The sequence below is a fragment of the Rhamphochromis sp. 'chilingali' genome (assembly GCF_963969265.1).
Source record: "Rhamphochromis sp. 'chilingali' genome assembly, chromosome: 13".
Taxonomy (NCBI): Eukaryota; Metazoa; Chordata; class Actinopteri; order Cichliformes; family Cichlidae; genus Rhamphochromis; species Rhamphochromis sp. 'chilingali'.
In genome coordinates this window covers 34,962,559-35,022,983 of record NC_137940.1, presented here as the reverse complement: position 1 = coordinate 35,022,983, position 60,425 = coordinate 34,962,559, and the positions used below count along the sequence as shown (strand labels likewise).

The window sequence follows — 60,425 nt, the reverse complement described above, 5'->3', positions numbered from 1 at the left end:
CCTGATGTTTTGTTCTCCTTTCGGGTGTTTCAGGTCAGCTTTTTTATCTTTATAATGTCGTTCCTATCAGTCTCAGCTGAACGTACTGTGCTAATCTAAGCTATTAAAGTAAGATTGTGAATACTGTAAAGCGAACAGCTGCTGAAAAGCTTGTTAGTACTATCACTATGAACGTGTTACAAATGAGTTCAAAATCCGACTTCACAAAGATGTTAGCGTTACCGTGAACTCTGGACTCAACAACACTCAATTTACTGTTTTCACTGTGCCTGTTTTCTTTACAGGGCACAAAAACCAGTAATAGAATAAAAATTCAACCCCAAAAAGCAAATTAGGAGAACAGAGAAAGTCAGTTTAGTCACTACCTTTACTTCCACCTGTTCACTTTGTTTTTCTAATAATATTTTAGCAAAAGTTTGACTAATGTAGCCTTACATTGTCATTTCTATACCTTCACAAGTTCAGACTGAGAGGGAAACAGTTTTGTTACAGATGCTCGCATAAAATATAAACATGGAAAGTAAAGTAGACTCTATATTAAAAAATGAGTACTAATAAGTCACTCAAATTGCAATGTTAAATTAGAATTAAATATTAAAGTTAAAGCAATATTATGTACAGTACAGACAAGATATTGCAGACTAAGTGAAAATAGTTGTAGGTAAGGAGCAGTTATAAAGTTTGATGGCCACAGATAGGAATGATCTCCTGTGGCTTTGAGGTTGCGTCATAGTTGAATTTCTACAACCAATGACTGTAGTGCGTTTTTAGCTAAACGTATAAGGTCTGAATGGGCTTTGCCCTCTTCTTTAAAAAATGATGTGATACTTTGGGGGTATTCTGAGGATGTTCTGAGTAATGAGCTGTGGTTGTGGGAATCCCCCTCAATAATAAAATAAGGGCATAAAAAGGGCCAACTTACACTGCTCGAATAGTGGTGTTTGGAAATAAAGAATATTAAAATACTTTAAGATTTTGAATTTTAGCGCTAAAAGAATATCAAATATCATGAAATTTTTCAGCTGAATACTGTATATGCTTGCCATATTTTAAGTAGGAGGTCTCTTGGTCAATTAAAGACTGAAAGTGATAGTTTGTGCTTAAGAAGTGGAGACAGGAGTGGAGGGGCAGTCCGGTGTTTATTGTAATATGGCATCATTTACAGTAATTAGGGGAAAGGGAAGTTTTATGACAAAATCCCCATGCTGCGGTGTAGAGTTCCTTACAGAAACGAACAACACTGGCGAGATTGTGAAATGTACCACAAGGAATTGAAAAAGAAGGCTTTGTGCCCCATTCTCATTTATCTGCTCGAGAGGATTTGAGGAATTTGCATCACAGAGCGCGAGCATGGAAACAAACCCATCACAATGAAACTACCAACAAATCCCGGAAATCTGGCAAATAACACCCCATCGCCACAGGAAATATAACTCAAAAGGAGAGAGATCATGGAGAAAAAGTCCTCCTCCTTTTTCTTTTTAAATGTCTTCGGAGTCATGGATGTTACTTTCCAAGTGTTTGGAAATCCGATGTCCATTTCTGCTCACTCATAACACATCCTCTAAAAAATAATCACCACCTCTGGGAGGTGAGTGGAATTTTACTGCAGCACGGTGGGAGTGCCTCTCTCATTTACTCACATGATTAAACTGCTTTTCAGTGGTCAGTCTTTATTATAGCATTTGCTGTGACAGAGGGTGTGTCCATTGAAACCTGTGTGACAAAGCGCTGGTGTTTTATTAAGAAATTCAATAGATTCGCTCTCACGGGCGACTGCAGTTATTGATAACGTCTTGAGGTCAGCATGGGCTGATTTCATGGGTATTTTGTGTTGTGTTTGGTTGCCATGACGACACCGTGTTGAGAAAGAGGGGATGAGTAAAAGGGAAATTAAGGTTAGAATCACAGCCATTATAGTAAACTGAAACCAACTGATTCAGCCCTGCCAGCTGGGGTATTCAACAGGAGAGTTTTCCAAAGTATCCCGGGAGCGTGCATAGCTTACTAATGATCTTCCACTTCCCAGGAAAGCCCTATCTCCTGGAGATAAATACACATATCTCCACTGGACACACACACAGCAAATGGAAATGGGGGGGAAAAAGTGCCTTATCTCTATGAACAGAACTCTCAATGTGGACACCGAATCCAAGAAAGTTGAACTGGATTTTGCCATTACAAACACACACACACGCAGCCACACAAAAGGTCAAACTGTTATCCTGTAAACTCTGCTGCTCTGTGGTGGATTCCAGACTCCCTCTTTTACACAAGAGGAACGTTTTGATCTGTGAACTTCAGACATTCATAGGCCTAAATTTCAATAACATTTTAAGTGGGCGACACGATGAAACTAATTCCCGGACAACAACTTCTTGGCAAGATGGGTGGGATACCAACATGCTTATATACAGATCTTTTCGAAAAATGACCAGCAAGCTTATGTTGCACACAGAAAAAATATCAGGAAACTGTTGCAACATGTACTGTCCCTCCCCTCAAAATCCCAAATGGCAGTTAGTCAGTTTTATAGTTGTTTCCACATTTTGTTTATGGTTCAGAGACAAGCTGTTTTTTTTAAAAGATAGAAAACCATCATACCAAAAGCACGAGAAGAAGAAAATATCTCCTTATTCAAGTTTAGGAATAAGCATGAAGTTTTTAACGTAAACACACAAAACGAAGCAGCATATTTTAATCCCAGTTACATGTTGCCAGAGATAGTCAAAAATAGTAAAATTACAAGTTGTGCTCAGTTTGCAGTTGAAATCTAAAGATTTCTTGTTGAAAATTTTGCTTTTACATAAACTGATCAGCTAAGGCTGAATCAAAACAATGCTGAAGTTCAACAATTAGTGCTATATAATACATAAAGACACAGTCAAATGGTGTGCTGTTACCCAGTGGTTTGCAGACTTCCCTTTTTGAGGCCTGGAGTTAATTTCTCATCCTCGTCTTCTTTATTTAATAAACCAGACTTCATGATTGAGAGGTGGATCTGAAACAGGGGACATGAGGACAACTTCTCAATAACAGTTGTAACAAGGCATATCCTACTTTATGCTTGATTTGGACATGTTTACAAAATTTACCAAAAGAACATGTTTCACATATAACGTTAAAAAGTATTGATTAAAGTACATTTGGAAATTGTTTACTGAGGTCATAAAGCAAGTGTAAATTCGGGTCACGTTGTTACAGATCTCTATATAATTGGATATCTTTGATTAACCAGAGGAGCCAGCCTCTGTTGGATTTAGAAAAAAACAAATACATGTCCATGTGACTTTCTATGGTGTCTGCTTGCCATGTTGCTGCAGATGGATTCCTTTATGGACAGGTCATTTGGCTACTTTAACCTTTTATACCTTATCTGTCAGTCCCATTCGCATGAACTTAATATCTCAGGAAAGCAAAATCTGGCGCAAACAGCCACTTGATCTCAGGGATGAACTAAGTCAAAGTCAAACAAAGTCAAACAAAGTCAAACGTCAGCAGGACCACACAAATACATATTTTTGGCCCTAACTCAAGAATTCATGCGTAAATGATGACAAAATGTTTTGCACAAATGTGTGGTAGGATAACAGGATAAAGTGATGAAATTTCATATGCAGCAGGTCAAAGGTCAAGTCTGGTTAGACATGGATGTAAACTTGACTGATGAGCGATAGAACCACATAAATGCTTGGCAGTAATTCTAGTTTATTGCTCAGCAGGGCCAGCTGTTTCTTGTAAACACAATGGCATCATTGACCCACTGACTGCTCTCTCACAGGCAGTCAATCGCACAAACAGCCTATTACCACACAAACCCTGTTGCAGGGTCTGTTGCAGGATATTCACAATGACAGCGTCTTGGAGTTTCTGCCGCTCTTTTTGTCTCCTGCCTCTCCTCCTGGCTCTGAAGATGCACACAGCACGTTCGGCTCCTGATTTCTCTCGTAAGTCTCTTGGTTTTGAAATCAATAGCGGACTCAAAATGCTGATGCGTTGCTTTTCAGCTGCATAAAGAAGCTTCACAATGACATTTCCTAACAGATTTCCACATCCTGCTTCATAAGCAGCTTGTCATAATCTCGCGGAGAGACCAGAATCAGGGTGAAGAGGCTGCAGAACAGATCCTGAACTTGGATATCCACTCAATACAACCAGATACTCCCATAGCAATAAATAAACTACAGCTGACCTGTGTTTATCATCTGAGCTGTTTTCCTATTTGGACTGTGTCACTACTGACATTATGGAAACATTGGTACTGTATGTTCAGACACAGCCAAAGGTAGCTTTTGTCTCAGACACTGTTCTGTTTGCATGTGCATCTCTATATCTGATCACAGCAGAGATCTTTTGTTTGTTTGTGTGTGTGTGTGTGTGTGTGTGTGTGTGTGTGTGTGTGTGTGTGTGTGTGTGTGTGTGTGTGTGTGTGTGTCTAATAATAGCTCATTGTGAGTGAGTGCCTGGTACTGTGTCTCGTTTGTTCCCTAAAGCTTTAAAACGCCTCTGTGGAGCACGCACACACACACACACACACACACACACACACACACACACACACACACACACACACACACACACACACGGTTTCCATCATGTCACAGAACAAAACATTGACTTATATTCATGTCCTAGAGATGTAACCGTAACTAATAAATAAACTAGCCTTAAACTTGACCCTAAACATAACTTAAGTCTTAATACATAATAAAAATTTGCATTATAAATCTTCACAAGGCGAGATATACTGCACGTACACACTAGCACAATACAGTACAGGAAACACACATGGGAGGGGAGATTTCACTTCAGTGTCTATGCGCTGTTGCTGATGATGTTTATATGTGTGGTCATAGTCCAAAAATTGTCTTGGCGAGCTACACCCAGTGAGTCGGACACCACCCTGTCGACAGGGGACTGAGCTGTTGTAGGGGCTAAAAAAAAAGCTCTAAATAAGTCAAACTGTTGACTTGTTGACAATGAAAGGGTCGCAAATTGTGCATGAGTAAAGGTAACTGAGTCATCCAGTCTTTATTAGTTGGTTAACAACAGAAAGAAGACCCTTTATTTCTTTCTCTTTCATCCAGGCTTTCTGAGAAATGTTTTTCGCTTGTTAAGCTACTTAACATTGACTTTTGAATTATTCAAGCTTAAAAATTTCACCCAGCTCAAGGGATGAACCAGTGTTGTGTCTACACATAACAGAGAACTTAGCAAGAAAACTATTTCAAATTGTATCTTGAGGTACTTTGAGCCGCATGTCACGAAAGCACATGAATTATTCCCATTTTTTTAACTGAATCTAAATGATTATACGGTTTGACAGGATTAAAATAGGATTTTACGTTGATAGACAGTGTGGAGCGCGCCCTTAAAAAAGAGAAAACTGGAAAAGCAGAGGACAAAAGAAGAAGTGTCAGGTCTTAAAAACTATCAGCAGCAGACAAAATGTGTCTGAAAGACATTTCCTGAAGAATCAGAGAATAATTCAGCAAAGATTTGACGCAGGAGCTGAGAGATGCATGTGGCCCTTTAGCTGATCCATCTACTGTTCACTGATGCCTCATCAGAAATGGTCATAATGGAAAGGCGGCAGACAAGAAGTAATTCTTAAGAAAGGGAAACAGGAAGAAAAGGCTGGCGTATATGACGCTATACAGGAACTGAAAGTGGAATGATGAATCAAATTTTCCTTCAAGAAGCCTGGAAAACTGTTCCTGAAGACGATTTAGAGATATTACAAGAAAGTCTGCCTAAGAGAGTTCAGACTGTGTTGAATGAAGAAAGGTTGTGGCACTAAATATTGACTTTCAAGCTTGTTATATTTGTGTAATCTCTGCTTTTGCTTTATATACTTAATTCCCATTTTTCTAGTAAAATATAAAGAAATAAAGGGGGCTCAAGACTTATGCACGCGACTATAAATGAGGTGTAAGATGTGTTTGAAATGATAAAATAGACATCATCGGCTCTTTTTATCTTTCAGTGTATCTTCACAGCATTCTGAAAAACCACACGGCTCATGCTTGTGAAGGAGAAATTCTCATCATCAAGTGTCCCTCCAGGACGTCTGTGGCCATCCTATCAGCCTTCTATGGACGCCGTGTTCCCAGTCAGCATTTATGTCCTCCTGCAAGCACAAACACAACTGCGGAGGAGGACACAGAGTGCACTTCCTCAGTTGCTATCGAGGTACACATAGCAACATTGACATAAACTGTGAACTCACTGCATAATCTGCCTTAATCAAATGCTCTTATGGGCGACTCCTGTTGAAGATAACAGTGGTCCACATGGATTTTCCTGTGCTTGTAGAAAGTGCTGTCAGAGTGTCAGGATCGGCGGTCGTGCCACATTCCCGTCTTAAGTCCGGTGTTTGGCCAGGATCCCTGTCCCCTCACCACCAAGTACCTCCTAGTCTCCTACAAGTGCAGACCAGGTGCACTACTGAGCTGGACAGTCCAGTCACTTCACCACTAGCGAACACATGACTTTTAAATTTATGTTAGCTAACTGACAAAGAAAGACTCCATCACATAATTTGTGCATAATAAAAGGTGTGCAGAAAACTATCAATAAGAGGGGCCTTGGCTTGAAAAAAAGAGCTGCACAGTAAAGTTCTTAATTAAAAAAATCTATTAGCATATAAAGCTGGTAAATAAAATCTTTTTTCTTTCATTTTTTCTATAATTAAGTAATCGTCTTGAAATTATTATTAGTTTAAAATATCTTATTTATGTCTTTTGTATGCTCACAGACATCTAAAACGTAATAAATATAACGGTAACTTAGAAAAGAGGAACTGAACTTGGTATCATTTAGAGTTTCTGTAATATTCTTCCTCAGTCAGCCTCTGGTTTCAGGCCTGTTAAGCAAAACATAAAAAGGAACTTACATTTTTTGGGGGTGTTTTAAAAAAAACGGGCAGTCACACATAAAACACAAAACTGTACATTGAAACATTTGCATTCCAAACTGAAGTGCATATAAAGTCTGAGTTACATAAAATTAAGTGGGAGTCTTCTAAAATTGTGATTGTAGCTTTTAAACAAAGCCACACAATCAGTCCACTAGTGACTCTTATAGTCTCACATCAACTTCATATGCACTTTGACATATATTGTCGCATTAAATTACCTCTTCTATAATAGGTTATGACTGGATTTGCAATAATCAGCTTGAACAGGAGGAATAATAAATAAATAATAAATGTCTAACATATAGTAACAGCCTTTTTAACGTGTTTCCCTTCCTTATTACTGGGTCAGGCCAGGGTCACGTCTTTCCTGGATTTTTCCCTATTTCTTAAGACATGACTTTCAGATACTGTTCATCTGATGTCCATAGCTCATAGATTAGTGTTAAGTAGCTTAAAAGACAAAAACAAACAAACAAAAGCCATCGTCTCAAAAAGAGTGGGTATAAGGAATGCTTAGAAAATGAGTGAAAAAGCAGCTAATGTCCAAAGACCTTCAGAGAACCTGGAGAACTGTTGCTCAAGACTACTTTGGAAAAAAAAAAACTGGCTTGAAAGCAAAATATAAAGAAATGCAGGGTAGCTTGAGTCATTTACATAGCTCTCTAAACAGCTGTCAAACAAGGTTGTAAACTTTTGAAATAATAACAATGAATGCTTTCAGCCATCAGATTTTCTTAAAACAGCTACAGAAAGTTCTTGTCAACTTTTAGATGTTCTTCAAAATGTGCCATTTCATCTGTTTTTCAGAGCACCACCGCACACGACTGGTGTGTGAAAATGAGCGTTTGAGGCTGATGTGTAAAAATGAGACTGTCATCGCAATCTACTCTGCCTCATTTGGACACCTGCTGCACGGCAGTCCTCACTGTCCTCAGGAACCTGGATCAAAGGCTGACATGGGTCTGCAACAGCAGGGGGCTCAAGTGCCATCTAGTGGCAAAAAAGTGGAGCTAAAGTCCTGTATAGACATGATGGAGAATTACTACTGTACTGTATTTAATCATTCATATAAATAGGAATTATTTATTCATATTCATTAATTTCTAGGTGCTCAGGTTTTAGAGAAACAGCTTTTCTTTAACAATAAAATGTTACTGTTGTCTTCTTCGTTACAATCATTGGTTTCATTTATATTAAATTATTTCAGAGTGTTTGTCTCCGGCGGCCCTGAGGAAAGTGTCACGCAGGTGTCACAGCAGAGCAAACTGTTCACTAATAGCCGATACTCGAACCTTTGGGGACCCGTGCTTCCCCGGCACCAGGAAACACCTGCGGGTGTCCTTCACTTGTGGTAAGTGACAAATCTACACCTACTCTTTTTTTTGGCTTGGATGTAGATGCATAGTATATTTTCTGTATTTGCATACAGCTGCGTATTGTGACAGTGTTTCATTTCCTCTTTAGTCCCCAGATATCTCCTAGAAGATGTGGGTCAAGGTCCAACAGATCCTTTCATGATCTCAGATTACACACACGGTGAGTGTGAAAACGAACGTTCACAGGTTTCATTGCATGCAGCAGACTTTGACTGGCTATTGAGCCCAGAACCCTCTCGCCTGCAGGTGGATGGTACACTGGCCCCACCTACAGGCCTCAAAATGTGTTCTTAACCAACTCTCTGGAGATCTTTGACAAAATACTGGGTATGTGTACTGATGCCTGTGGATGTCAGGCTACAGCCACATATATAGAAATGTCGGTGTTCAAGCACGTTGGTGGACACAGTCGAGATACTGAGCTCCAAAACGACATGGAAAAATTAGAAGAGGTGCTGAATAAAATGAAACGTATTGTTTTTAAATTTGATTTAGAGTAACTGGAAGCCCTTATATACCACCTGTCTATTTTCTCAGTTGCTTATCTAGCCTAGTGTTGCAGGGGCTGACATATATCTCAGCCGTTACAGATAGAGAGGTATGATACTGGACTGACATTCATATAGCACTTATGTACTCTTTACTGGCCCCTTTAAACCACAATCCACATTTACTCTTTATTCTGCTCACTTTATGCAATTCATTTACCTCACGTCCACAGCCAATTTACACTCACCAGTTAACCTGATATGCATGTGTTTGTACTGCTGGAGAGAATCCACACAGGCACAGCAAGGACATGCAAATTCCACACAGGAAGGCTCCAGCCAGCCTCTGCTTATCAGTGTGCCAGCCACTTGTCTGTGCTGATAAGTAGTAATCTAAAATTTGCGTACATATTTCTGTATTATTTCCATTTTCATATAATTATTAGCTTATTATATTTAAAAATAACTTTTCCTAATTTCAGTCTATTTCTTTCCTTTCAGTTTATTATGACATGTTATATTTGGACATATAAAAAAAAACAGTTATGTTTGTTCCCTTGGATCATACATTAACCTGCTGGTGGAAAATACAAATATTAGCCATTATGTACTCTGACTAAGATAAATAATCATATATGGTTTTTGCAGGGATGATCCTAATCCAGAGCCAATGCTGTGTCTTTGTTTTTACAATACTGCACTGCCCAGGAAGATTTTTCAGCTAAATCAGTTTATAACAATATTAATTTAAATAGAAAGAAAATATCGATAAAATTATTTGGATATTTGAACTGAAATAGGAGCACTTGCAAATTGATTTTGATACATTACTCACATGAAATGAATTTACTGGTTTCTTTGAAAGGTCACACCTTGTATTAATAGTGTTTTCTAAAGCAATTTGAGAAAGATGAGCTGAGTGGACACTTGTGGCTTATGTTGGCAAATTTTTAATTTCCTCACACATCTCTCTTCCAGGTCTCCCAGAGCGAGTTGCTCTCTACTTTGTCTCCGGCATCTGTGCTGGTCTCGTGTTCCTGCTCTGCCTGTTTGGTGTTCGCTCCACACTTGTGAAAGACGTTAAAGATCTGGTTTCTGACCTGAATGATGAGCTGAAAGCATCTCGCAGACGACGCAAGGAGCTCATGGAGGACCTCTTTGAAGAGGATGTCTCTGACACATCTTCTTTCCGCCGCCTCACACAATCCTACCGGACAACTGACATCTTCAGTCCACCCACTTTAACAGTAGAGATGGTTGAGTGGGGGGAGGAACAGACTAGGGATCTGCCCAATGGAGACATTTGGCCACACAGAGACTCCAGCCCTTACGCTATTCACAAGATTAAAACCTACAACAATTGAGAGTAAAGCATCAGTATACTGCATTAGAACGATAGCTGCTAACTGAAATCATACTGAGATAGTGCTTTTACTGTAAATTGGACCTATTATGCTCATTTCCAGGTCCAAACTTTCACTCCTCTACTCTTCTAGAGGAGCTTTGCATGACTCAAAATCCAAGATAATCCTTATTTATCTTGAGCTGGGTCCTTAGTTCATTCACAGTCTGAAACGAGGCATATGAACTCCTCTTCCTCCAAGCCAACTTTCTTCTGATTGGGTGCCCCTCACAAACTCAAAGCTTAAGCATTAGGTGGTTGGTTCCTAAGTGCCAGAGATGAATTAGGGAAGTCCCCAATCTTTGACATTAGGCAAAGCCAAGAGTAGAAAATAAAGTCTGAATTTGAGTGTTTAGAACAGCCTGAAGGGAACCTCTTGTACATACAATAACCTCATTATTTAAAACCAGTTTAACCTGAACAGTAATGAGGTATATGTGACAGAAAATAAGTGAAAGGATGATAGCTTCTCTCTAAATGTAACTGAACCTTCTAATCTGTCTCAATGCATGATGACACTACTAAAATACATGAAAACCTAATGGTGGTTGATTACAATCATAAAGATTAACATCACATGTTTGTTGTTTCAATTAATTTCAAATGCTGCTGTGTTTTATGGAATAACAGTGGACGTGCCACTGATTTAATTTTAATAACTTCAATGCATTTTTGCAGTTACAATATGGAAAACCAGTATTTTCAGTGCACTGTGTGACTAATAAATCATTGGGTGAGTTAATGCCATTTTTAATGTTTCATTAAAACGTACAAAAATAAAGCTGCTCTTTTGTGGGGGAAACATTTCATATTATTGCTGAAGGATGGAGAGTTAAATGTAGAACAGTGCAAAACCAAATCCTCAAAAATAAATATATAAATTGAATAATTTCCAAATATCTACTAACAACTATATTTTGATTCTTTGTTAAATTTTTGTGCCTTTTCGGATTGATAAAAGTAATTATATCTGATTAACTGATAGAACTACAACACAAAAGTTGTGCAAAGTCCTGACCCACCCTTTATTTCTTTATATTTTGCTTATAATTTTTTTGGTCTAAGCAATTGTTCTCCAGGCTTTCTGAAGGTCTTTCAAAGTTTTTCTTTTCACTTATTTTTCTTCCAGCTCTTGTACCTGACCATCTTTAGAGGGATGTTTTTTGAGGCATCATCAGAAATGTCTCAATGGTGTTGGTGGTCACAATTTATGAAGTCATGAATGCAATTGTACATGAATTGTACAAGTAGCCTGGAGAACTTTAAAAAGGTTTTATGATGAAAAAATAGCCCGATATCAGATATTGATTAGTGGGTAGAGGGGTTTAAAAGTCTGGATCCAGGAAATGGAAAAACATACTCAAAGTCTTTGCACAATTGCTCTCAGAAATACATCAGCTGAGGAAAGTATGGGATCAAATTGTGGTCATAAATATTTTGTACTTTTAAATCAGAATGTGTATATATGTGCATCTGTAGATAAGAATTTGTGTGTGTGTAAAAAGAATTTGTGTGTGCGTAGAAAAGATTTGGGTGTGTAAAAATATTTACACAAGTTACAAATTCTTTTTGTTAAGATCTGGTTACAGATACAAAGGAAAAAAAAAATACGTGTGAAACTCAAGTTTTAACTTACAAGTACGAATTTTGACCCGATTTTTCTTCCTTTCAGCTGATCAATGTCATATCAGTCACAAATTTAACTATCCAATCAGAGAACAGAATTGCAGTACTTACTGCAGTTTTGTAAGTACAAAACTGATCAAAAAATATTTTTGACCACAATTTGAGCCCACAGGGAAAGAATCAGTGTTTAAACTGTGAGTACAGTTCAGCTGAAGTCATTATAATCCTTAAAATCACAGTCTGGGATGAATGAAAAGACTGTTGGTGAAACTGCTCTATCACATGACAGACTGCTTAATTTGAAGGGGTCACAAGTCAAAGCGGATGAAACTCGCCCCCACCCCATTTCTGCACATAGCTTGTTCTGAAGACTACTACTTATGGTAGCTTTATCCAAATATGTGGTACCTTGTTGTACTTTTATTATATTTATTTTTTGCATCGTTGACTCATTGGCATTATGCCTCTGTAATAATAATGTCATTATAGGTTAATAATGAAGTGAAGGTGGTCAATTTTCTCCAAAACTAGGACACCCCTCAGTTTTAGCATGTAGGTAATACTTTATTTGACAAGAAGCACTCCAGGAGCACAAACCTCCACCAAAGCAGGGCACTCTCTGGGAAGTGTTTTTTTAAAGGAATAGTATTGTATTTTGTGTATATTCATTTTGGGGGTTTTGTTGTTGTTCATTTAACACATACGTTACAAAGTTTGTAGTGTAAGAGTAGGTAATGGCTGATCGTATTGATTTGACTTGAGCTTATTATATAATACTACATACTATAGTATATTCTGACTAACTAGGCAGCTCATTTTCTTTCTATTTAAAAATACTTTATTTAAAGATATAACACACCTTCAGTTGTTGTGAAATGTAAAACTGATCAGAGGTCAAATGTGACTGATGTTTGAATGTAAACTGTACTGTGATATTTAGAATCACCATTTACTTGTATCCTTTCCTAAATTTTGCCAGTACAAACACAGAATTTTATGTAAAGTTTTAAAGATAAAAGACAGTATAAGTTTTATCTTATTTGAACTGGAAAATGAGGTCTAATATTTAGAATCCCTATATTTCTATATGTTGTAAATTAAACAAATGACATTAAGAAACATAGTTTTAAATAGTTCTATAGCAATATTACTTTGACGTGAAAATCAGTCTATTTAATTAGAGCTCGGAGGTCAAATTTGACATATTCTAAATCTTTATATGGCCATTTTTAAATATGGTTTCTCGGTTTTGACAAGTAAATCATCAGCGAAGGATGCAGGCCAAATTTGAATGGATTGTTTAGATGACCACACAACACACTCCTACAAATTTTATTAGAATTAATTCAATTTTTTTTTTAACTATCGTGTTTACAGGAAGAAGGAAACGCGTAAAAACACTGCGAAAAACACATAACCTCATTGGTGGCGGTAATATTAAAAAATGTAAAAGCGATTGTATTAGTTACACCTCATCCCTATTAATGTGGGACAAAACACCTTCCGGACATCTTTAATCCCCCAAAGAGGATGTGTGAAGCTGGAAAGTTAATTATATGCAGATAATATTGTTTTACCACACGATGTCGCAGGGTTTTCATTATATGTGTCAGGGCTGGGAGGCTTACTCACTTAGCATTGCACTCCGAGGCAGAAGATGGCGTTATTAAGCTCATACTCGAAACCAACTGCCGCAAAAAACCAGGATGATGAGTCCTTAAACAGGGTGAGGAGCGGCAGGAGGAGGGAGCCCACCACATATCAAACTCTGTGCTGTAGCATATGCGGCTAAATCATAAAACTGCCAGCTAAAGCTATGTAGCCTGTGCAACCTGCTCTCTGGCATTCACGGGGACACGAGAAGAGCCGGGGTTTTCTTCTTTCTTTTTAAAGTTTCTAACTGTGATATTTTTAATACTATCCGGGAACAGCAGCAGCAGCAACAACAACAACAACATCATCAGCTGGCGTTTAGCATTAGCAGCCAAGCTTCGCGGAAGGAGGCCGCAGCGCCGGGTGGAGGTTTAACTTTCCCTGCCCTGACGTCCGCACCGAAGTGATATAAACCCAAATGATAAACTGATATTTATTTCCTCTCGGTAAGAATGGATTCCTCTTTGGGGATATGCAGCGAGGAATGCTTGGCAATATCCTTTCTGAGTTATGGTATTTTTTGTTTTGTTTTTTTTGGCTTTAGCTTGTTGGCTAACGTTAGCTTTTAGTGAAGCCCATTAGGCAACGTTAGTAATTCAGTAATATGGAGATATTCAGTAACCGTGCACTTAAATAATCATGTTATAAAGTAGCTACAGCTCACTTTTAATCCAGTTCATTGCTAACCGCACAGATATATGCACAGTGTCATGCAATTAACGCTAATTAAAATCACTTGTACAGAATAACGTTGGCCATCCTTACACCTTTACATCCTTAAGCTAAAAATATTACCTGCACTGGCACCAGCAAACCCAGCATCTGCCGTGCTTTGTCCCACCTCCTGCTGTTTTCATTTATAACCTTAAGTTGCCCACCTTTTAACTGGCATGGCTTGTTCTAACCCTTCGGAGTATCTGTAGTGTAATCTCAGTTTACAAAGCCTGGCGTGACAGTCACTAGTTTCTCATTCTCAGTCACAATAATTCCTTGATTGTGCTGCTCACACTGTAAAATGCCTGGAGCTGAGGTCTGGCCAGAAGGAGCCCAGACTCCTGTCACTAATTGAACGCGGTGGAGAGTTTATGTAAGTATCAATGAGCCAAATGACTGAAAAACAATGTGATTTTTGTCAAGCAGTAGATAAACTTATTGAGAACCATAAGTAGTGGTAATGAGTTGTCAAAATAATTTGAACACTCTTAGGCATTTACTGCAGCACCCTAGGTTTGTGAGAGCTCGTAAAGCTGTGGTTTGTAGCATATCTGAGGTGTCTGCCCAACTCTGGGTTTGTCTTTATGTTTCCTCCTATCTCTGACCCACAATTGCTGTGATATTGGTATGGTTCAAAATACACTCTGTTAGGTCAGAAAGGTGTGTGCCGTGATGGCGTCACACTGAGTACTTGGCAGGATGATGGATAATTATATAGTTTAACTGGCCACTTGGTTAGGTACTAATAATATGGCAGTAACTCAGTGCATTTAGGCATGTAAATATGGTCAAGAAACCCTGCTGAAGTTCAAACTGAGTATCAGAACACGAAAGAGAGGTTATTTATGTGACTTTTATTGTAGTGTGGTTGTTGGTGCCTGATGGGCTGGTCTGAGTATTTTAGCAACTGCTAATCTACTGGGATTTTCCAGCACAGTCATCTTTAGTGTTTACAAAGTTTGGCCTGAAAAAGAGAAAATATCCAGTGTGCTGTAGTTCTGTGGGCAAAAGTGCCTTGTCACAAGTCTGAAGGGAATGGCCAGACTGCTTTTAGCTCACAGGAAGGCTGCATTAAGTCAGATATCCACTCATTACAACTAAAGTATGCAGAAGAGGATCTCTAAACACAGAGAGCTGAACATCATTTACACACCACAGCCTTCCTGCATATTGTTGCTGACCGTGGCCACCCTTTATGAATATAGTGTATCCATCTTCTTATGGGTGTTTCAGGCAGGATAGCAGACCATGTCACAAAACTCAAATCATCTCAAACTGGTTTATTTAACATGGCCGTGAGTTTACTGGTACTCAAATGGCCTCCAAAGTCACCAGCTCTCAATCCAATAGAGCACCTTTGGTATTTGTTGGAACAGGAGGGTTGCATCATGGATGTGAAGCTGACATATCTGCAGTAGCTGTGTGATACTGTCATGCCAATATGGAGCAAAAATTTTCCAGCATCTTGTTGTGTCTGTATATAAAGAATTAATTTTGAAGACAAAACTGGGTCTAGCCAAATATTTGCAAGGTGTTCCTAGCAAAGGGCCTGTTGAGTGTAGTTGGATTATCTTTTTAGGGTTGGGCGTTATCTAACCAATAGATCTTGCAATAAGAAAAGGAAAATGATGCATGGCTATAAGTAGAGCTGGGCGATAGAACGATAACGATATGTATCGCGATATAACTTTTACTCGATAGAGAAATTAAGCTATCGCGATAGACCTCGCCGCTCTTGTCCTCTTAAAAAAAAAAAAAAAAAAAGGTCAGCCAATCCAAATTCAGTAGCGCAGAGCCGAACCAATCACAGCCGCAGCGTCACGTCGCGTGACTTGTTACATACAGCACAAGTGCCAAGCCGCACGTGTGTTTGTTTGGGAAGCAGCCAGCGCGTAATGGAGGAAATGAGTGTGCCGACTAGAAAAATCAACCGAGCGTGACCGAAGAGAAAACAGATGATGGTTCCAACGCCGGAGAGATTGTCGAACGGAAGAGCCATAGAAGTTCCGTAGGGTGAAGGTATTTCGGCTATTTCAAGTCTGACAAAAAACAGAGTAGCGTGCACTGTAAATTGTGCCGAAAGCAAGTCTGGAAATACAATAAACTGGTGCATGCGTCACACTGTGCGCCACGTTATTGTTTCAGTGAAATGAATTTCTACAAGACTGTTACTGTTAATTCTACTCTCTGCAGTGTTTAAATGCTTACATATACACACAGTTACTGTCCCTCCACACATACGACTCGGTTCTGCTTCTATGCCCCAGCTTTGTTTACTTTTTCCCACCGAGGCTTCTAGACTTCTGATTGGCCAACATTTCTGCACGGTTAGGAATCTAGCGCCACCTGCTGCTTTGGCATGTTCATAGCAGCGTTTTCCTTCATTTCTGCCTTTATGTGTGGACGGGATTATTTTTTAAAACGAAAACGGAAAATCTCCGTTTTCAAAAATACCCGTGTACGTGTGGACGTAGCCTCAGTCTCTGACTGGAAGCGCTAATTCGTCATTCGGCTTTTGTCAGACTAAAGTAACTGTTAAAACTGTTTGAAAAGCTCAGCTATACAACAAGGAGAGATTGAGAATTTCCTTTTAGTTCTCAGTTTATTTGATATTGACAAAAGTTAGTCAGTTTTGTCTGTTCTTCTGTAAAACAAACTAAGATTTATTTTTAGAATTAATATTTTGTTTCTAAGTGGAATTGACAATTTAGTAGTCTGTTTCGTTTGTTCTATTTTGAAACTTAAATGCTTTAGCGGCTGCCTTTTGTGTAGTTTGTAATATTTGCCTTTATTTATCTGAAAAAAGTCTCATGTTCCTTAAGTACATCTACCCTGTTGAACTTATTATGGGAAATAAATATTTAAATAAAAACAAGCTGCTGATTATTTCACATTTTACTTGTGAGCAACGGCACATTTAAATCTTACAAATATAGTTATTTGGCTTATATCGTGATAGATATCATTATCGCCTGAAATGAAAAAAACATATCGTGATATGAAAAAATCTCATATCGCCCAGCTCTAGCTATAAGGAATGATCTGAGAAGTGCTCTTCAGTGGGGCAGGAAGAAGTACAAAGAAAAATAATCCAGGAATAATTGATAGATTTTATGTGGTACATGTAATCATAAATAATTACTGCCTACCTTCAGGTAAAATGATAAGATAAGACTTACTTAAAAGTAGGGGAATTTCTGTCTCAGGCTTTCTCATGGTCCCTGATTTGATTTTACCTGAGAGAGTGCCTCAGTATGTTTCTGTTTCTATATTTTCACTGTAAAATATCTATCCAGATTTCCTGGATTTTGTTCTTTGTAGATTTTAGTTTCCTAGGCTAAATGTAAAAAACAAACAAACAAATGCAACATAACATAGTCAGAAATTTTTAGTGTCAGATGTCATGCAGCACAGCTAAAAGAGTGAATGCTGCAGTTTGAGTGACTCTTCATGGCGCTCTTCCTCTGAGCTCAGAAGGACACTTATAAGGACGATGCTGCCCGCGGGGCTGTGGTGATATGGTTGAGGGTTCAAGTCCATTCAGCTGATGTAAACTTGCTCCACACATACCACACCACTTCCTAGTTAGAGTTTACTCAACAACTTGTGTGTAACACTTAGTTTGTGTACTTTTTACACCTCTAGCATTTGTTCAGGTTATGTTGTGACAGTGTGGGGTTATTTTAAATTGTCACTGTGGCTTGGGTTGTTAAGCATTTTTTTTTTTTTGCACCAGCAGGCAGCTCACTGCAGATTATCTAGAATTCCTTTGCTTCCTAGGCTGTAATGACACTCACATGAGCACACAAGCTACATGCTCAACTAACTCTATTAAAAAACACACTAAACTAACAAGTAGTCCTTACAGGGAGAAATAGCGAGATAACCAGCTCCTGTGTCAGCTTTAATCTTTAAATCTTTCATCAAAGTCCCCCCCGACACCACTTATTCGGGTTGTTAAAATGATTGGCTCAAGAAACTTGAATTTAAATGGTCTCCAGGACATAAAGTTTGCATATATCAGATTTCCAGTCACATCTAATAATAAATGCTTAAAATATTTGCTGATAAAGATATTAATCAATATTAATTTTTAGGCATTTTCGTGGCATTAAAGAAAGCCATGCTTAATTTTGTTTTCGATTTTATTGAGCAAACTATTAGGTGAGGACCTCTGTCTTCTTAGCCAGTTCACTGTTTTCATTTACAATAATGAGGAATCGTGTATTTGCCGCAGTTTAGTGTTTTCCATACTCTCAGCTATAGTAGAGGTGCTACACCCAGAGTGATTAAGGTTATTTTTAAAGATTTTAGACATCCAAAGTTGGTTAAATAGAAATGGATACTAGAAAGTCAGATAAATACGTTTGACAAATCTGAGCATCATGAGGTCCGCCACATATTTTATTCATTGTTCTGTGTTGTATGGTCATTGTAGTATTTTTATGTTCCCCTGAGGGGTTTTCGATTTTCTCGGTTGTCGATTGTGTAATTTTCAATATCAGACGTTGATTCTGGTCAACGCCGAGTTCCTCTGACACGCTTTTTTTCTCGCATGGCTGAATCATTTTCCTCTCACTATATGCAATTTGACTTATGGTGAAGTGGAGGGGAAGCGTGGGCAGTTTCCTGAGCGCAGTGTTGACCCCGATTGTTAGTCAGCAATTGTTAGAAAGGAAAAAATGAGCCTGCCTACATCAAACCACATCACGGACTTGAAGCTGATTAAGCTGAATGTTTATTGACGCAAAGCTTGTGCGGCTCCAGTGGACTTGAATGACACACACTGTTTGTTTGTTAATCTTTAACTGCAGATAAACATACGTTTTGCATGTGTGCATGTGCTTGTTTTAATCACTTGATAGTTATAGTCTATCACTAATCTACCAGCATTGAACCTCAGATGTTGACTTTAATATTTCCATACTGAATGTTGCATGAAACTTGCTGCTAATTGCAAAAGAATGGCCGTTATAAGAGGGTTATATTGCTGCAGGTTGTCTGTATGTTTCTTGTGTTTTAGTTGGATTTACTTCTAAGCTTATGTGTTATTAAGCACCACAGAGCTGATTTTAAGTGGGAGTTTGTACTGTTTTGATCCAGACTGGGTGTTTTAGCCAACCCTGATGCTGTTGTGTCTCGTCCAGTGGCTCAGCTATCGATACCCATCAATGCTAAGTTTGAAATTGTACGAGGTATGTGACCCTTTTATTATTCTCCATTTTTCTCTTGTTTTATATCCTGAGTATAATCAGTCAGGATACGTTTGTGTATTTTCCTGTGAGCTCTCTCCGTCACACCTCACTTTCTTTGACCTCTATTCCATGTGAAGTTAATGTTTAGTCAATATCACAGCACCAAAAGTAAAAGTGAAAGGAGCTTTTCCATTGCACCTAATGAGAAAGTGTAAAAATTTCCCACACAGTGTCACAGTATGGTGAGCAGTGGTCAACATTAAAAAACTGTAGAAATACCTGTAACAGCACTAAGTTTCCCCCCTGCAGCACTATTTAAGCTCTCCTTTTTTTCCCTTTCAGAAGCTGAAGAAGCTCTTCTTATTGATTTGTCAGTAGATCGTAAGTAGTTTTTTTTTTTTTTTTTTTTTCTTTTTCTTTTTCTCTTCTGATATGAGATTTGAGTCAATATAATGTGTAAAAGATCTTATAAAAAGGTGTTGGAAGCCAGGCTTTCAGAGGTGAATCATGACATTAATTATAACACAACACCTGTCTAGTTTTACTGCATTGTTAGAGCATGCCTGCAGCTTAATGTCTTTATTTAGTAGTACACTCAGGTCATGAGTTGTCAGGGTTTTCTGAAAGAATGCTGAATTGGTTCACTTCTAAATCAATTTGTTTTGTTTGCCGGACAGTTTGCAAAGTCTAAGGATGTGTGCTTTCTCTTTCCTGCTCAAGCTTCCGTTAAAGTACGAATCAAAGGAGAAAAAGCCCCAGAGCTGCTGTTGGAACTGCAGGATGATGATCGGACTCAGACTTTCCTCACCCAGGTGAAGAGTGCTCAACCAGTAGGTAAGACGCGACTGTTTCATCTAAAGCAGTGGGATAGTTAATTATTTAATGACTCATCTAACATTTATTTACAAAGGGTGGATTACACCTCTTGCTCATTTCCTGTGTTTTCTTGCTGCTGACATACTGGTGGAAAGACTACTTGGCCTCAGTTTTTGAAATCAGATCCACCTCCATGGGTGTAAGCCCACTTCTTTGAATGCAGCAATAAAGGACAAAAAACTTTGTTTGTGTATTGTGATTTCACTCTTAGATTTACGTTTTAGCCTTATAAGCTGTGGCCAGATGTGTTCAGATATACTTATAATGCATAAAGGTCTTAAATGTTATAAGCCTCTGTTATGTTGGGAGCATGAGGAGATTATATTAAATGGTGTTCATGCGTTGCTTTTGCTTTGATCTGCACCTCACTGTGAGTGCTGAAAGAAGTAATAAAGTAATCTTATCCACACCCATCCGTAGTTTATCTTCATTTTATCTGGATATCTTAACTGGAGAGAAGAGCTTCTAGGAATCTGGATGTATAGAAGTAATTCACATGCCGTTGTTGAACTCCTGGCAGCCTTTTGGCTAAGAACACTGGGATAATTGTATTCAGTTACATGACCTAATCTGTACACGTAAGTCCAGGGTGGAGACGTGTAAAGCACTGCAGGATGTGTGTGTTTGTTTTATTTAAAATCATAAATAGTCAAAGTGTATTAAATTTGAAGCTGTGCAGTCTTTTTACGTATAAGTAACCAGTCAGCTGCCTGTAAAACAAAGCTTTGTATTTGTTTTTTCCCCCCTTGCTTGTTTCTGAGGTTCATGATTATATCTGTTCCACACAGATTATAGATGTTATGCATCTTTAGCTGACAGGTTTTTGTAGAACGCACTCTTAGAAAAACCCAGCGTGTGCACTTGCATCCAAAAAGACAAGACAAGGAAATGGCCTTGCATGCCTTGAGTGGTTTGTATTATAGCGTGACATAAATGTAAAAGAAGATCTGTTATTTCCTTAATTTATATACAAAGTAAATTAAAAAACGGTCTAATTTACATGGATTTTTCCTAATTGCTTTTGTGTTTAAACCGTGGCTTTAAAAGTCTTTTGCTTTTCCTTTTGCCTGTTTTTCAAAAGTGCAGTAGAGACACAAGAATTAATGTGCTGGAAAATGTAGTCCAGCTGGCCAAGAGTTTAACCCGTACACACCCTAACTAAACATCCTCCCTGGCTTTTGAATCAGCGTTTTGGTTACGAGCTCAATGACCAACATCTTGCTGTGACAAATATTTTGAAGCAGGATGGTGGTGGCACTCTGAGGAGCTGTTATTTCTCAGAACCTGTTCATCCAGTTTACCGTCATTTGCTGGTTAATGCTCATCATATCCTTCAGTAAAAGAAGTACCAGAAACCCTTTCCTTATCGCTCTTGTCATAAGGCGCATGTTCATGTGATGACGTTTCTCTTGTGATTGCTGTTCGTCTTAACAGGATGTTTAATGTGGTCTTTCTGCCCCTGTTTCCAAGACCACATCTCTTTTCGTTTTACACTTGATTATTTTACGCAGGTTATTTTTATTTTAAGTTATCTTGTAGAAATAATGCTGACTAAATTTTGGTTCTGATCCTTTTCATCTCAACGGGCACATGTATTAAGAAGCTCGATTTTGCTCTTTTGTGCTGCTATCTAACGCTGCTAATTGACTTTCTTAGTCAAACCTGCCAAACCAACAGCGATGGAGCCCATTACACCAACACCACAGAGAACTCCAGTACCTGTGCCTCCGCAAAGGATTGCTAAGACAGCTAACCCACCCAAACCCACTAGTGCAGTGCCCCCCAGTCTTAATAACAACACTCCATCAACTCTGAATAACACAAGTAAGAATAAAAGCACTCATAATAGTTGATACAAAAAAGTCTTAATTCTTTTTAAGTTTACTTTTGTTTTTCACTTTCTCTGTCTGAAGATCCAGTTCAGTCACTTGTTCCAGACTTTGGCTTTGAGAACAACCACACTTTCCAAGTGGAAGAAAAGAAAAATCACCAGAATCGCATAGTTGCCTCTAGGGAGCCTCCACCTCTCCCTCCACTACCTCCTCGCAAAGCTTCTTCTATTCCATCCTATCCTCCGCGGCCTGCTCCAGTCCCTAAAGACAGAGCTGCCTCCTTACAGGCCAAAGACAGCTCCTCAGTCACTAGCAGCAAGTCAGAGTAAGTTAACCTCTGTCACAGCTAAGTAGATTTACTGTACATTAAAACTATTTTGATTAGCAAGCAAAATGTCCATAATACTGCTGGTTTGAAAGTATTTTCCCCTGCTTTTTCAGTAGTTTTAGGTCAGGGTTTGACCGTGCAGACAGGCCACCATCTTGGTGTGAGAGCCCCACCACTAACAGCATGAGACAGGCCATGTTCTCCACCCAGGCAGGTCAGAGAGAATACCTAATCAAACACCGCCTGGGCAAGAAGGAGAACGAGTATGTGGATATCCGGCCCTTCAAGTAAGTGGAATTCATTAATTTCTTTTTGTTTAGATAAGAAGAAAAAACTCGTGTGAAAATATGATTTAGACATTATAGTTTAGTTTAGAAATGAGAAAAAAATACACTAGGTGCTTGTCTCTGATGTTTTTTTTTTATTTTCCTTTGCTTTTTGTGTGCCTTCAAATCACATGTTTAATCTGCATGAGGTCTGAACCAAAGATTGATCCGATTCTTTCTACCATTTTTAGTCTGCTGGACTTCTGCTCTATGCATCTGAGCTTCTAGAAAAAAAATCATAAAATAAAACAAACCAAAAAGATTCTTCACCATTTTCATAACACTGAGTGGAAAGTTGCCTCTGAAACATGCTGCTGCACATCTGGTAGAAGTAGGGCTGTTCGATATAACGATATATATCTGATAACAATATAAAAACGTCTATTGTTTCCTATTACGCTATCGTTTGTTTTGTGTTGTCGTAAATTAAACTGCTTACAGCAATATTTTTTTTCATCGTTTTGATGGCTATTTTAACTTCCCAAAGATGTAATATAACCACACTACTGACGGACAAGCGGCTGTTTTTACGCATTGTCGTTAGCAACAACGACGGTAAAACCGTTGCGTGGCTCCGCTGTCCGCTTGTTTGTTTTCCATGTAAACCTTTCACAATAAAGCTCAAGATCCTGTTGAGACTTTTCAAAATAAACTGAATCATGTGAAAGAGTATGCAGAGTTTACGGATGAGAAGCAAAAAGAGCCGTCAGGCTCTCAACGTTAGAAACTAGCATTGATTGCAAGAGCAAATTCACTCTGGGAACTTAACTGAAAGTGAACAGAAGCCAAAAACTGAAGAATACTACTTTTGTTGGCATTAAATACATAAACTGCATGTTTCCTAGGTTTTTCACAGGTACGTGGAATGTGAACGGCCAGTCTCCAGACAGCAGCCTCGAACCGTGGCTCGGCTGTGACCCTGAACCTCCAGATATATATGCTCTTGGGTCAGTAAGAAATCATACAGTACATTTGTTGCAAAAAAAAAAAATCATATCATGTTATTCTCAGGTTGTAAGTGTGATGATTTGGGTTATGCTTCTAGTTTTCAAGAATTGGACCTGAGCACTGAGGCTTTCTTCTACATGGACTCATCCAAAGAGCAGCTGTGGGTCGATGCTGTGGAGAGAAGCCTGCACTCAAAAGCCAAGTACAAGAGGGTGAGCAGAGAGACTTTCTAAAAGATGAGTTGACTAAAAAGTGAAGCCCTAATGTGGAGCACAACAGGAAAACACAATGATGGGAAAACACTGTGGAATAAGTTGAACTCCTCACCTTTGCACATGCATCCTGCCATATTGATGAGTAGGTGGGTAAAAATATGAATTTTCATTTTTTATTGCTTCAGGTTCGGATCATACGACTCGTTGGGATGATGCTTGTAGTTTATGTTAAAAAGACGTACAAGAATCACATAAAAGATGTGGCTGCTGAGCACGTGGGGACAGGAATCATGGGAAAAATGGTATGTTCACACTAAGACAAAATACAACGTGGCTGAAAACCATAAATGAGCCATGACTTTAAAAAAAATTTTTTTTATTGAAGTATCAAAGATCATGATGAGCATGTAAACTGTCTGACTGTGAGATATCCCTGCTATCTTGCACCTTTAGCTTCTTGGGTAATGTTTTTAATGAACGTGAAGTTGTTGGATCACTGTTTTGGATTAATTAAATACTAAACATGTTATCTGCAGTTTGCATTGATATCCTGGGTTTATTTACCTGAGTGTCAATAAGTCATTCTTGTTTTATTTATCTTTCAGGGGAACAAAGGAGGCGTAGCAGTGAGGTTTGTTTTCCACAACACTAGCTTCTGCATCGTCAATTCCCATCTAGCAGCACATGTGGAAGACTTTGAGCGCCGCAATCAGGACTATAAAGACATATGTGCACGCATGACCTTCCACTTACTGGACTACCCTCCTCTCAGCATCGTCAAGCACGAGTGAGTGCCTCAGTCATTCGCATCCAGAAATAATGTGCAGTGGATGACTTTACTGTGAGCCTTAGGTTTTGTTTACCACTCCTTTAATTTAGTCTGTTACAGTTTCATTACATAACCAGTTTTGTAATGAAATTATAAATCTCTGATTTCTGAATCATCATATTCATTACCAAGATGCTACTTACAGCGCTTTCTGCTTCTTTGGTGTGTTTTAGTGTTGTAATCTGGCTCGGGGACCTAAACTATCGTCTATTTATTACCGATGCTGCTGACGTCAAACAATTCATTGTTCAGGGTGATCTAAAGAAGCTTCAGGAGTATGATCAGGTAAGAAACTGTTACCTTGCTCAATGTTTCCTGTGAAACTGACATAAATCTCACTACTGTTTTGGCTGCCTTTTAACATTTAAAAGCAGGGACAGTTCCTCTTTTTTATTTTGTTACTGTTAGGAACAGGAAAATGCCTCCCTCACTGCTTCTTACCCTCGCTTGTAATTTTAACGTTTTCGGAACAAGCATGAAAGAAGTTAAAAATGTCCACTCACTGGCCACTATTAGATGCTCATTCGCTCATCAATGCAAATATCTAACTAAATATAGATGGATAGATAGAGATATACATAGATAAAGATTTGGACTTGATTTTGAAACTGAGAATCAGAGTAGGGAAGAAAGGTGTTTTTTTTTTTTTTTATTTTATTTTAAGTGACTTGTACCGTGGCATGGTTGTTGGTGCAGGTGACGGGGTCCAACCTGATACTAGCAAGGTGCAGATAATAAAGTGACCTATGGGTGTTTTTTCATTTTATCCTTGTCAGATTCTTATCTGCAGTTGTTCAGTTCTTAGTATGTAAATAAAACCGTGCTTATCTTGGTAAGTAGACTGTGCTTATGTTTGCAGTTTGTCAGATGTCATCCTGTCTGTTAAGTTCGGAAAAATTAAAACACAAAGTATTTCTTGATAAATATGAACTGGGAAAAGAAATAAGGGAAGCTGATTGTCAAACACTGGTATTACTTACTGTCAGGTTGTGTAATCTTTCAGTTTCTTTCGCCTATTTATTTCCAAGCAGATGAGCTCTGTTTTGACTTTTTGAATAAACAATATTTTCCTGTTTCTAATTTGTAGCTGAACGTTCAGAGGCAGACAAAGAAGGCCTTCACAGACTTCATGGAAGGGGATATTACCTTCATTCCCACATACAAGTTTGACCCTAAAACTGATCGATGGGACTCCAGGTAAAGCCACGTCCCTCTGTTGAATATAGCAAACACAGAAGCTTTTTCTTGTTTTGTTTTTTTTGTTTGTTTTTGTCCAAATTTGCTATTCATAGAAAAAAGTAACCAAAGGTCATCATACATATAAGCCATGTTAAACTACAGTGTGAGGGTTGAAAGGGTTGTGGTGTTCTGTTTTTCTTGAATAAAATATCTTATCTTGAATCCTGACTACACTGTTTTTTCCCCGGCCTTTTTGTTACACTAACATACAGTGTCAGCATTACTGTATTTGTGAGATTTCTGACTCTGCTTCTGAAACTGTGCCTGTTTCCTGCAGTGGGAAGTGCAGAGTCCCAGCTTGGTGTGACAGAATCCTGTGGAGGGGCAGCAGTGTCCAGCAGCTAGCATACCGGAGTCACATGAGAATGCAAACTAGCGATCACAAGCCCGTCAGCTCCCTCTTTAGTATAGGGGTGAGGATCTCTGCAGTCGCATAAAGCTGGCAGTCTTGCGTTTCATGTTTTTTACACAAAACAAATGCTATTGCATGAATAAAAGTTACATTAATATTTGCATTCATGCGTTTGTGTAACAGGTGAAGGTGGTAGATGAGCAGCGCCACAAGAAGGTGTTTGAGGAGATTGTTCGAGCAATGGACAGGATGGAAAATGACTGCCTTCCATCTGTTTCTCTAAGCAGGAGAGAGGTAAGAGTACTGTTACACTATGGGTCTCTCTTAAGTTTATTCTTAATATAATCTTGCTTCTCTTCCTTTGCTCTGCAGTTTACATTTGAGAATGTCAAGTTCAGGCAGCTTCAGAAGGAGCGCTTCCTAATAAAAAATGATGGGCAGGTACCCTGTCACTTCGCCTTCATCCCCAAACTTAATGACTCGCAGTATTGCAAGCCTTGGCTGCGAGCTGAGCCCAGTGATGGAATGCTGGATCCAAGTGAGTCCCATAGATCCCAGTAACACTCTTACTTTGTTAAACTCCTTAATCTTGTTGGTTCAAATTTTAGACCTATAACCAAGATCTGTGAAGTAGTTTAACAACTGGTACTGAATGCATCCCGTTGTATCCTTTTTTTTAATGATCACTAGCTGTTAAATGCACTTAATGTTAATTTTGTTAAAAATGAGTTTACCACTCCTCTATGCCCCGTATAAGTAAAAAGTAGATCATTGAGGCACAGTTAAAAACACGTTTTCCCTGCAGGAGAGTTTGCACTAATCCTCCCTTATTGTCTTGAACAGATGAGACCCTGGAGATCTATCTGGAGGTGTATGTCAGTAAAGACTCTGTCACACTGCTCAACTCTGGAGAAGATAAAATAGAGGACATCCTGGTGCTTCATCTGGACCGTGGCAAAGACTACTTTATTACAATCTCAGGCAATTACCTGCCCAGCTGCTTTGGCACCTCGCTGGAGACTCTGTGCCGCATGAAGAAGCCCATCAGAGAAATCCCCATTACCAAACTCATTGACCTGGTAAGAGGAAGCTAGTCTGGCAATCTTGAAGAGACTGATGCTTTTAGTACAGTGTAAACAGATAGGATTAGTGAACAGAGACATATTTTCCTGAGATTTGTTCAAACTGATTGCACACAGCAGATAGAGTAGGGTTTTTTTAACAACCTGAACCCTGGGCTAGGAGGCATTAGGGGTTCTTCTGTCTCGTAGGGTAAACTCAGTCACAGAGAGAGCCTATATTTGGAGACTGTAAAATATCTCAAACTATATTTCTGGCTATGAGGGGCCAAGGGAACAAGGAAGTGGCAAAAACATAGGAAGGGAGCTCCTAAAGAAAAGGAAAGACTGGCTCAGCTTAGACCCACTTTAGTTTCTTTCACATAAATAGACTCCTCTAACTTTACATGATTTCCTCTGTCTGCTTCTATTATGCTATTTTGATCTAATCTGATCTGGGTTTGGGATGTAGAACTACTATCACGGAGTACTTCTTTAGCTCTACTTTAAGCTTTTTCATTTTCCTGCTGCACTACTGATTTGATCAAATGATTTGTGCAAAAAAAACAAACAAAACAAAACAATCCAGAATCTGTCACTTTTCTGACACTTTTTCTGTTTATCCCTGGTGCTTCTCTCTGCTTTCTTTCCTCCTTTGTTTCTCTTCATCGCCTCTTCTTGCCTTGATCATTCATTTCCACCTCTTCACTGTGGCTGTGGGCTGACTTCTTGCTCAGGGAGAGGACAGCTACATGGAGAAGGTAAAATATTAACACGGATACTGATCACTTATCAGGCACAACAAGGTCACTTTAAGTTGAGATACAAGACCACCTCTTTTATCAGCTTTATGGGGCATTATTAATCTCCCTCTTTGTTTATGTTATATATAGAAACTGGTTCCTATACTATAAAGGTCAGTCCCATTATTAATGTGTGTTATGTATGAGGATGAACTTTTTCCAGCTTTATAACACAGCAGATTTCACAGAGGTGAACCATTTTTTGCCAGTGGACATAAAATTAATCTTTGATCATGAAAAGAAGTGATTTTTAATGAAAAAAAAAAAAAAGATCTGTGTCCAGCTCCTGAATTGTGTCGGCATTTCAGACTTTGCATGTAATCACTGAGAGCCAAAATCCCAGGTTTGAGACGGCTATAAAGATTCAGACAGTTTTTTCTGCTAGTGGATCTTTATGATGTCAGAGAGAAAGAGAATTTCTTTTCAATAATTTACCAAGACAGCAGCCACCTGCTGCACGAATCTGTTTGTAATGGGTAGCAAATCGGAAGAAAACTGACTGAAAATGAATGGAGCTTAAATAGCTTGTTTGAAACGATGTCTCGAAACGATGTGAAGTTTGATTATGAAGCCACAGAGTGTTTTTATCATTGAAATCTCTGTGTTTTGAAACTGAAAACTTAAACTGGGAAACCGTAGACACCGAGTGCCGTTTAGCAACCTGTGGTTGACAATTCATTAGCCAATAAAGATAATCAGAATAATCCTCCATTCTAACTCTACATGTTTTTATGGACATCAAACTAGTGACTCAGCCCATAAAGTCGTCAGAAAAGTGTGTGCTGGTGTCACAGAGCGAGGAAGCTACAGCTATACAACTAGAAGTCTCTTTGCAACCTCATGAGTCGCCCCCTGGTGGTCATTAAAATGAATGCAGGTTTGAAGCACTCAGCTTTGGGTTCTGTCAGGCGAAGCCGAGGGACTGCGTCAGTGCTCAGTATACTGTAAATAAGGATTATTTTAAACGATTAGTCAAGTATAAGTATCCTTTATTTTTGTTCAGCTACCATTATTAATCAGTACACACCCTTAGAAGCTAATCAGAAAGTGAATCAGTGTGTGCTCGTCTCACATCTCCCAGCCCTGACACAGGCAGCATTTGGTAATCCACAGGCAATCAGAGACCAGACAAAGCTTTAGTTTGGTTATACTCTGAGTGTGATTGTGTGTGTGGGGGGGGGGGGTTAGTCGCCTATTAAATCTTTCATGGGCCATTGAGAGCAGAGAGGAAACATCAGCCTGGTGAAAGTCAGACACACTAAATCTCATTTCACAGCAGGCTTGCCTTGCTGCACAGCTCCTTTATGCACATGACTGAAGCTAATGAGAGGGAGTGTTGAAGCTGAGACATTCATATGAAGTCTAACTGCAGACCTCCTCTTCCTTTTTATGACTTGATGAGTGAAAATGGGAAACAGAGAACCACTTAGAATATAAGCATGCTCCATTTTCTTGACACTGGCGCAATGTAATGCGTTTTATGTAAAAGCTTTTTGGCCTTGATCGCTGTAAGATTAATTACAATGTAAATATACTTCTTACACCATATTACATTAGTTCTGTATGTTAGCATCTTCCCAGCTGCTCTCCAGTTTCCTCTGCCCTCATGTGCAGGCTCAGTAGCTGGGGTTATTTTTAGGTGTCTCTCGTGAGTCTTGGGGATCCATTTTCAGTGACAAAAAGGATGTGATATCCAGCTCTGAGTAAAATGGCTTTCATACAAGTCTCCAGAGATGATACTGACCTCACTGCTACACTAATGGATGTGATTTTTCATGTGAAACCATTATTATGTGTTACACCTGATCAAATCGGTATAAACACTGTATGACAGTAGTACTCCGCTACTGTTTGTCAGAATAAGACATTTTGATTTTTGTCCAAACAGGAAAAGTCCAAGATGAACTTCCTGATGGTGGATGGAGCCGGTACTGAGGACAAACCTCTGAAGATCCCCAAGGAGGTGTGGATTCTGGTCAACCACCTCTACACAAAGTCCTGTGATCAGGTGAGAGAGCTTCAGCTCGTTTCTGGATATGCCAACATTTTTTCACCTCTAGGAAAGAGTTTAGATTTACATAAATTCTTGCAGTGCTTACTGTCTGATGCATTTCTTTATTGCCAACTGAAGCTAACATTACCCCTCATTGACATACTTGATAAATAATGTTATTAAAGGGGACATACTGTGTTTATTTATAGGTGGATGATGTTGTTATTATTATTGTTGTTATTACTATTATGATTATTATTACTAGTATTATTGTTGCACTCTGCTAGAGTAGCTTAGCATGATAGGTCTCTTTTGGAGAATGTCTGTGTGCTTGAAAAGGCCACTGACACACTGAAAAACAGCATTTTAGAGAGGGAACATCAACAAATACAAATGATGAGCAAAAACCTAATGGTACTGTTATCTTAGAATAACCTGAAATTACTGATAATGTTTCATACGTTTGTGCAGTGTTTTGTAAAACAGTCTCCCGTGAAACCATTATCTTAAAATATCATCCGTTTGAGGAAAAACTTGATCCTGCTTAGTTTTGTGCATTTTCAGATAACTCGAGTTTCTGAGTTCTTTATTTTGGCCTGTAGAATAATTAACGAGTGCAATAGATGGTCTGTTGAGTAATGGCAAACATATATAGGTTGTCTGTTTTTCTCTGAAGGGAAAAGACTGGAAAAGAAGTCAATAAATAGGACCTTTTAGTTATAGGAGTTAGACACAAAGGGCTTAACCAACGTGTTTTGGCTTCTTCAAACTTTATTCTCAGCTCCATGCACCTTGGAAGTGGGTGGAGTGCCAGAAACCTTCAGTCTGTTTCATTTGTCCCTGGTTGTCTTTCAGGAGGACTTATTTCAGACACCAGGCCTACAGGAGGAGCTGCAGAGCATCATCGACTGTCTGGACACCAGCATCCCTGACTCCATCCGTATCCTATAAAGCCAGTTCTAAAAGCAGAGCAGATTACATAACAGGGTTTTTTTTTTGTGATCCGTTGATGGCAATAAGTGTTAAAATCCATGTCAGCTGGTTTACAGCTGATAGTAAGACGTTCAGGCAGGAGCAGAGTTCAGAGACTATGTGAAAATATGGACCTACAAGAATTTTCTTAACTGTTGGTGTAGCTGGTTGTAACCACTCTGTGGCTGAGGCACTGCTGATCTTCTTGGAGGCTTTGCCAGAGCCAGTGGTGTGCTATGAACTCTACCAACGGTGCCTAGACTGCTCTAACGACACCCGCCTCTGCAAACAGGTACAGTCTGATTTATAAAGAGTGAGGCATCGTGTTCATGTACAGATGAGTGCAGTTCGTTTTATGATGTGGTTAATCTCTGTGCTGACCTTGATTTTTGACAGTTGATCTCCCAGTTGCCCCGGGCTCACCGCAATGTGTTTCGCTACTTGATGGCCTTTCTGAAAGAACTTCTCAAACACTCACAGAACAACAATCTAACAGCCAGTCTCCTTGGTAAGGTCATCTCCATATATCATAATACAGAGTTTATTTAAGCAGATTCTTCCATCACAACCACTTAGTTCTGAATTAGCAGTAGGACAATATTAATTTAAGTAAATTGAATCTTTTCAAATTAAGAGCACAAATCAGTGAATTTTAAAATTGTTAAATATATAAACTATTACATTGTGCACCACAATACAGTTACGCTGTAACCAAATCAGAGACGGAGCTTCCAGGCCTTCATATAATAAAATGCCAGTATTGGATTGAGTTTATACAATAGTAACCATATATTAGATTAAACATTTGTGACCTAAAAGGCATAATGTGAGTAACTAATAAATTTGCATTTTGTATGTTAAATGTTGACCTGTTATTTGCGGTCAATCTCAATCACTGACATTTTTCCCCCTGTTCTTTTACCTTAGCTACCCTCTTTGCCAGCCTTCTCATTCGACCACCTCCCAATTTTGTGGGCAGGCAGACGTCACACGAGCGCCAGAAAGCCATCGATTTTGTTCTGGGTTTCCTAATGGCCGGAGATGAGGAGTAACATTGAGGGTTAATTATGGTGTCAGTTTGGCCTGGAGCTGATTCCCAGCCTGGCTCTTCGGTTTTAAAGGACCTGGTATTTTGACATCTACTGGAGACCAGTGCAGTTTTTCTGCACCCTACCTTTTACAAACTGTCGTGTTAATATGTAAGGTACTGAAGACTCTTATTAGAACTGGCATATCTTCAATCCATGCACAATAGGACTAGTTGCAGGATTTGGAAGCATTTGGGAGAGGTTTGAACTGATGCACTTTGTGATGACCTAAAGGACCTGTGCCTCCTGACTAGAGTTGACACTTCTTCATGTAGGTGCTCTTGCCAAAATAACCCCTAAGCCGTGAGTGTTATAAATGTGAAAACACTATATATATATATACATGTATCCATAGATGCTAAATAGGAGACTCACTTACACTAAAGAAATGAAGAGACTTCTTTAGGTTTGAATAAATGGACTGAAGATGTTTAGATATATTGTTAAAATAGTTTGAAATGGGATGATCATGCAAATCTGTCACTAAGAATGTTAATGCATAAGATAAATCATGACAATCATTTATTTTGCAGCGTTTAGCTGAGGGGACAATATTAAGATACCTTTGAGCTTATCCATGGTATTGTAACTGTTTATTTATGTTTTTGTTTTCCTCCAAGTTTGCACCATGTGAACACTTTCTACTGCAGTTTACTTTCAGTTTTAAAATGTTTAATTGGGTGTCTTCTTGCGTGTTTTTATCACCCTGTTGTAGAAAACTCTTGGTTGTAAGTGTTTGCTGTGTTTTGTGTAACTTCAGCCGTCAGCCTTACCTCCAGTTTCCTCATTTCCTCTTGACTTGCGAAACAAGTCTGTTAACACACTAACTTCCTGGTCAATCGGAATCGGGTGGAGATCTCACTCTTTTCTGGTGGTGTAAATAGTGACTGTTTACCTGTTACCTGGTTGTTTGACTGTCTGCTGGTATGAATCTGTGATGGTGTTTAGTTTGTCCTGAAGGTGGTACTGTTGGTGTGCGTCTACGTGTGTTTACATGTCTTCTCCCTCACTTTTGCCACATCTTAAAGCTCTTTATTCATTGTTTTTAGGCAGTTCTGTCCCCTTAGGGTAAATCCAAAAGACTAATGTTCTCATTTGAACTCATGCAGCATTTTCTGGGTGTGAAATTAGCAGATTTTAATGGCTCATTACTCTGCAGGAAGCTGCCTGTCTTTGTGCCACAGAGGACCATTCTGTTCTGCAGCTGATTCTCTGTAATAAGGAACTTCTAAGGCCCATTTCCTCTGAAACGGTTTAACCCATAAGCTTTTCACATTAATGACGTAATAATTTACCCACGATGCCAGAAAAACCAGAGTTTTTTCACACATGCCCCAGGACCTTTGCAGACGACATATACACATGATGCAATGTGAAAATGCTGACAATCGTGACTCTTGTATAAATAACTGTTGGTCTGAAGTAGCTCATTCTGCCTTATTAACATCCTTACTTCAAAATCCTCTGTTGGCCTTTTTCAAACTGAGATTTGCCAAACGGTGGCATGAGTCTATGGAACAATTATTTTGGGGATTTTCTTTTTATATATAGATTTGGGAGAACTGTTTTACAACAACCTTTCATTTTTGTCTGTAGAAATACAAGCTTCATGATGTCAAACAGAAGAATCAGTGTAATCACCACCCTCTGATTTTTATGTGTTGTCTTATTCCACTCTACCAACTGATGTTAACAGTGTGTGGATTCATTGTTGTTCCTCTTTTCAGTTTTGTCACAAAACTGAGGTACGTTCAAAGGTACACAAGGATACATTTGTTTTCAACTTCTCAGATATTTTTTTTTATTTTTAATTTATTTAAATGAAATAAAACTGTGTATAAAGCTGTTTTGTGCCCCACCTCAATCTCGTCCTCTTGGAAATCTTATGCAGACAAACGGTGACTGCACGGCAGGTTTTTGGGCCTTACTCTTCGGGTGCATGTGAAATCGTCACTGGGTGATGTTCACGCCAAAGTTAGTCTGCTTCACCTCAGTGCAACATTCTGTTTCCCTCCAAGTATAAAATCCTCCTTCGATCTGCTGCTTCCATTTGGTTGTTGTGTCTTATCTCAGTCTGAAGCCATTCAAAGCTATGGCCATGCTCAGAGTGTCTTCCTACCGCAAGCTGTTTGAGGACGACAGCTGGAGACGAAACGGAGGGTTGAGCGTGCGGTGTGCGGGGCAATACCGGGCCTCTGTCAGGTCAGTGTGGGTTTTGCTTACCACTTTTAAGATATTAAGGTGTACAAACATGTCCACCAGTTTGTCTGTGAGGGGTATGGCATTTTAACCTGAAAAATGTTATAGATGAAATACATGAATGAGATTTCATTTAAAAGGGTAACATCTGAAATTTTCCCCTTATGATTAAAACATAGTGTACTGCTTTACATGTCAAAGGTTTCCCGGTGGATGCTGAAGAACCTTAGTGGTTATAATAACATCTTTATTCATCCCAAAGTTGGAAAATTATTTGTTATAGTCCTTAAGAATGAAGTTAAATACAAAAACGATGTATGACATGTACGTTGAAATTGGCCTCCCCATGACTGACTGTGAGGTTGTCAGCAAATAAGCAGAGATTAGGTTATCTGACAGATTGGTCAGATGTAATAATGTCACTATCAGTCGAGTGCTTTTTCCAGAATTCAGGACAAAATTACAATTTTATTTCTGCGGCCAGTCTCACACTTGTGGTCATAGCAGCTAGCCTAACAGTAGTAAATGATGAAAGCCATATGTTATATATTTGAGTAGCTGGTCTAAATGTTAGGCTGTGTATTATTTGTTTTGGGTTTTTGTAAAAAAACAAACAAAAAAACAAACCCTACACTAATAGAGAGAAACCCCAACAATCCAACAACCTTGGTGACAGCGGGAAGGAAAAACTCCCTTTTAACAGGAAGAAACCTCTGGCAGGACCAGGCTCAGAGAGCTCAAGCATTAGCTGCAACTAGTTGGGGGTGAGGGGAGGAAGGCGAAACAAAATAAATTGTGGCGATCGTGGCTCAAGAGTTGGGAGTTTGCCTTGTAATTGGAAGGTTGCCGGTTCGAGCCCCGGCTTGGACAGTCTCGGTCGTTGTGTCCTTGGGCAAGACACTTCACCCGTTGCCTACTGGTGGTGGTCAGAGGGCCCGGTGGCGCCAGTGTCCGGCAGCCTCGCCTCTGTCAGTGCGCCCCAGGGTGGCTGTGGCTACAATGTAGCTGCCATCACCAGTGTGTGGATGACAGGTTGTGTAAAGCGCTTTGGGGTCCTTAGGGACTAGAAAAGCGCTATATAAATACAGGCCATTTTTAAATGCAGAGTGGTGTGTAAATGAATAGTAATTGGGGGGGGGGAAAAGGTGAGTGAAGAAGAAATACTCTGTGCATTGTGGGAAGCCCCTAGAAGCCCAAGTTCTATCTCAGCGTAACGAAGGGAGGAGCCATATTCATCATATTCATTTTCACCTAAAACTAGTGCAATGTGTTAACTTCATTGACCTTAATTTGCAACATAAAAATTTGAAATTTTTGGGAAAAAAGTCCTGTAATATGGTCTAATAACACTCTGAAATAACATAAGTTAGAAGTTAGAACAGGATATAGTAAAAATGAGATATAAGATGACATTTTGACGAGAGAAAATGTATATGGGCTAAAATCTGACATCTGGGTATGACTTGAACCTGTCTCTAGGTAATATTAATTAAGCTGTAAACTGTAATCTCATCAACAATTATAACTTCAGAGGTTTGTGGTCTGAGACAAATTTGAAAATTCCCAAAACACCGATGTGTCAAAATGTGCTTAACAACCTAAAATGCATGTCTACATACAGCAATCAATGCATAATAGGTAGGTAAAGTAATCAGCACTGAGGTACCAACAACTGGTAGTGACAAATGTCTTCAGCGCACAGACGCCATCACAGGGTGCAATCTTTATTTGCTGTGACGTCAAACGCAGTCGAGCATTTCAAGCACAAGAGCAGAGACTACACACCTCTGCCAAGACTGAAAATTCCCTTCGCACCATGCATGAGCGGAGTCCCTTTATCCAGAATCAAGAGATTGGTTTGTGATATAGATAGAAGTTGGTGTTCCTTATCATCATCATCATCATTTTTTTAAGAGTTGACTGTTACCCTGTGTTGGTGAAGAACAGTGAAGAATCCTTCCATGAATTCCTGCATCCAGATCCAGACTGACTCCCAAACATGAGCACCTCGAAGCCTGACCTCTCTTAAATGTATCATGCAAATCCAGAATTATGAGTAAACCTGCTAAGAAATGAACAAACTGAACCAATAACTCCATGATGTCATGTTTACAGTGAAGTATATTCAGTCTGGATAAATGCCTTGTTTGGATGCCCACGAAAAACATCTCATATATGAAGTGAGAGCAATATATGACATAACATACAACACAGAAAAATGAAAGAAACACCAACAAAAGAGAACCAAAAATCACAAAATTAGCAACATTTCAGCCTTACAAAATAAAATGAAATGGAAGAAAATGAGCAGGGATAAACTTGATGAAGCCTCTCTGTATGTGTTTAATTTATTTTTCTAAAACCTTTAAAAATATTGAGTCGAGTCTTTGGTGCTTTGTGCCTTTTCTCAGGGCTGCTGCTGTTGATGACTGTGATAAGCTAGACTTTGCAGCTGCCAGGGCTCAGAACAAAGAAGGTCTGGACCAGTTTGTCCAGGACCGCACCGTCATTGCTGCCCTCAATGACCGCCTGGTCAGGCTGATTGAGCTGGTGAGGACAAACACTGTAACTGCTGCCTCTCTGCTGGTTTCTTCTGTGTATACCTCACGCTATTTAAACCTGCGCCCTTTAGGCTCGTTGTTTTGAGGACGACAATGAGTCTCTTGAATGTCAGATCACTGAGTTGGAGGAAGAGCTGAACAATCGCCAGGCCTCTTCCAGCATCACCTCCACTGTGGCGGTGCCCGACCACAGCCTGGACGCTGTGGTGGAAAGACTGGGCAAGCAGAGGGTATGTGCTGTTGGGTGTGTCTGCTGCATGTCTCTCCGTGCGATGGCATGCCTAAATGAGGTTTTCTCATATCAGTCCGCAAGCACGTCTCACGTCATGACATCAGCCGGATCACACTTTGCATAATTGTGGGCAGGTCTGATTTACAACCTTGTCAAGATCCATCAGTGTCTGGCTGTTTCTCACCACAGGATGAGATTCTGAATGACACACAGGAGCTGCAGAAAGAGCTCAAGCTCCTGAAGAAAGACTATGAGAAGGCGTCGCAGCAGAGGATCTTCGTCCGGCAGGAACAACAAGATGTGGCTGAGGTAATTGTATTTGGCAAGTATTCTGTTGGTATGCATGGAAATCCCATTGCTGCTTCAGAAAAATGGTCAGGAGGGAACTCTACTCTGCTCGACAAATAAAGAATAATCTGTGCTTTTTTTTTTCTTTTTTAAGGACTATAAATTTATTTGAAGATTTGGTTATAACAGTAGGTTCAGTTCCAAAAAGCTAAGAGAGCACAAGCGTAGTAAAATTCAGGGTCACATCAGAGTCAACCATCCATTAATATAACCACTCAAATAATGACGTCCTTATTTGAGTGGTTATATTAATGGATGGTTGATGATCGAAGGGAGTCAGCTGGGGATTGAGCATCAGACCAAGAGGCCTCCTAGATGAGGAGGAGACCCTGAGGAAGACCCAGGACACACCGGAGAGATCACGTTTCGTAGCTTGATGCGTCGGTGTCCCCCAAGAAGAGCTGGCCTCTGCTTTGACTGCTGTCCCCATTTCACCGACCACGCGAGACGCAAAAAAAAAGGATGGATGGTGATCATAGGCCCAAACACAAACGTCAGGATTCCCCACAGGGTCGTGTCATCTAGTCTGTCAAGGCTACAATTTCACTTGAAGTAAAATTATTTAGTTAGAGCTCAACTCTTAACTGAATTTACTACTGTTGATCAAAACTCACAAAACAGAGGCCAGTGTATACTAAAATTACATTTTGCAAATGTGAAACCTCAAGCAGTAAAGTTTATAATGTATAAAACTGCCCTTTAAATAAGTTTGGTGGCTGTGTCTACTTAAATATATTAGTATTAAATCACTTACTTAAAACTTGAGTATGAACCGAAGCATTTTCTCTCTGATCTGACCGTGTTGCGATAATATACTTTGAGCACTAGATGGCAGGGCTGTCAAGCATCTTCACTTCCCACTCCATCCAGCTGACACCTGGCACAGCTGCTCCTCTGTAGTGCTGCCCAGTGGGTTTTGATCACCAGCAGTCACACAGTCTGGGCTGGTGGCCCACTGCAACCTGAGCCACCAAACTTTTCTTCCCTCGCACATGCCAGAGACCATCGTTTCCTTTCCAGAACCAGGCCAGATGCGAGGGAGGCTTTCATTTGTGCCTCACAGATGTAACGCAGGCTGTGATATGGTGCCGTAATGTTCCTGCTGGCTCTGTTCTGCAGTTCTGAATTGGAAGCAGCTGCAGGGTGACAAGACTTGGTGGGAAATCAGCAGGGAGGTAGAGGAAGAGCAGAGATGCGGAGGAGAAGAGTGAATACTACACAGATCGGCCCACAACAAGCTGCATCTTTGTCAGCATAACGTCAAAAAGCCACATTTGGTTTGTTTTAGAGCATACCGCTGGCTTTTGTGTGGTTTCTATCCTACTCCATCATCAAGGATTGCACATTTCACCTCATTTTGATTTTCTGTGGCTACAGAAAAACAGAGTGAGTCTGAGTGGATGAATTAATTTAGCATATATGGAGTTTAGATTCATTTAAAGGTAAAAACAAGGTCAGAATTACATTAGAAGACTTTCTTTTGGTCAGAATTTCAGCTGGTTTTAATCCTCATTGGGATAAAAATAAACAGATGAATGGAGAGCACTAATCAATATTTTTATATTAAACATGTCAACAATAATACATGTGACAAGCCACCACTCATGGTGAAGACTTAAAGCTCCAACTCTTCTGCAGTTCAAATTGGAAACGGGAATCAAATTTAAATGACTGAATTTTTCCTGGTTGTTGGTGTCAGATGGCCTCGTCTGATCTATTAGGAACCATGCTTAGGGTTTACAGAGAGTAGTACAAAAAAATATATCCAATGAGCAGCGTTTCTCTGGCAGAAAATGCCTTGTTGACATCAGAGATCTGAAGGGACTGGCCTAGATGCTTTGGGGTAGCAGGAATGCAGCAGTAACTCAAATAACCACTGGTTAAAAGCAAGGTATACAGAAAAGCATCTCTGAAGGCACAACACATCAAATCGTGAAGCAGATGGGCAACAGCAGAAGAAAAGCACACTGGGTATCACTCCTGTCAGCTAAAACAGGATATGGAGGCTACAATTCACACAGGCTCACCAAAATTGGGCTATATAAGGTTGGAAAACTTTCCCTGGTCCGATGAGTCTCAAGTTCTGCTCCAACTTTTGGATCGTAGGGTCTGATTTGTTGTAAACCAAATGAAAGTGTGGACCCATCCTGTTGGTTCAGGCTGATGGTGATGGTGTAGGGAATATTTTAACGTGAGCATCTTTGAAATGCTACATGAGTTTTGTATTTGATAACAAACCATGTCACAAAGCTCAACCCATCAATAACTGGCTTCTTAAACATGTTAATGAATCCATTGTACTTAAATGGTCTACATATTCCCAGATCTCAATCCAATCCAGTAAAGCTGACAAATTTGCAACAGCTGTGTGACGCTATCATGTCAACAAACATGTGTAAGACACTTAAATTTGACCCAACATGCTTTTCCTTATTGTCTGTTATACAGTATTTTCAGGTTGAGAAAGTCAGTTGGAGCTAAAATGGCTACATAAACAGAAACGGCTTATTTTGAACAGTGAATCATGCAAAGCTACCCTAGAATTAAACTATGGAGCTGGAAATGGCAACTTGAGTAAAAGAAGTCTGTGACTGTGTGTGAACACTATGGAGCAACTACACAAACTACAACAGGTTTTTCTCCAGCTCAGAGAGTTCAGCAGCAGCAGCCAGTCTGTTTAATCTGCTGCAGTACATCACTGACCCTGCCACCCTCACAGCAGGAATCCACAACTTTACCACCAAACTCTTTCTTCCTAAATGTAAAAGCAGGCACAAACAGTAATTGCATTCAACACCAATTAATCCAGTTCTTTAAAAAGAGTAGACGAATTCAGAACCCCTGCCGGCAAATAGATTGGGTGACAAGGCTTTTGTGTCTAGTTAGCCTCCTTCTCATCTTCCTCCTCCTCCTCCCTTTTCCTCTGCATTGCGGCGTGTAGTTGCTGTTCAGTGACAGAGTGGCTGGTGCTGATTGTTCTCAAAATTGGTCTTCAGGGTGGAAACAACTTCATGTTTTTTCCACCTGTGGTTTGATTTAGTTTGCAAACTGCAGAGCACTCCTCAGACACTTCCAGAAATTAAGTTCAACTTCTCTGTTAACTTTACTTTCTTTTAACAGGAAGTGGATGCTGTGACAGCAGAGTGTTTGGCTCTGAGGGAGCAAGTGACTATCTACGAGGAGCAGCTGGCCAGCATGGAGACCCTGCACAGGACGGTGAGAGAAAGGGAGTTTGTAGCTGCAGGCTGATGAAACAGGAACAGTTTATAGTCACAGAAATGGCTCAAAATGTAGCACTTAGGTCAGACAGGAGTGTTGGAGGAATGCCCAGATCTGTGTTGACAAACGCAGCTCCTCGCGACCTTGGTCACCTTGCTGAAGAGTTGTAACCAGAAACGGCCACAACAACAGAAAAATATGAGCAGAGCATTCAATTCTAGATTCATAAAATCGCTTTTTTTAAGGGCTTTGTACTAAATGCAGTCGTTACTAGTCTTTTAATGGGAAGGAAGGTGTTTTTGGACTGTTACACTTTTAAATTTTACCTCAGGGGTTAAAGTGGGATTTGTTTAAGTGGTGGTGGAACTTAAAGATGGGCTGTTGAAAACAGTTACTTGAAATAAGTCATCAAGTGATCAGCTGCTACTCTGGTACTCGCTGTTTTTTGTTGATTTACCCAGCTGAATTCAACAAGATATAAGCAGATATTTCATGAACTATATTCCTCATTTTCCAACACATAGACATTATAAACCTAGTATAAAAGTTATAATTCAGTGACTGAATCCGATCAGCATTTAAATATAACTTGATGTTTGCTATCTTTGATGTAACTTCACATTGTCCATGAACGACACAGCCTGCTCTGTATGAGTCCAACATGGCATCAGTTACTGTAAACTTCACCACAATACTGCAAACTAATCGGTATAGCATGCACGAAACTGTTAGTAGATCCACAGTATCCTCATGCAAAGTTTGAACATCATAAATTGAGTGTTTTGCAAAAATATTTTCCAAAAACATAATGCAAGAACACATAGATCATATACCTGATTTAAAAACTTTAAAATGAGTCACATGTAAGATTTTAATTTTCTGTAGAGCACCGACTGCCACTTTGCATCTGCACCATGAACAGATCACAGGAATGTGTTAATTGATATGTGAATGTGCCAAAAATTGATTGTCTGTATTTAAGCTGTTTACTTCTTGACCTGTAATGTATCAAAAACATCCCTCTCCTGAATGGTATAAATTCATTTTTGAGGCAGATCAAACATTTCTGTCTCAAGGCAAAAGCTGCAGTCAGTGTTTGGCAGAGTAACTTTTATATTTAGTTTATTTATCGAGGTAAAAAGTCTCTGTGAGATAAAAACGGTAATAGGCACCAACCTGCAGATTTAATTCCTCATTGATCGAAGATGCAGGAACACCTTCCCACTGTTCTGGGCATTTTACAGCAAACAAACAGGATGTGATTGAATTGCAGACTTTCAGTTAAAACCAAAATATTGCAAAAACATTTGATGAATTACAACCAATTTAATACACAAATATAAAATCACAAAAAAAAAGCATGTTATTGTCCAAAAACAGTCCTGTGAAAAAGAGTTTTTACTGGAGTCCTGTGTAGAACCGAGTACACTTAGCGCTTCACGAGCTTTAGCAACAACAACTTAAAGTAATTGTTTTCTGTGTGATTTTATCAGTCTCTCACATCGTTGTGGAGGAATTTTGGCCCACTCTTCTTTATAAAACTGCAAAGGTTTCACCATAGTGTTTCAATCAGGTCGAGGTCAGATCTGAGAATAATAAAAAATATGCCCATATTTTCATATCTGCATGGTAAATATGAAAGAACAACCAACTCTGGGGTTGTTAAGCATAACAAGTGGAAACAGGAGATTGAAGCTGACAAAATCTGCTTTCTGCCGAAGCTCACTTGCTGAAACATCAGTGTAAGAATTCACTGGTTTATAAAGGATTTTGTGCTAGTATCAGATTGTCATTTTATCTTCGAACTCTTGAACATGCCCCACAAAATAAAATGTATTAAGTAGCTTCTCTGCACTCAAACAAATTTTTCAACTACTCCTTTAAAAAAAGCACATGCTTGCAGCCATATTCTGTACATATCCACACACACCCCCAGCCCTCTGCACCTTCTACAATTTTCTCCACCTCACCAGGAGATGACAGGCGCACCCCGGTATCAGATCTAGAGGCTGCAGGCAGAGAGAGAGAGAGGGAGGCAGCTGAAGCAGGAGCAGCTCCATCACTCTGTGTTTTTCCTCTGCAAAGCCGGACCGCGCGGCATTTAACACACTCCCTCTGGGACACGCTCGATAACTCCCCGTCCGGGAAATGCGGCTGAATACCAAATGAAAACAGAAGTTCCCTTTGTTTTATTAACTGTTGTTATTATCGGCACTTCCAGATACCCCACATTCCCCTGAGAAATCGGCAGCCATGTCGTTATGTAGGTGCAGGGAAGAGGAGAAAAATGTTAGTCTGCCACTGCAGCTCTGTAGCAGTTCATTTTCTTTGTAACTGATGTGAGGCTGCAGACATGCATGTTGAGGCCTTTGGTCTCTGTGTGTTTGTAGCAGACAGAAAATTTACCTGAGTATACTTTTACTGCACAACACACTTGTTCCTCAGTTTTTTCTTTTACTGTTGTAGGGGTGAGCTATATCTGAAATACACTAGGCATCTATGGATATAATAAACATACATATGTGTACTAATTAATAATGCTGACACATTTTCATCAATAAAGACAAGGCTCAATTTTAAAATGTAATGCAAGAAGTCAGAGCATTGGTGGTTTGGTGTAATTGTAGCAAACATAAGGTCATATTGACCATCCATCTATACAAGTAATCACATTACTCCTGTATTTCTAATCATTTTAGACTTTTAACATGTTTCTATATAAAATTAGGTGTCTGCCCTAGTGTGCACTTCTTGCAAGAACACTTTGGTTTTGCAGGGTCTTATAGAATCAAACCACATTAAATCAGTCATACAGGTAAATGGACAATGACAGGGACTTACTTTTAGACAGAGATAGTAGCTCTCTACTGCTGGGGCTGTTGAGAAGAGCGCCATCAATAAGCTTATAGAGAGATGAAACTGATATAAGTTCAGCTTATTTGCGTTCACTTCCATAATTTGAAATCCATGATCATCTTTTTTAACTTGACTTTTAACTGCTTGACTTTAAGTCCCAACCATACTTTAATGATTCGTCCTCTCTCGTGTTCACATTTATTAAAATTATTACCAACATAGGACAGTCTTGCCAGGTGGGGTCAGCAAATTTTGGGGGGTGGCCAGTGCCCCCTCTGGCCCCCTCTTTGTAGCGCCCCTGTTCAAACCTCAGGAAGCTTCAGTTCACATGTTCTCCACACCCTTGTGTGGATTTTCTTTGAGATCTGATCTCTCCTGCCACTGGAACAACATGTCAAGTTATTACTTATTACCAGGGCACTCCTGCAAATAAGATTCTTAATATCAAAGGGTTTATGGAAGCTTGTTGCCACCACTGTTGTTTTGGTTTGTTTTTTCCAGAAGTTTGAATTAGGTGAAATTTTCCTTGCTTAAAAAATGTTTTAGAAAATATGTATTTGTACACAATGTTCATTAATATTGCGTTCACTAAGAACAAATAGATCTAAGTGTAATGTTGCAGTAGTCTAAATTTCATACAACTACCTCCCAAAATGACCTGTCATACCTCAAAATCATTGTGAAGTTAGATGAGGCTGCTTCTTTGTCCTTTGCATGATCGATATAAAACCTGTGCTTGTTCATGTTTCATCGTAGATATCCTAAAAGCTCAGACCACCTCTCAGTCAAAGGACAAAAGTTGAGACAGAGTTGATTTGGACACGTATGAAGAAGAGATACTGGGTATGCTGGGAGAAGGATGTGGGAAAAATATAGCTGCCAGACAAAGAAAGAGAAAGTTATAGATGATGATTGTGGATGTATTAGGAAATATTAGGAGCTGAATTATAAAGAAGTAAAGTAAAGTGCAAGTCTATTAAAACTGACATTAAGAACAGTGTAATAAATAAATGTGTGTTGTTACATTCTTGTGTATTTGTATGTGTTTCGTGTATGAGCAGACAGTGGAGGATATGCTGGAGCCCAACGAAGGGATCACCCGGGCAGCAGTGATTAAATTTGGCAGCCCTGACATTGCTCCGGCTTTGGATGTAAAAAAGTACTACTGCCAACTGGCTGAGACACTCCAGGTACAACACAGAGTACATAACACACAAAACCCACAGAGAACCACACCAATACCATGCACCGGACGATCCGAGGGCCTGCGCTAAGGCCCAGTTATTAACTGTGAATCATGTGTAGAGCCCCAAAATGAAAACACGGAGTCAGAAATGAACATAATGGTGGTTTACAGGGAAAAACATGTATTCAATACATTACTGAGCCATATAATAACAAACAAACAAGAAAATAACGTATGTACACCACTGTTAACAGCTGCTAATTCTCCAGCTGTTAAAAAATCATTGTGAGAAATATAACAAAGTGGGTCTCATTAGATGAAAAAAAAGCATGTGAAAATATGATAAATAAGCATTCATGGCTTCACAGGCTGGATTCAGACAGACATCGGTTGCGATCTTTCAGTGGCTCTCAAACTGTGGGTCATACAGTCACTACATTTTGAGACTGTACTACAAAAGCAAGTTTTGTTGAATGAACTAAAAAACATAATAAATGAGTTTGTTAATGCTATCGTGTTGACCGAGTTTCACAAAAGTTAAACCTTGTTCCTTTAAAACTTGTCGGGTAAATGGGAACAAGCCCTTTTTTGTTTTTTCTTCATATCTGGGATATGCCACAAAAGGTTTGCAGAGCCACCGGTGAGCACACATGGAAACACACATCACAGCTGCTTGAGCGTTTTATGATCTCATGATCTCAGAAAACTAAACAGTTGTCATTATTTTTTTTTATTTTTTTGGCCATGCATCCTAAACAGGGCACAAACGCTTCCAACAGAAATCGATCTTGTGTGGTTTTAATTTCACTTGATGATATGCTCTCCAGCTAGCCAGCCAACCTGTGCTGAGTGATTTCGTGACAGGATAAAGTAATGTGTTACAATCTCACTGTGTGTATTGGCCGGACCATGCCATGGAACGAAGTAATGTGAACAATAAGGTTGTGTTACTGGGTTGTTTTTTAATACTTCTAAGTACCTTCTGCGGTTTATATATTGGTGCAGGTCGTTCACTTCCTGTGGGTTATTTCATTATTCTTGAACTGCTTCTATTTAAATAAGAGATCTGAGTACTTTCACTTTTGACACTCTCTCCAGTGACCAGTTCCTCATCCTCTTTACGATTAACTCCAATATTCTCACCGCACCACCCTCCCTCTGTCCCTCTCAGCTTTCACAAATCACACAACGAGGCTCCCACTTGTTTTCTTTACCTCTTAACACAACATTGGGGAAGAACTTGGAAATCAGAGGTGCTGTTCTGGACCCGAACAGAATGTCTTTGTCCACCTGTGTGTGTGTGTGTGTGTGTGTGTGTGTGTGTGTGTGTGTGTGTGTGTGTGTGTGTGTGTGTGTGTGTGTGTGTGTGTGTCTTGCAGCATCGAGGTCCTGCACTGGGGTCAGACTGTAGCTCCGGTGGGTCTGACCCTCTCTGAGGTGAGGATGTCTGCCTGGTTCAGAGGTCAGGGCTGCAATCAGACTGCAGGCCGCCTTCCCAGGCTCCTTAGCTGCACTGAAGTGGACACTGGTGTTTGTGTGCATTTAATATGGAGACATGACTAAGGGATATCTGCCTGTCTACGTGTGTTTCTTGTTCTTTAAAACGCCATCTATTTACTCTCTCCCTCCCACTCAGGCTCTTGCCTCGCCAGCTGGACACCGTCCTGTCTGTGCCTGGCCTCGATTACGAGACGCAATTGTCTCGATGCTAAAATGATTGCTATTGGTTGTGAGCAGTAATGGTGATTGCTGGCGGACTCCTACACACCTGTGCGCCCTCATGATTTGGCTAATCATGAAACTGGTGTACGCAAGGAGAGCTAGTATGAGAGACTCTGATTGCTCCCCCTGCCAAAGTGCACTTAATTACTCAAAAAGATCCCAGCAGCACTGACTTCTCATCTTGTGTCTCTTCAGTATGAGTGCGGTGCAGCCTCCTCTGCTGTGGTCCACAGTGGTGACGGAAAGGAAGTGGAAGTGGGAGGAACTGGAGGGTCAACGGTCAAAGACTTGACAAAGATAAAGGACGCCGGTGAGATAAAGATGCTGGTGAGTGTTCTCCCCCTGCCCTTTCTTTAAAGAGTTAGTTGAGCCAAATTACACAAAGCACATACGCTTAGCATAGTTTGTTTGGAGTAAACTTGAGCTTTACATCAGGGCAGGGCGTTTTGGTTGCATTTGCCAAGCTTTTAAGTTCTTCTGAACTTCTTGCACGAAAAGGAAGCTAGTTGATCCAAAAAAGGAAAAAAAAAAAAAAGATTTACCCATTTTATGTACGCCTACAGCAACTTATATCTGGAACAAACAGTCACAATTAAAGCCAAAAGATCATTTGCAGTTTATAGTGTAATAGAGCATAACATTATGTGATTGTTATGTTTCATATCTTTGTTTTGGCCACATATATTTGGAAACCAGACTATGATTAACATTCTTTATGAATGAGTTATATATTAAATAACGCAGTGAATTGTTCTTCAACATATGCTTTTGTTTGCCACTAAGACATGGCCTGAAACAACTCATGTTAGGGAAACCATCCAGCATCATACAGTAAGTTCTACAAGTAAGTGTAACAAGAATCACCCCCCTGCTTCTTTTCATAAGTAAACAAGTGTGAGGAGAGCAGATATGACATGTTTAATATTTTCCCGGCTGAAATCATACCAGACACAACACACGCCAATGGCAAACGGGGTCAATTTTATCCTTTTTATACATATACCTCTGATCTGCTTTCATATCAAAAACATGTGAAACATTAAGTACCAAGTTCAACATTTGCAAACCACCTTTAGCAACGTGGACTAAAAGTAACTGTTTTTTAAGTGACTATATCAGTGTCATCGTCATTGCTGTGGAGGAACTCCTCAGTGTTGCTTTGGTTTATTGAGATGTGCATGAATTAGTTTATGTACAGCTTTTTTTAGGTCCCACCACAGCATTTTAATTGGGTTGAAGTTTAACTGTGTAGCTCTGTTGTAGATTTGCTGGTGTGATTGGGATCATTGTCCTGTTGCGTGACATAGTTTCAGCCAAGCTTGAGCTGTAGGAACGTTGTCCTCGCAACGTGGATGAAGAAAAAACCCCAATGATCACCTCTCAGAGTGACATCTGATAGGCCGTGTTTGGTTTCAGGTGAAATATGGAACTGTGGGTTATCCTCGGAGATTTCCACTTCGGTTTTGTTTGTCCGTTTTTTCAGTAGATCTGTGGTTTGCTTAGACGAATCTTTGCAAATCTAAACTGTGCTGCCATGTTGTTTCAGACTGAACAGGCTTTCTTTTTGAAGTTTCTTTGAGCATTTCACAGTCTGACTTTGAAGTGAATTTGCTGGGAACATTCCAGGATTGTGTTAACACAACGTTTGTCTCCAGACCAGGAAACTGCACAAACTTTTGCTTTATAGAGGCGGTCACATTTGGTGACGATCAGTAAATTAAATAATATATGATTAGCCGCACCTGGCTACTACTTACCCTCCTGATATGGAAGCACTAAAGGTGTACTGAACAGTACTGTGAAAGAGTCCTGTAAAAACTTTTCTCTTTCTTCATGACGCTATGAGAGTGATAAAATCTTCTCATGTAACTCTTGGCATGAAAATTATTATTTTTTTGGGTTTTTTTTTTAAATGTTTTGAGCTCCACAATCAACACTCACTTGACTTCTGCCTCCACACCTGTGAGAAATATAAAATCAAAACGCTCTGCAGGGCTGCTGATTGCAACAGCCGAATGAGAGAATATTGTTTTTGAGGTGATCAGAGCTTTACACATCATTTAAGTCCTTTAGTTACTGCCTGCTGATAGTGATCTTCCCATAATACATTTTCAACCTCTTTACTGAAAAAGGAAAGGGTTTTAACATCTATCAGCTGGCTCTGTGTCGGTCATCAGCTCCTAAATCAGATGTAATGGTGAAAATGAATGGTTTCCCACAGCAGGCAAAGGGAGTTGAGAGCGGCTGAGTGACAGCAGAGCAACAGTGTGGGAGATCCTGCTGACCAGAGTGTTTACTCTGCGGACGTTTTCAGCAGGAGATGTGAAGAGCTCGACTGCAGCTCACACAGGATTTATTGCTCTCTGTGTCCTCAGTTATATTAAGTACAGTCTTTCAGAGCGCCTGCAGTGTCATAGGCATCTTTATACTTCTCACACACACACTGAGTGGAAAGGAAATGAAGCTTAATTTGTCATCCTGCTAGCAAAAAATAAATAAATTAAAAGGTGCCAAGGGAGCAAAGAGACTTTGAAGGAAACAGACAACAAAGTGAGACGTGAATGAAAAGACAAACCAGGAAATGGTGACTCAGGTAAAAACACCTCTTATAGTCCACCCTGGTCTTATTAGCATCCGTCAGTGGTCTGACCACAGCTGGCACCCAACCACATCTGTAGCAAACATGGTGGTTTGGTTCTCATTAGTGTGGCTCTACCTTTCAGCTCTTTAAATAAACATCAAGCCTCTGTAACCTCAGCACAAGTCTCCCAACATCATCTACTTTTCTTTAATATTCAGCCTCACTTTTTGCTCTGTCCAGGCTGACGGATGGACAGCACGGCCTGATCTGCTCTGTTTCCTCTTCGTCTGTGATGGATGCCTCGGGTCTGGTTTCTCACTGAGAGACAACATGGCCAAACAAACCGATTGCAGTGAAATCAGGCCTGACACACAAATGTATATAATAGAACAGGCTCTGATGGGTTTATCCGCCACCGCTCGCGTATACATACAAGGCCAGGCTCCACTTATCATGCCAAGGAGAGTAAGTGAGTCACACAGTTTGGGAAGTCTCCATCAGCCTGTGAGTAGTAATCGGGTCGTCTTCTGGTCACATGATCTGGCTGAAAGACGAGCAGGACTGCCTGGATCCCCATCTGGCTGTGACAGCTAATTGTTGAACTTCAGTGATTGCTGTAATTACTCACGGCGGGGGAAGGGATGCTCCTCAGTTAGTTTGTGGTGAAAGTAAAGTAACCTGTTCTGTCTGTGTTTGCTGGGTTAATTTGCATACTTCAGTTGTAGTTAGAGCTCAGTTTAAATCCATGTTTTCAGTTAGTAATGATGAAAAAGTGCCACTGGGACTGATGGGAGTAGCTTTAAATCAGAGGTATGTAGTTGTTAACTAAAATACAAAATTTTGCCCAGTTAATGTCAAGTCAGGAGGCTAAGGAAGTAATTATAATTCCTCCTGAGGGGGGGTCATAATTGTGTGAACCAAATTTCATGGCAGTCTATCCAATAAATCCTCAGATATTTCCTCTTAAAAATGTCAACTTTGTAGTGGTGCTAGAAGAATTGTCGGGGGATCACCAAATTCTGCAGAAGTCGCCATCTGGAATCAATGAATGTCTGTTCAATATGTCATGACAATCTAATATACACTGATCGGCCACTACATATAATATTGTGTAGGTTCGACTCATAGCACCAAAGCAGCTCTGATTGGTCAGGGCATAAACACAGGTCCAGATTTTGATCTGGGGAGTTTGGAGGCCATGGAAAGGTCCCTGGCTCTCTGTCATTTTTGGGGGTTCAATAGACCGTTATGTCCCACTAAGGGAGGTTGCTGCCATCAGGGGGTGATATGGGAGACATGGGTTGTGTGTGTAAAGGTTGGCTGCAATTTTTAGGTGGATGCGAGGTTTCAAAATAACATCCACAGGACATTTTCCAGGAGAAGATCGCATTGTTGAGAGAAAAAATTGTAGTATTCACATCAACTGTCAGTGGTTTTGATGTTTTCACGTTTCCTAATGTCATTAGCAAGGACCCTCCCAAACCTGAATAAAATAAAAACATTTATCTATGATGAAACAACAAGCCAGGTCAGATGCTATGATTTGGAGAATGCCTTACTTGCCAGTGGCTCCTTGGCCTGGCGGGTCGCTCTCATATCATCCAACTGATGCATAACATTCAACTTGTTATGGTGTTGGCTGCCATGTTTATAACTATCGATTTATTTTTAAATATCTAGCAGCAATGGATAAACATTAGCATTCATCTGAGTCCTATTTCTGGCCATCTGACAACTACAAACTGACGACTAACATCTGCTCTTGTTCTTGGCCTCATTTGTTGATAATTTTTCTGAAGTTCAGAAGTGAGACCACAGCCGAAACAATCCCCTTCCATTTGTATCTCTAAAAATGCTTAAATGCCCCACATGTCTATTTCTTCACATTTCCATGTCTCCACATTTTTCTCAGTTTGTAACTCGGCCTCAAAGCAGTCTTCATTTAATGTGAAATGCAGTTTAAGGCTGATAAGAAGGTTGCCATTGACCAAAGGTTGAAGCTCTTTGTTGTCTTACTGAAGTGCTCCTCAGCTGCTGTTCTTGAACTGAACATGAACACGAGGGCACTAAAATGTTGTGGTATGGGATTATTACATTATCGGTAACAAAAGAATTCAATATACAAGCAATTTTGCAGATATATGTTCAATGAATAACTCCTTCTCTTTATTCCTGAAGATTTCAGAGCTACAAAAGGAGCTTGCTGAGCTTGAGAAGCATAACGAGGAATTGGAGGACGAGGTTGAAATGAAGAAGGCTGCATACATGGATGAGATTGCTGATCTAGAGGTATAACAGGGGAATGATTAATGCAGTTGAAACCTATATTCTGTCATTCAACTTCATCCTCTGCTGCTCTGTGTGGGTGTGTGTGTGTGACATTAGGCGACTATAGATGAAATGAAGTGTCAGAAGGCCAATTTCCAAGAACAGATGAAGGAGCAGTGTGAAGACTATAAGTTTCTGCTCACTCAGAAGATGGCCAGAGACATGGAGATTGCTGCTTACAGGTCAGATGGTTGATGTTTTTAATTATACTTAATAACAGACAACTCTGGCTTCAACATGTGAGTAAAATTAGATAATCTAATCAGTTTCGCATTGTGATAATAGAAGAGAGAACTTAAAAACTAGAAATTAAAAGGTTTGGTTGACCTCAGGGTCAGGCCATGCAATGCTCATCTAACAGCTAAAGCTTGGCTAAAACTGAGTCATGCAACAGGACAATGATCCCATGACTGAAATGGCTAAAAAAAAAAAGTCATATAAAAACACCTTAACAGAGCTGTGGATACACGAATGCCTGCAAATCTCAGTGAACTGAAACAATAACTTAAAGAAGAGAAAAGGGACATTCAGAGAATGATAACATGGTTCTACGTGCTGTTGAATTAGGAAGTGTACTTTGTTTTTCACAGGACTGTAAGTCAGGTTACAGTAGCAGCCTCAGAAGGGTATTCCAGATGTTCCTTTCCTCAGCAGCGTATTCCAGTTCTCTAGCATCCCAAGGCTCTCCCAGTCTAGACAAGATATACAATCTCTCCAGAGATTTCTGGATCTGCTGTAGGGTGTGATCAGAGCTCCGAGCTCCCTCTGGATGTCTGAGCTCCTTACTGTATCTCTGTAATCCCATTTTATATTACGGTGAATTATAGATGCAGTCTAGGCATCCATTAGAAAAGAAGAAAAAGAAAGAAAGTGTACTTTATTGGTCCCCGTGGGGAAAATCCCTCTCTGCATTTAACCCATTCACTCAGTGAAGCAGTGGGCAGCCATTGGGCGCCCGGGGAGCAGTGTGTGGGGACGGTACCTTGCTCAGGGGTACCTCAGGGTAGCTGTTCAGGGGAATCGAACCCCCGACCTTACGATCATGGGGCCGCCACTCTACCTACTGAGCTATCCCTGCCCACACACACTATTACTAGTATGAAGTGATAATGCTCAGATTTACTCTCTTGTTTCAATACTCAAGGTTTTACAACAGTAATCCACAAACCAACCACATCACATCGTGACAATATGTTAATGTTGGATACAGTCTATAATGGAGTCGTATATAAATGGTTGCAATTTTGTATCCATATAAAGCAACTTGTTACATTGTATATTCGATAGTTATTATTGGACTCTAATGTAATAATAAAACTGATAAAATGGTTCAAATGGTTATGGTAAAATCGAATAATTTAATAGTTTATTAATTGTAATGCATTGCAGTTGATGATTAATTAATTCATAATTGATTTTAAGCATTTTCAATCATAACAAGGTCAGTATTCTGCTTTGTTTTGCAGATCATGTATTTCAGATATTGACTTTATAGCAGTACTTTAATTTAACCTTAAAACTTAAAGCACTATGATGGACTGTAATGTACAAGTGCTTATCCACGCCTCTTTTGCACGTTTTAAAATGAAGAGCTTGCATGAATATAAACCTCTGTGCCTTCACGATCCTCATTTCAGGGCTGCGGGTTGTTATTCTTAAGGGAGACCAATAAAATTTTACACACACACACTATGCCACACACACGAGAAGACTTTGGGATGACTTGATTTAATTGTTAGTGAGACTGTCAGTCAAGAGGACAGCCGTGTCTGCTGGAGAAATATTCCAAGAAAAACACTGCATCATTTGATTTCAGTGATTAGTTTGTCATCCCCTGTTAAAGGTGCTGAAGTCATAAAGTCAGCTGCCGTAATATCTGATTGCAGTTAATATCTACAGACTCTGAGGCATACAGTGGATTCTCATCTCTGTGGTAGAGGCTAAAATGAAAACAGATGTCCGCCTCAATGCTCAAAAAGGTGCCACATAATATTTAAACATGTCAGGATAAATGAGCTGTTCGGGGCAAAGCACATAATGGCCTTGAGACGATTTTATTAAACTGAAATTAGCTCAAAGCTCTGTTTCCATTTGGAATTCTTCAAAGATGAGAAAACCACCAATATCCCAAAATCTTTTTCTAAAAGCTCTACTGTGAGTAATGCAAGGAGTGTTTCCACAAGATCCGGTGTATAAGCCCAGTATTGTCAAGCGCCTCATACAGTGCCACCTGGATATCCGTGATTTCCATTATAAGATATTCCTGAACACAAAAGGCTGACATCACGGGCCAACTGGGTTCACAGGAAATGTGCTGTGGTTTCCTGTGCGCGACCTTGAAGAAGTTTCATGTCATCCCCTCTGTTCATTGAGGTTGTTTAACCATCTGCCATCCTGGTATGTGGAGTGACGCACTTCAGCCATCCCTTCCCGCTGCCACAGGCTTCCTCCTGGTCCTTCCATCACCCATCCAACTGCATCTGACCATCTGACCCCAGGGGGGCCCCCAATGCAGGCCTGAGCTCAGACCCTCAAAATACCTCATTAGAATGGGCAAAGAGGACCTCACACTGACAGCACTATGTGCTGGGCCTCTGCCAGCTCTTCTCCATGCCAGCCTGTTAATGTCAGTTCACCCCCCACCCACTCCGTACACACATTTACAAATTCGCCACAGTTTTAATTCCCTCTCATTACCCAGCAGACTGTCCCAAAGACACACGGGCGATGCCAACTTCTTTCCTTCCTTTCTTCATTTACTATATGTTTTGTCATCCGTGATTAAAGCCATGAATAAGAAATGAAAATGGGGATTGTTTATTCTCTCTGTGCCGTGGCAAACTGTCTGCAAAGAAGACCCTAATGACCCCGGGCTGCCGTTACTGGGTGGCTTATCGCCTGCGAAAGCACCTCAGAGCAGTTTGGGCAGATGCTCCCTACTTTTGCTTACTGCTAATGTGATCCATATTACACTGTAATTCTCTCTACTGTTCTTTGTGGTCTGCTCCTGCTGCTCCATGACGCAGCAACAAGTAGCTCATCTAAGAACAAGATCCTTTATTTACTTTACTATGAGGTTTCGTTTTTATATTACCGATATATCAAATGACTCCCCTCTTCCCCTTTTGAGCTTCTTATTTTGTTTCAGTTTCTCTGCTCTCATCACCTGTGTTGGAGTTATGTAGAAAAAGCAGAGAAAAGGTGCTTGTGTGAATGGGTAAAGTTGTATAAAGGGCTTTAAATGCCTATGTACAATAGAAAAGTGCTATAGAGAACTGGTCCATGGCCATGACTGTCATTGCAATATTGGGCTTTTAATGAACTGTTGTTTCTATGAACTGTTGCTTTGCTTGGGTGGAATGATTGTACAAAATATATCTTCAATGACTAAAATGGAATTGGAATTTATTTAGGATTTTTTTCAGAATCATACATACAGGCTTAAATATATGCATACACGCTCACTAATATTTGGTTAAATGTCCCTTAGCAAATTGCTCCTCAAACAGATACTTTTTGTAGCCATCAGCAAGCTTCTTGGCAGAATTGATAGAGTTCATTGAAATTGGTTGGTGTCCTGGCACAGGCTTGGCTTTTAAGGATAGTCCACAAATTTTTTTTTCTTTAGGGTTGAGGCTGAGGCTTTGGGCAGGCCATAGCAGAGGCTTAATATTAGCCTGTTCTGTCCACTCTAAAACACCTTTTTATGTGTAAATGGGATCATTTTCCTCTTGGAACATCCAACTGTGTCAACCGTCTGGCTGTTAATTTGAAGTAAAGTTGAAAACAGCCCCAGAGCTTAATGCTACCACCACCATGCCAGACAGTTGGCACAGCAGTCTTAGATTTGAAAGTCTCGCCTTTACTTCTACGACTCTTGTCATTGTGGCCAAATTTGCCTTGTCTAAACATAAAATCTTTCTGCAGGAAAAACATTTTTTCCTGCAGAAAGATTTTGGCTAGTTTTTGTGGGAAGCTGCTAATTTCAGTCAAGCTTGAAGATGCTGATTTTGGAGCATGGGCTTCAATCTGGTTTGGTACCCTCTCAATTCATGATGATCTAAAACTCACATCACTGTAGACAGTAATGCAGTTTCCAGTTCATGGCAGGCTTGAGCTTTAGTGGTTCTTAGGCTGTTTTTAATCATGCTAACCACTTTCCTCTCATCTAACAGTCTTCCTGTCTTCTGCCTGTCTCACATTGACTTCACCCTTTTTGTGTATACAGTCAATGCAGTCGATATTATCCTCAGAGATGAAAAACAGTGTTCAACTTAAATCCACATTAAATCCATTCAAGTGGAGAAAACCATGACTTCAAATTCTGACGGTACTCTATATGCTAGTTGTGGAACTGGCGATAATATGTCATGTTATATGAGAATAACATAAAATGATGGGCGAAAGTCCTGGGTCACCACAGCAGCTGCTCAGCCATGGAAACGCTTAACACAAAGTTCCCGGTGCACAGTTTGTGTGCTGATGTTAGTGATGGAGGATGTTTGGAGCTCTACAGTTACTGAGTCAGCAGAGCAGTGAAGGCGTTTGTGCATCATGCCCCCTCAGCACTTGACGATCCTGCTTCTGTTTTCTTGTCAGCTACTTTGGTCTGAGTGCCTATGTTTCCTAACGTCCTCCGCTTTGCAATCACTTGCAGTTGATGATGAAATATCTAAAAGGAACAAATTTCACAAACTGACTTGTTGCAAAAGGAACTTCCTGTTTAGCGAGCTCATTTGAACTGCTTGATCTTTCACAAACGCTTGTACAGTCTGCCTGCATGGCTAGGTGTTCGATTTTAAACAAGAAGTACCTTAGCTTATTTGTGTAAACTCTTTTTAGGCTTTTATTAAGGTTAAGCATGTTATTAAATGAGTGATGAGCTGTTTACTTGGCTTGTCCAAACTAATTGAGTAACTGAGAAAATAATGTTCTACTCTGGATCTGCCAATATATGACTAATTAGTGAATGCCGTTCCTGCTTCTGTGAGTTATAACCTGTGTGTTGTGTTTTTATGTGCTTCTGTTGTTCAGGAGTCTTGTGGAGGAAGAGGAGGAGAGACTGTGCAGCCTGTGACTTAAGCCTGAGCAGTCAGATCGGCTGTCCTGACTGTGGTTGTGCTCCCCAACACAGACAAAAGACAAACGCGTAAAAACAGACCCCATTTCTGCACTTCGATGAAGCTTAACGCAACGATTCGGCAATTTGAGCAGACGTAAACTTAGTATGACAGATTAATGCTGTCTGGAGGCCTACAGTAAGCCGGGCCATTGATTACAGGTTTCTGGCAGATGACCCTGATACTCCAAGAAAGATGGAGCTGTCTAAAACTGGTGGGGGCTGTGGGATGAGTGTGTATCCGTGCAGCGTCTGGAGGGGATATTTCGTTAAGTGGGGTTTTATCTTTACCAGCTCTCTGATATGACTCATAAATGCTTTGTCCCCTCTTTGTTGAACAAGACTGACACGCAATCGCAGATAAACACACACACACACCCTCAACTGTGCGGCTCCGCGGAGTCATTCCCGCTCTGATATCACCTCGTCCATCACTCAGCCTCTGTCTGGCTCTTAACCTGCGACCCCGTCACTGTTAACAAAGACAATGACGGCTCTCTCTTTGGTAACTAAAAGCGTTTCGCCTTCCCTTTGCTTTTTCAGCCATACATTTGAGTTGGTTTTGACGGCCGAGAGTCCAGCGTGCTGTGTTTGCTTTTCAAATGGTTCATGAAGTTGTTTTTCTGCAGCTCTTTCAAAATGAGCACCTGGATCTTTCCACAAGAAAAACTCTGTGTGATTAATCATTGCTTCTTTCAAAAGCAGTGTCCCAATTTACTGTCGTTTCGGAAATAAGCATTCGGTAATACATTCCCTAGTAATCTTTTCCTTATTTTCTACACAATGTTAAAGCCGTCTGCGATAAATCATTTTTGGTTGCTGCCTCTGCACAAGCATCAAAATGTACTTTAGATTTAAATTGATTAAAACTAGTTGCTTGAGAGATCAACCCACGGTGTGTGATTTCTTTTGTTAAAACTCCTGGTTCATGAGAACCCCTTGTGAATCCTCAGGCTTAAGACTTTCTCCCATACTGTAGAGCAGAGTGATTTATGTTCAGTGAACCTTCTTCCATTCATCTTCATGCTTAACGTGAGATTTGCACATTCCCAGCAATTAGGGATCTCAAAGGCTTGTTAGCTCTGCCACAAAGATGAAAAATGCTGCTAATAACTGATCAGATAAGATTAGCCACACTCCATGAACTTGAGCTCAGTGACTGGGGAAGTGGTTGTGTGGCATCGGTGACTTCTTTAAATGCCCCGACATGAAGAATGGATGGCTCAGAAAGGGTTTTCTCAGAGAATAGGAAATGGAGGGTTTTTCTTTCTTTCTAATATTTAAAGCGTAACAACGTCCCAGTGCTTCCAAAATATTCCTCATACTAAAAATGTAGCAGGAACTGCACCCTAACATGCCGTATTTTAGGAAAGTCACCCTCTTTCCTGGTCTTGTGCATTGTTGCTATGTACAGGAAAAGTGATGCTGTACACATCCTTACCCATTTCCTCACACAGAACGACCACCGTTAGTGATTATGGAGTAATTTTCCTCCTGAAATGTAGAGCCAGGAAGACAGATGTAAAAAAATGGGACTTTGGGGAAAATTTATTGAAAAGTAGTTCCATGTGCAAACATTGTGTCAAAAACATCAAAGAGGAAAACACAATACTCATAGAAAAAGAATCCCACAGCAGAACGTTATCTGGAAATTAAACTTGGGGAAAAAAAGCCTAGAAATAGAAGAGAAGGCGATCACTCTAAACTGAACTAGTTTTTCTCATCACCGATGCTTCCATACATGCTTAATGCTATTAGCAAGTGATGCTAGTCTAATGAATCGGAGCTGGGGTGAATACAAATACACTTTTATGTTTTTAATTTAAGTTTAAATCTGGTGCAGATGTTCTATCGTCATTATTAGCGAGTTAAGTTACTTCACAAGTCATTTACACATGAAAACACCTAAAAGACAACTTTTATGTGTATTTCCAAAGACCTGTTAGCTGAAAAACTGGCATCTCTCAGGAGACGGTGCAATGTGTGCCAAAAAGTTTGAGGAAATTGCATAAGTGGAGAACAAAAGAAAAAGTGGCAATCCTAAAAATAAAGATATAACCATCTAAAAACATGTACAGCAGATGAACATCATCTGAAAGTCATGTCCTTAAGAAACAGGAAAAATACTCACACTTGTATTTTATTTGCATTTATTTATTTTTATTTGTTTGCTTTTAAAGTCACTACATCAGCGCTAACATTGACAATTACATAACGTTTTTATTAAACACATGTTTGGTTGTTATGGTTCCTCGATAAAAAGCTGAACTAATTACAATAATTGAACTGGACTTTTCCATGTTTGTGCTGTTAGCACCTCTTTAAGGGAGTTATTTAACATAATATGTCATTTTCTCTGTGTTACAGACCATCCAAGGAGACTTTGTTTGACTTTTAGTCTGTCATGTTCTTTTAGCTTTACCATTTTCTTAGTTCATTTGCTATAATTTGTGACTGTGTTGCACTTGTATGGTTTATTTTGCCTGCTAACCAAGCTAGCTATCGTTAGCTAATAACCTAGCACTGCACCCTTTCATCCAAACACAGTCACTTCTGACTAACAGAACTTCAGCACTAAGGCCTCAAAATCAATGGATGTTTATGCAGTCTATCGTTAACATGAGTCATTCCTGTGTTCCCAGGGTCCTACGTTCTCCAGATTTATGTGGTACATAATCGGAACATGACAAGAGATCCTGTGTTCCCAGGGTCCTGATGCATGTACCCTAGCTTTATAGCATATATTCAGAACCTGAAAAACACATTACCCAGGTCTGTATGCACTTATGACATGGGCTTTTGTGGGAAGTTCTGGGATTTTGATAGCCACCGGTGTGTATAGTTGTTTTAACACTACCCCCAACCCCCAAGAAGTAAAAATATTCAAGGAGAGGAGTAATGAAATCTTTTAACTTAAACTGAGTCAAAATGAAGTATTGTAATGGGAAATATGGCACCCATAAATATAGATATGCTCCATTATGCTAACAGCTGCTCCTTAGCGTCATTTTGTTTGTTTTTTAGACTAAAATGCGTAAATTCAGTCGAATAAAAAGTCAACCAATGCAATGAACATCCACAATTAAACATAAGAATGACCCACAAATAAAGAAAATACTCCATAGGTAGAAAAATAAACACAACTCATGATGACTTATCTCTGATCAAATACCAATGAATAAACATTATCCTGAGGTAGGTCAGCAAACCCACCGAGATGCTTGACAAGGTCCACTGGAGCTTTTAAAGGTTGTTTGCCTTTGGAAAGTTGGTATTTTCACCTTCTTTTATAACACAATTAAGTATTTCAAAGGCTCTTGATATTTGGAGAGCAGTGACCTCTGTGCTCCTCTGTATTCTTTCGCCCCCATCACACGTCCCTGACAACTGAGAAAAATGTGCATTAACCCCTCAAAGCTGGTCGGTGACACTGCATGGCCCGGGGCAGGCACCTCTCCTCCTTGAAGCCGGACAATTTGATTTGGAGGTGGAGACTTTCAAAGCTGAGTCATGGATCAGCAGTCAGCGTGTGGCTTTGCCTTTTTCTTTTTCTTCCCTTGATGGTTGTTTTGGATGAGGGGGTTTGAGAAAGCTGCAAAAACCTGACCGACACCAACAAATAAAGAAGCCACTGCTGGGAATAACTGAAGATTTGGTCACTTTGGTGTGAGATTGAATGCTTCGGTGTGATTTTGGTGAAAGACATCATTATACACAACATAGACTGTGTGAATCAAGTTCACATGGTGCAGGAATGTCTTTAAATCAAGAGTGGCAGAGCTCGGCTGATAAATTATGACACCCGAGCTCGCTGTATCAGTCGACATATCTTCAATGCGCAG

At 39.9% G+C, this 60,425-nt stretch overlaps 3 protein-coding genes across 4 annotated transcripts; all 3 read left to right on the top strand.

The window, feature by feature from the left end:
• Positions 1-3,841: 3,841 nt before the first annotated feature.
• LOC308408830 (protein eva-1 homolog C) lies at positions 3,842-10,147 on the top strand (the record flags this gene model as incomplete). Its single annotated transcript, XM_080901236.1, has 8 exons — positions 3,842-3,947; positions 5,987-6,192; positions 6,316-6,439; positions 7,727-7,879; positions 8,127-8,270; positions 8,384-8,455; positions 8,542-8,622; positions 9,762-10,147. The coding sequence occupies exons 1-8, from the start codon at positions 3,851-3,853 to the stop codon at positions 10,145-10,147; spliced, it is 1,263 nt and encodes a 420-aa protein (XP_080757362.1). The 5' UTR covers positions 3,842-3,850.
• A 3,371-nt stretch (positions 10,148-13,518) lies between these two features.
• Positions 13,519-34,074, top strand: ocrl (OCRL inositol polyphosphate-5-phosphatase). 2 transcript variants are annotated; one of them, XM_080901131.1, is made up of 24 exons: positions 13,519-13,959; positions 14,473-14,551; positions 19,282-19,373; positions 19,716-19,754; positions 20,094-20,207; positions 21,906-22,073; positions 22,163-22,406; positions 22,523-22,696; positions 23,581-23,682; positions 23,781-23,895; positions 24,084-24,200; positions 24,504-24,685; positions 24,901-25,012; positions 25,815-25,924; positions 26,244-26,379; positions 26,502-26,612; positions 26,691-26,856; positions 27,162-27,397; positions 28,114-28,137; positions 30,068-30,187; positions 31,028-31,112; positions 31,309-31,436; positions 31,541-31,652; positions 32,072-34,074. In XM_080901131.1, the coding sequence occupies exons 1-24, from the start codon at positions 13,917-13,919 to the stop codon at positions 32,194-32,196; spliced, it is 2,934 nt and encodes a 977-aa protein (XP_080757257.1). In that variant the 5' UTR covers positions 13,519-13,916; the 3' UTR covers positions 32,197-34,074. The 2 variants fall into 2 exon arrangements, with proteins under 2 accessions (XP_080757257.1, XP_080757258.1); XM_080901132.1 differs by lacking the exon at positions 28,114-28,137.
• Positions 34,075-34,181: 107 nt separating this feature from the next.
• vimr2 (vimentin-related 2) lies at positions 34,182-57,459 on the top strand. The gene is made up of 11 exons (XM_080901133.1): positions 34,182-34,206; positions 34,306-34,434; positions 36,843-36,981; positions 37,064-37,222; positions 37,414-37,533; positions 40,693-40,788; positions 44,709-44,837; positions 46,751-46,882; positions 51,315-51,425; positions 51,522-51,646; positions 56,499-57,459. The coding sequence occupies exons 1-11, from the start codon at positions 34,193-34,195 to the stop codon at positions 56,539-56,541; spliced, it is 1,197 nt and encodes a 398-aa protein (XP_080757259.1). The 5' UTR covers positions 34,182-34,192; the 3' UTR covers positions 56,542-57,459.
• The last annotated feature ends 2,966 nt before the right edge of the window (positions 57,460-60,425 follow it).

Bases quoted from the DNA above. Each gene is read 5' to 3' on its own strand.
- ocrl (XM_080901131.1), top strand. From the start codon at position 13,917: ATGGATTCCTCTTTGGGGATATGCAGCGAGGAATGCTTGGCAA. The intron at 30,188-31,027 runs GTGAGAGAGCTT...GTTGTCTTTCAG, and splicing joins ACACAAAGTCCTGTGATCAG to GAGGACTTATTTCAGACACC. The intron at 31,437-31,540 runs GTACAGTCTGAT...GATTTTTGACAG, and splicing joins ACACCCGCCTCTGCAAACAG to TTGATCTCCCAGTTGCCCCG.
- vimr2 (XM_080901133.1), top strand. The intron at 37,223-37,413 runs GTATGTGCTGTT...TTCTCACCACAG, and splicing joins AAAGACTGGGCAAGCAGAGG to GATGAGATTCTGAATGACAC. The intron at 46,883-51,314 runs GTGAGTGTTCTC...TTATTCCTGAAG, and splicing joins CCGGTGAGATAAAGATGCTG to ATTTCAGAGCTACAAAAGGA.